General features: G+C 45.6%; 4 protein-coding genes across 4 annotated transcripts in view; 1 reads left to right on the plus strand and 3 right to left on the minus strand.

The window, feature by feature from the left end:
• The window catches only part of jak2b (Janus kinase 2b), a 55357-nt gene extending 54391 nt beyond the window's left edge, over positions 1 to 966 (minus strand). Inside the window, exon 1 of the mRNA XM_080530633.1 lies at positions 828 to 966. The gene's annotated coding sequence lies outside the window, so the exon portion shown is untranslated. The remainder of the gene's footprint in view (positions 1 to 827) is intronic.
• Positions 967 to 11413: 10447 nt separating this feature from the next.
• On the minus strand, positions 11414 to 33771 carry slc2a8 (solute carrier family 2 member 8; the record flags this gene model as incomplete). The annotated part of the gene is made up of 10 exons (XM_080532571.1): positions 11414 to 11560; positions 11958 to 12103; positions 12209 to 12379; positions 12658 to 12766; positions 12989 to 13138; positions 13654 to 13865; positions 32639 to 32738; positions 32907 to 33113; positions 33218 to 33380; positions 33680 to 33771. The coding sequence occupies 10 exons, from the start codon at positions 33769 to 33771 to the stop codon at positions 11414 to 11416; spliced, it is 1497 nt and encodes a 498-aa protein (XP_080388697.1).
• Positions 33772 to 34512: 741 nt separating this feature from the next.
• On the plus strand, positions 34513 to 43503 carry LOC308157988 (tetratricopeptide repeat protein 16-like; the record flags this gene model as incomplete). The annotated part of the gene is made up of 12 exons (XM_080531581.1): positions 34513 to 34548; positions 35617 to 35801; positions 35912 to 36002; positions 36222 to 36365; positions 38340 to 38440; positions 38728 to 38857; positions 39518 to 39732; positions 40451 to 40713; positions 41181 to 41322; positions 42110 to 42275; positions 42559 to 42695; positions 43272 to 43503. 12 exons carry the CDS (start codon positions 34513 to 34515, stop codon positions 43501 to 43503), a joined length of 1842 nt encoding a protein of 613 aa, XP_080387707.1.
• A 5718-nt stretch (positions 43504 to 49221) lies between these two features.
• On the minus strand, positions 49222 to 52534 carry mymk (myomaker, myoblast fusion factor; the record flags this gene model as incomplete). Its single annotated transcript, XM_080531045.1, has 6 exons — positions 49222 to 49428; positions 49952 to 50089; positions 50300 to 50416; positions 50583 to 50731; positions 51310 to 51424; positions 52400 to 52534. The coding sequence occupies 6 exons, from the start codon at positions 52532 to 52534 to the stop codon at positions 49222 to 49224; spliced, it is 861 nt and encodes a 286-aa protein (XP_080387171.1).
• Between the last annotated feature and the right edge of the window lie 3459 nt (positions 52535 to 55993).

Consider the following 55993-nt stretch of genomic DNA (forward strand, 5'->3'; position numbering starts at 1 on the left):
CGTTCTACTTCCTTGCACCGTCGTTAAACACAGTCCAACGACAGTTTCGTATTCTTATTTCACCGTATTTATTGAGGACTTTTTATTCAACGATATTTAAAAGAGTATCATTTACACGCCCAGTGCAATACTGTTTACTTTACATTGAACGTTTCATGTAACGTTTTTGTTGCAAGGATTAGTCCGACCCTGGAAGTAGTTACACCCCTCGCTAGCAAAAAAATAAAATAATCCCCATTGCTGAAGCTATATCGTCATTCGGAGCAAACACTTTTGCATTGCAATGAATTTAGACATAAATATCTATCTGGCTACCATGAAATGGCCAATACAAACTTGCGTTTTATGCTGCATGAAACACACAGCCAAGTCAGCTAACGATTACAAACAGTGGCTATCTGTGCTGCTGTCTGTCTGTCTGTCTGGCTAGGCTGCTTACCTTTCTATCTGTGCTGCTGTCTGTCTGGCTAGGCTGCTTACCTTTCTATCTGTGCTGCAGTCTGGCTATGCTATGCTAGGCTAGGCTGCTTACCTTTCTATCTGTGCTGCTGTCTGTCTGGCTATGCTAGGCTAGGCTGCTTACCTTTCTATCTGTGCTGTCTGTCTGTCTGGCTAGGCTAGGCTGCTTACCTTTCTATCTGTCTGTCTGGCTATGCTATGCTATGCTATGCTAGGCTGCTTACCTTTCTATCTGTGCTGCTGTCTGGCTAGGCTAGGCTATGCTAGGCTGCTTACCTTTCTATCTGTGCTGCTGTCTGTCTGGCTAGGCTAGGCTAGGCTGCTTACCTTTCTATCTGTGCTGCTGTCTGTCTGCAGTAGCTACTTACCTTCCTGATGCCTGGAGCAGCTCAGCCAGCTAGCAGGGCGTCAACACCTCCAGCTCCAATCAATATTCTCCTCGCTTTATCCGACTGACAAGGTTTAAACAGGTTTATCCACGTGAAATGTCATGTGTCAATGTATCGGAAAGTGTGACCACTCTCCATTTTACCCATTCATGAAGTTGTAGCCGCCCTCCAGATAAGTGATACACTAGCTACCAAAGCAACGCAAATCTGCATAACTATGTACCCCGGCTACCCTGTCATGTCATGTGTCTGTCTGACATAACTAACTATCTATGTTACCTGGCTACCCTGCCATGTGTCTGTCTGACATAACTAACTATCTATGTTACCTGGCTACCCTGCCATGTGTCTGTCTGACATAACTAACTATCTATGTTACCTGGCTACCCTGTCATGTGTCTGCCTGACATAACTAACTATCTATGTTACCTGGCTACCCTGTCATGTGTCTGTCTGACATAACTATCTATGTTACCTGGCTAACCTGCCATGTGTCTGTCTGACATAACTAACTATCTATGTTACCTGGCTACCCTGTCATGTGTCTGTCTGACATAACTAACTATCTATGTTACCTGGCTACCCTGCCATGTGTCTGTCTGACATAACTATCTATGTTACCTGGCTACCCTGTCATGTGTCTGTCTGACATAACTATCTATGTTAACTGGCTACCCTGCCATGTGTCTGTCTGTCTGACATAACTATCTATGTTACCTGGCTACCCTGCCATGTGTCTGTCTGACATAACTAACTATGTTACCTGGCTACCCTGTCATGTGTCTGTCTGACATAACTAACTATGTTACCTGGCTACCCTGCCATGTGTCTGTCTGACATAACTAACTATCTATGTTACCTGGCTACCCTGCCATGTGTCTGTCTGACATAACTATCTATGTTACCTGGCTACCCTGCCATGTGTCTGTCTGACATAACTATCTATGTTACCTGGCTACCCTGTCATGTGTCTGTCTGACATAACTAACTAACTATGTTACATGGCTACCCTGTCATGTGTCTGTCTGACATAACTAACTATCTATGTTACCTGGCTACCCTGCCATGTGTCTGTCTGACATAACTAACTATGTTACCTGGCTACCCTGTCATGTGTCTTTCTGACATAACTAACTATGTTACCTGGCTACCCTGTCATGTGTCTGTCTGACATAACTAACTATCTATGTTACCTGGCTACCCTGCCATGTGTCTGTCTGACATAACTATCTATGTTACCTGGCTACCCTGCCATGTGTCTGTCTGACATAACTATCTATGTTACCTGGCTACCCTGCCATGTGTCTGTCTGACATAACTAACTAACTATGTTACCTGGCTACCCTGCCATGTGTCTGTCTGACATAACTATCTATGTTACCTGGCTACCCTGTCATGTGTCTGTCTGTCTGACATAACTAACTATCTATGTTACCTGGCTACCCTGCCATGTGTCTGTCTGACATAACTATCTATGTTACCTGGCTACCCTGTCATGTGTCTGTCTGACATAACTAACTATGTTACCTGGCTACCCTGTCATGTGTCTGTCTGACATAACTAACTATCTATGTTACCTGGCTACCCTGCCATGTGTCTGTCTGACATATCTAACTATGTTACCTGGCTACCCTGTCATGTGTCTGTCTGACATAACTATCTATGTTACCTGGCTACCCTGTCATGTGTCTGTCTGACATAACTAACTATGTTACCTGGCTACCCTGTCATGTGTCTGTCTGACATAACTAACTATCTATGTTACCTGGCTACCCTGTCATGTGTCTGTCTGACATAACTAACTATGTTACCTGGCTACCCTGCCATGTGTCTGTCTGACATAACTAACTATGTTACCTGGCTACCCTGCCATGTGTCTGTCTGACATAACTAACTATCTATGTTACCTGGCTACCCTGCCATGTGTCTGTCTGACATAACTAACTATGTTACCTGGCTACCCTGCCATGTGTCTGTCTGACATAACTATCTATGTTACCTGGCTACCCTGTCATGTGTCTGTCTGACATAACTAACTATCTATGTTACCTGGCTACCCTGCCATGTGTCTGTCTGACATAACTATCTATGTTACCTGGCTACCCTGCCATGTGTCTGTCTGACATAACTATCTATGTTACCTGGCTACCCTGCCATGTGTCTGTCTGACATAACTATCTATGTTACCTGGCTACCCTGTCATGTGCCTGTCTGACATAACTATCTATGTTACCTGGCTACCCTGCCATGTGTCTGTCTGACAGCTACACTGACTGCATTACTTTCACGCAGGTTCACCCGTATGTCAAAGCTCATGTCCTCTGCTTTTCTAAATATTCGATGAGTTACTTAAACCGGCAATCTGGAATTGATACATCATTAGCCGTTGATTCTTGAAGAGTAGAATTTATGTATACATAATTAGTCCATTGTTTGTAAACAATGTAAATGTAAACAAACACAGTCACAAGCTTCAAAATATGTGTGTGTGCTCCCTAGTCAGAAACTAGGAAAGTTGCTTCAGACCCTAGTCAAACATTTGGCCTTACAGGGCTGACCCGAAACCAGCTGACCCTTTCCAGCTTGTTTCGGTTTTCTGTCCCTGTGTCAAATTGTGTGGTGTCCCTAAGCTATGTGCATGTTATGAGGACTGCCAAGGTACCCGGGCCAAAGACTTCTACTGCATCTGGACAGTAGACACATATGGCATAAGGGGCACTTCAAGTTACAGTGTACTTCCAGGGTACGACTGGGCAGATGGGTCAATACATCAGTTTTTCCCTTCCATAGCTAAATCTTTTGACTCCAATTTCTTCACATGGGACCAAACATTTTTCAGTGAGAATTAAAAACACATGAGATAACAGAGACCATTTCTTATTCGTTTATTGGCACTCAAATCATGGGCTATGATGACTTTTTCAATTAAAGGCTCTGAACTTGAATGAACTCTGATAGAAAATCACAGATAAAATGATAAAATCACAGGCTGGCTTCACAGATAAAATGATAAAATCACAGGCTGGCTTTAATAGGAATAAGAAAGACCCCTAGAGGGAGCTGTAATGTTTATGTTGACTTGTGGGCAAGCCAGCTAAAATACACGGTGCATTAAAATGTAATATATAAAATAAATAAAAAACGCTTTCTGTGCCCAACAGTAGGAGATATTGAGTAAATTTCATTAACGTGCTAGCATGGCAATCATACCACGATAATTCTTCATGACACATCTCAATACTTTCAACCTTATGGCATAATAGCACTGATAGTGGATATCATATTGTAGGCATAACTAGGAGAATCACTATTAAATCATCAATATTGTTAAAGCTGCATTAGATACAAACCCATTAGAGAACCTCCATTCCTGCACATTAGATCAATACAAACACATTATCCAAATCCATTCCTACTGCCAAATGCAGCATGATTTACTGATGCCTAAAATAAAAATTCAAGGCACATTTGAAAAAGTAGAATTCCAAGTGGGCGTACTACACTTTAAATGTACACATAACAAACTACGAGGTATCAAAACAACATGCTTAGAGAAGGTTTCAAGATTTTCAATATAAAAATCTTGTCCTTTCTATCCTGATTCTTTGGTGAACTGCAAAGCAATTTGAATATTCCACCTGCATAGCAATGGAGTCAGTTGTGGAATTGAGCTTAACACAGTACCGTACATCAAAATATATATAAAAAAAATACTGTATCAGTGACTCATACAAGTAGACCAATGAATAGCAGCCAAATAACACCGAAGCCCATTTATTCTGAAGACAGTTCAAATATGAATTAACTCAAATGTTATTTGAAACCAAAAGCAACATTACCTTTTGAAGGGCATCCCATGGCCATTAAGTGTCTCTGTCCCTCTCAATGACATAAGAAATGTTCTATTTAATAAAATATACATACAATTAAGGTGTACAATTTACAAAACTATGGTGCAATCAGCATAAATATTCAATGAATCTTTATGTGCAATGTGTATTGTCCTGCTGATATACCGTTGAAGGCCTGCTTGGTTCAGAGAGCAGATTCTGTACCAGAGAAGAGGTGGCATGTCACAATGGACCTATCGCTAAGCCACGCCCCCTTTGAAAACTCGGACAAACAAACAACGCTTCACTGACGGTGACTGACTGAATGACATTCAATGACTTACAATGGCGGGAGTTGGCACATTTCTGATTTACCACAGCAAGTAATAGACATGTTTTTTTAAAGATGACAAGAATATTTGGTCTAGAAGCTTTTCACCATCAGATATTAGCGAGTTGTTTGTCCGAGTTTTCTGCCTGTAGTGACTTTTGCTGTGATATGTGCCTTGGTGCATATAATAGTTCTTACATGGCTAAGTACAAATGGACCTATCGCTAAGCCATGTAAGAACTATGCACCAAGGCCTCATGATAGTCTACTTGCCAGCAATGTGAACCCGGAAATGCTGAGTACCCCAAAGTTAGAAATGTACAGTATAGGTCCCCAGCACTTAGAAACCGCCGGATGCTAACTTGCATATATTGGGCAATTTGCACAATTGGCTTTATGGACAATATTTCAGCAACTGCTTGGCCGATTTGGATAATGTTGGAGTGGTTTTGGGGGATATTGAGGATGCTGAATCCATTATTATTTTCATAATTCTAAATGGCCATTTAAACCAGAAGTGACCATATTTCAACGTCCAGTGGGCCGATTTCAGTCAATTTAGAAGTTTTAGAGGACGCTTAATTGATTGAATTGGACAGATAACTTTTGTATTTGAAATAATTGAAATAAATTCAACTCGCAAGATATTTATGAAATCAATTATCTAAACATGCAGAACATGTACGTTTTAATGCACAGGTATTAGATGTAACAAAGGCAAGTACCATACCAAACTAGAATAATATGACTATGGGTAAATAATATCCTCAAAATTACTGTATACTGGGTACTGTAAACCTTAAATTATCAGAGCAGAAAATGATGTGGACTCGTTGCACAACATAAAACGTTAATCAAGAAAGAGTGCCTTGCACTTCTACTACTCTGCACTGTTACTACTCTGCACTATAACGCATATCCTCATCCTCATCGTCTTCATCTTCTTCTCCTGACCATACATTCTTGTCGTATTGCTCTTCTTGCTGTGAGTGTGTGCGTGAATTGCACCATGTACTATCATAGCCATTGCAGAAGCAGATGCTGGTACAGGCCAGACCTGCAGCTACGCAGCTGCACGTTGCTGTTAAACAGGGCTTTAACCCAGATTTGCAGCTACAGATGATAATGTCCAACAGGGCAGGAGGAGCAACAGGGCTTACATCCAGGACGGGCATGATGACTTCCTCTCCCTCCATCTCGCCTTCCTTCTTGTCCCATCCAAACTCTGGGATGTCCACAGCTGGTGGGTCTGGGCGGTCTGCTGCTTTCCAAAGCAGCACATGTAGATGGGCACGCCGTCCATGGTGGAGCACGTTGCGCTCTGAGGAGGCAGTGTCTTCAGTGCTGGGGGGGTTTTGCGTTTTCGGTAGATGTCATATCTGGCGACGTTCAAAGATGTCGACTTCCTCTGGTTGTACAGAGCCAGGAAGAAACCCCTCACTGCCTCTGTAATCTGTAAATCAGTAGCTCCCTCCTCTCCGATGAACTGAAGCAGGTCACCAGGTACTACTCTAATGGCCTTGAGTGCCGACACCTTCCCTGTCTGGGCCGTGTAGGAGGTGGTGTCACACCCGGAGAGAGCGTGTATAGCCAGGATAGAGCGACACTGCTGACCGAGATTCTCTACTGTCAAATTGATGTTGAGAACATCACCAGCCATCTGCTGGTGACATGTGATACCCACCTTCCAGCACCAACAGACCACGAGCACAAAAACGTCGCTGAGAATGCGGACAGTTGTAGGTCCGTGACTGGCTGCATCCGACATGTATGAGATGAGGGAGACGTCAGCCTCGTCATGAGTGACATTACTCTCTGTGTGTGATCTCCTATATGCTGTGTATGCACAGGAGCTCGCCCAGCCTCCGTTTGTTTGTCTTGTTCTTCATCACTTTGTCGCGGCTAGGTAGAGGGGTTGTCAGTGACAGTCGGTACTCTGTTGAGCTCTCCCCTGCTCTTCTTTACCTCTCATGGTCTTTGGCAGAGACTTGCTCATACCGGTCAAAGATGATAAATGTTTGGGTGACGTAGTGATTAAGCCGGTGCCCCATGCCGGCTGTGAGGTCAGTCACAGTGTCTGACGATGACCACACCACGTGGTAGATGTGCTGCGATGCATCAACGAGTACAACGTCTGGTGGTTGGGGATTGGGGACAACGATTCCAAGATGCTGGACGATCACAGACTTGTGTTGCCCTTCCTGAGGCTTCCATACTCATCGATGATGGATGCAGGGAGCAGGCCGAGCTCGTAGTCAAAGAGGGCGGAGAGCTCCATTCTTCTCTTGGTCCCCAGCACCAGCAGCCCAGCAAACAGCCTCTGTGGTGAGTGGATGGAAGTTTTCCCATAGCACTCTCAGGATTTTAGCCCGGTCCTCTGCGTCCAACTCCCGCCGTTCTTAACCTCTTCTTTGTGTCTGTTGGGCTTCATTGTCTTATCTAGTGCTTGAGCATCGTCGTAGATCTCATCCAATGACTTGGAGAGATCAGAGCAGATGCCGAAAGATTGGATTCACACGGCGACCTGCTCAGTGTTGGTTGAGATGCCCTTCACAGAGTTTTTCCTGCATAGTGAATTATGAGGCGGCCGCCTCTGTCAAATTTCTTGCCGCCTCCAGCTCTCGACAAAACTTTGACGGAAGTATTTTCTACAAGCTCTGCACTCGATGGATTTCTGTAATTTCGGTAACTGCAATTGCGCCGACGTGGTGGTGGGGACCACCGGACCAGAGTGCAGGATAGGAGGAGGCGAGGACTCAAAAGTACTCAAAGTCATTAGTAGCCTAGGCCAGGGCTCGACAGTGCGACTGTTTTGGTCGCATTTGCGAGTGAATATATTTCTGTGCGACTATTGAAATACATTCAATCGCACCAGTGCGACTAAAAGACTAAAATGCTGAACTACTGTCATGCGCAGTCAAACGTATGTGTATAAGCGATGAGGGAATGAAAACAGTGAACAGAAAGTTCGAGTCCTATATGCGCTTAAAATGCGCTCGTAGCGCTGTGTTTTGTTAGCCGCTAGCAGCGTTTGCTTCCGGTTTCATTACAAAGAGGTTAACCCTATATGTGCCTGACGTCTAACATTCAAATGACTCTAACTTCATCTTTTTTCGTATTTCAATGTATGACACATCATTTGAAAGCTTATGATCCGTAGTTCCAATCCACAACACGTCACATTTGAAAGTGTTTATGTATTTTTTTTACATTTGAAAGTGTTTTTTGTTTATACAGTGGGGAGAACAAGTATTTGATACACTGCTGATTTTGCAGGTTTTCCCACTTAGAAAGAATGTAGAGGTCTGTAATTTTTAGCATAGGTACACTTCAACTGTGAGAGACGGAATCTAAAACAAAAATCCAGAAAATCACATTGTATTACTTTTAAATAATTAATTTGCATTGTATTGTATGAAATAAGTATTTGATCACCTACCAACCAGTAATAATTCCGGCTCTCACAGACCTGTTAGTTTTTCTTTAAGAAGCCCTCCTATTCTCCACTCATTACCTGTATTAACTGCACTTGTTTGAACTCGTTACCTTTATAAAAGACACCTCTCCACACACTCAATCAATCAGACCCCAACCTCTCCACAATGGGCAAGACCAAAGAGCTTCTAAGGACATCAGGGACAAAATTGTAGACCTGCACAAGGCTGGGATGGGCTACAGGACAATAGGGAAGCAGCTTGGTGAGAAGGCAACAACTGTTGGCGCAATTATTAGAAAATGGAAGAAATTTAAGATGACGGTCAATCTCCCTCGGTCTGGGGCTCCATGCAAGATCTCACCTCGTGGGGCATCAATGATCATAAGAAAGGTGAGGGATCAGCCCAGAACTACACGGCAGGACCTTCAATGACCTGAAGAGAGCTGGGACCACAGTCTCAAAGAAAACTATCAGTAACACACTACGCCGTCAGGGATTAAAATCCTGTAGCGCACGCAAGGTCCCCCTGCTCAAGCCAGCGCATGTCCAGGCCCGTCTGAGGTTTGCCAATGATCATCTGGATGATCCAGAGGAGGAATGGGAGAAGGTCATGTGGTCTGATGAGACCAAAATAGAGCTTTTTGGCATAAACTCCACTCGCCGTGTTTGGAGGAAGAAGAAGGATGAGTACAACCCCAAGAACACCATCCCAACCGTGAAGCATGGAGGTGGAAACATCATTCTTTGGGGATGCTTTTCTGCAAAGGGGACAGGACGAATGCACCGTATTGAGGGGAGGATGGATGGGGCCAAGTATCGCGAGATCTTGGCCAATAACCTCCTTCCCTCAGTAAGAGCATTGAAGATGGGTCGTGGTTGGGTCTTCCAGCATGACAACGACCTGAAACACACAGCCAGGGCAACTAAGGAGTGGCTCCGTAAGAAGCATCTCAAGGTCCTGGAGTGGCCTAGCCAGTCTCCAGACCTGAACCCAATAGAAAATCTTTGGAGGGAGCTGAAAGTCCGTGTTGCCCAGCGACAGCCTCGAAACCTGAAGGATCTGGAGAAGATCTGTATGGAGTGGGCCCAAATCCCTGCTGCAGTGTGTGCAAACCTGGTCAAGAACTACAGGAAACGTCTGATCTCTGTAATTGCAAACAAAGGTTTCTTTACCAAATATTAAGTTCTGTTTTTCTGATGTATCAAATACTTATTTCATGCAATAACATGTAAATTAATTGCTTTAAAATCATACAATTTGATTTTCTGGATTTTTTTTTTAGATTCTGTCTCACAGTTGAAGTGTACCTATGATAAAAATTACAGACCTCTACATTCTTTCTAAGTGGGAAAACGTGCAAAATCAGCAGTGTATCAAATACTTGTTCTCCCCACTGTATATATTTAGAATATACCAGTCATATTCTGGAATGTGTCTAAATGTTAAAGTTCCATAAGTATAAGCAAAATAAAGTAACAGTTTGTAAATAAATAGTAGCATTATTTTATTTTTTAAAACACGAACCGTGAACCGTGACCCAAAAACCGAGGTTCATACCGAACCGTGGGCCAACTGAAATTAATATTCTTACTTCCCCTTTACATTGTGTGAGTCTCCATTTTTATTACGTCCAAGAGCCGGTTATGATCATTTTGATATGTTATGATTATGATAATTTGTTGTCGTTGTTGACGAAAATTGCGCAATTTTCATTGTGCTACTGAAATTCTTGGTGTGCTACTAAATTTTTCAACATGGTAGCACAGTGCTACCTGGGAAAAAGGTAAGCGTCAAGCCCTGGCCTAGGCTAGTGTAGCCTACATGAAGCCGACCTTTCGACCAGACCTCGAGGCTCGCATTTCATTGGCTTTGTACCGGCAGGCCTATTTTAACGTCACTTTTTATTCATCTTCCCAGATGCTCCAAAAAACACAGAGCCAGTGGTTTTGAACCACAATGGCTTAACAAATCCACGTGGCTCAGAGATGACGGCGAGGGCATGACATGTTAATGCCAAAAGCAGTGCCCCCTCGCAGCAACTGGCGGGCTTTGTGAGACAGCCGTCCACCAACTACAGGCTGGATACCGTAAAACGCCATGAGATCACAGCTGAGATCACGGCTATGCACAGAGCAGTTTGGATGACCAGCTGGTGGCAGTTGTTGTTCTCTCCCAGACAGATTCCGACAAACTGCAGAGTCTGGGGATGCTGAGATGAGGACACTGGCAGAGCAGTTCCCAAGACTGAGGTTCTACTGGTTTTAAAGAATAATTCGAATTTGATATTTGTTCTCCCTTTGCTCTACATCTCTCCACTCACTGAACATATCTCCCCTCACTGCAGCTGCACCATCTGAGTGGGGACCACACAGGGATTCCGGCGAGGAGGTCATCCTTGGCAGTAGCAGGAAGGTGCTGCAAGTCGCCCAGACGCCATGTGATCCATCTTGAGTAGTGGTGATGACCGGCGGCAAAGAAATAGGGCAGCATCTCTTCAAGGCAGTGTTGCTACAACAGCCAGTCACCCTCTCCTTCAGCTCGCCAGAACCTGTGAGCTATTAGGGCTGGGGTGATGAAGCCATCCACCCATAGCCGGCCATTCCATTATCTGCTCGTGAGTCTTCTTTCCCTCCTCTAAGAAGTCACGAAGCATTATATATAACCTCAAAATCCACTTAAAATTAATCAAAATCGGCCCACTGGACGTTGAAATATGGTCACGCCCAAAACCACTCCAACATTATCCAAATCGGCCAAGCAGTTGCTGAAATATAGGCGATTACCCTAACCCTAATTAATGCTAATTAAGCCAATTTAAAAAACGTAAAAATGTAAAACTTTGGGGTACTCAACATTTCCAGGTTCACAATAGGGCTCTATAGGCTAGCAAGTAGACCATGAGGAGGTGCCTCTGTTATACCTGGGGCTGGCTAAGAGGCCGAGGCTACAGTCAGACACCATTGTAATCTATAGTTCTGGAGTCCCTTTGAACAGTGCCTGGATCTGCTCCAAAGTCTTGCCTTTTGTCTCAGGGACGAAGATTATGGTGAAGACGACGTTAAGCGCACAGAGCCCAGAAAAAAGCCAGAAGGTCCCCGCATTGGTTAGGAATGCCTACAAGACATTAGGATGGAAAATTGTTACATTGGTTAGGAATGCCTAGAAGACATTTGGATGGAACATTGTTACCTTGAACAATCCCCAAAACACTTCACATCAATAGCAGTATAAAACCCATAGAAACTGATTGTGTACAAACACTAATTAACTATTAACTAACAGTAACACGAAGAGCTCTCTTTCAGAAAAAGCTCTTTTCATTATCACTAATATGTTTAAATGTGGAATAAAACAGTTTAGAAAATGTTATTTTAACTTAGCGACTAAGCTGAAAATATGCAAACCCATAGCCACAAATGACTTCCTCTCACATAGCAAAGGCCTCTCGCTGCCACCTCAATCTCCTTTTCTCCCTCCCTTCTCTGACAGGATGTTCCGTAGCACCACTCACCATGAGGCTCTGGAAGGTCTTGGTGATGATGAACGCGGAGCCCCAGTTGGTGAGGACACAGGCGGCACTGGCAAATCCCCGGACATGAGTGGGAAAAATCTCGGACATCACCAGCCAGGGGATGGGGCCCCAACCCAGGGCAAATCCTAAACACACACACACAATTTCAAACCAGTGGCGATAACCCCCTCCTCCTCGTAGTAAAAACACAAGTGGAGGTACTACCGATACAGATGTCAATATCAACGCACCGGTGATGAAGAGCCCCATACTAGCGAGTGCGAGCCAGGCCAGGTCAGCCTGAGGCTCCAGGGAAAAGGGATCCAACACTAAGCTGGGCGGCACGGTGGAGTTACTAGGATTCTGGCTGGACATGTAGAAGTAGACTCCAAAGACAGCTGTGCTGATACACATGGACACTCCTTGGTGGAGAAGGGGAGAGAGAGAGACATGTCAGTCAGATTTGAATAGGACCAAGGGTCAAGCACAAGACTATGTAGGAAATAGGATCCATTTTGGAATCTGATGTCAAGCTCCCCCCTCTGACTTACTGGTGCTGACTTGCCACAAAGGACTCTTTTCACTGACTCACCATGCCTTCTAATCAGTTCACCACAGCGGTCTGGCTAGCCATTTATTTCAAAATCTTAGAAACTTTGTCAACACATATATGTGTATCATTTTTGCAAACAATAAGCACCTGAGAGGACGAGTAGAACCTTCCTTCCGGCCCGGTCCATGACCAACGCTGCTACCGCTGTGAAAACCACCTGGATCGCAGCCACGATCACTGTAGCGACGTCACCGTTCTGGAACATGAAACAGGACCTCTCTTTTAATACATACAACTGCACTGACATATCCCTAGTCATACAAAGTACTCTCCATTGACAAACAAACACAAAACAAGGGTTTCCGAGGAAGCATTTACAAAAATGACAAAGAATCACTCACTAAAGTCATTGTTTTACTCATCACAGCCGTCAAAATACACAGAAGTTAGTTAGCCTAACTAGAGAACTACTCTTTACCTTCAAACGGGCCTCCTCAAATATGGTTTCGGCATAGAACATGATGGCGTTGATTCCCGTCAGCTGCTGGAAGAGCATCAACATGACGCCCACTCCCAGGGGCTTGTAAACCCCAGGGTCCTTCAGGTCAGCCAGCCGTAAACCAGCCCCCTGGTTAACACAAATGTCAGACACCTTTTTCCAGCATAGATGACTTCTTTTCCTGCTACGACTGATGGATAGACGATCCACTTACTTAGACAAATGTACTTGCTGTAAGTCGCTTTGGATAAACGCGCCTGGTGAATGCCCCAAAAACATAAATGTAACATTCATCACCAAACAGCATCCTGCAGTGAGTCCCATTAACAGGGATCAGATGTGTCAGCATTCCACTTTGTTCGCCGACAACATGATTATCCTTACTTTATACACAGAGTTGTGGGACAACTGTTCCTTCTTATTAAGTTTGTCTATGTCCTGCTTCTAACCTGAATGTACTCAAACAGGGCTAGCCTAAGAGTGGTCTAGCTATTTTTACTGCTTTTTAATATGATTAGGTGTAACACACGAGACGTGCGACGCCCTTACCCTATCTGAACATGACCTTACAGTCCATCTCTTATAAGGGACAGCAGCATCTGTCTGTAGTCTTAGCCCGTCTTAGATCCCTGAGGTCATCTCACCTGCTCGTCAGAAGTGTCCTCGATGCGGGCGCACTCCCACTCGGCGGGGGCGTCTGGTCCTCTCAGGAAGCGCAGCGCCTCCTCCGCCTCCCGCCTCTTCCCCTGGGACAGCAGGAACCTGGGGGTCTCCGGCATGAAGCACATGAACACCATCATAAGGGCCGGGGGGAGCGAGCAGCAGATGGCCAGCCAGCGCCAGTCCAGATACAGCCCTGGGGGGGTGGAGGGGGGATAGGGAGGGCGGGGGGGGGGAGCAGAGTAGGAAAAAGTAGGGAGAATATTAAAGCCTCTTTCACACATACGAGGCTTCCCAGTAGATTCGATGGAATTTCCCGTGCGGCTTAAGTGTGAACGAGACTGACCAGGGAAATTCAACCAGGCAATTACCCGGGTCGGGACCATGTATGATTCCATATCAATGGAATTTACAGGGAAGCCTCAGGTGTGAATGGAAGCCTGAACATTCCCTGGTCCGTCTCCAGAATCGCGGTCCATGTCGGAATCAAACAAAACGCCAAATAGTCCATTCAGGGCCCTGTATGCATCAATGCGCTGAACAAGACAGGATTGCTTAATTTTTCGCTTGGCAGAGCCACTCAGTTGTCGCCTGTCCATTTTGATTTCTTAGTTGATAGTTTGGCGTCACTGCGTCATCGCGCACCTGTCTGTGATTGGGGGGGGGGGGGGGGGGGGGGGCACTTGTCTGTGACTGGGGGTGGGGCACTCGCAATTATTTATCTTATTATTTATATGATAGCCTAAATATAACCGTTAGTTTTGTACCTGTGTGGATGTCTTCCAGTAAATATAGCCTATATTTTAAAAATGTGCCCAAAATATTTTAAAGGTCTATTCATTGTCCGAATAATTTGGTGCCCCCCCATTGGCTGGTGCCCCAGGGCATTCACCCGATGCAATATATGGATAATCCGGGCTTGTACATGTGGGAAAACGGTTTATGTCGGCATTTCCCGGGACATGCCAGCATGAACCGTTGGCTTGGTACATGCTAGCATGTCCCGGGACATGCCGGCATGTACCAAGTCGACGGTTTATGCTAGCATGTCCCGGGAAATGCCGACATAAACCGTCAGGATGGTTAATGTGGGAAATACATTCTTACTTTTAACACCATGGACAGCGCCATGGACAGCGCCACTATGCAGCGCCAGCAGAACGGACGGGATTTGCTTCACACTGTATTTATTTAAATAGCCTACGACTTAAGCAGCCTATATTACATCAATAAAAACACATGTCTAGCCTACATGCAGTGAACTCTAAAAGTAGGACCAACACATTTGTAAATGGGGAATGCAGAGTCTACTTACCAACGACATAATCTTGTGAGAGGCGACATGTTGGCTGCTCTCCGTGTCAGATGAATCTTCTCGACGTCTGACCATCATTATCAAAGCTAATATCTCCTCATATCCTTCTCAGTATCATACATGTTCTTTGCAATGGTGGAAATAAATAAAAAGAAAGAATCAAGCTCAACAGCTCAACTGTGTGTCAACAAGTTCCCGAAATGCGCTCCTCTCACTTTGATGCACGCACGCCTAAAGGCTTCCTGTGGCGCGGGAGCGGAGCACTGGCCTTGTTTGGTGAACATTACGGTCTAACCTTTAAGCAACAGTTGAAAATAAACACAATAAACAATGTATTGTTTAAGGGGGGGGGGGGGGGGGAATCAGAATCGAGTATTTTAGAGAGCCGTGTCATAGCCTAAAAAATAAAGAGAGCATTACAGCAGTGGCGGGCGGTGCATTTCACACCTAGGCCTTCAGTGATGTCCGACACATTCCTACCTGAATTATTCTACCTCTTAATACCATCGTTATGACGCCATGGCTCTAGAAACTAGACAGAAACACAATATAACCGGGCGTTGCATCACCTTAACATAGTCAGACAAGTACAACAGAGTTATATTAATATTTCCGAAGCATTTTTAATCAATAAATCCGCATTTACAATGAAGAGTGTTAAACTAACATCTTTAAGATCGCTACATTACCCACGTCTGTCGTCTCGTCCACCATAATAGCGACAAAGGGTGCCTTTTTAATCTCCATTTTGATCTCTTCTTCCATCACTTCAGCAATAGCAAAAATCAGGTCGTTTTGTATTTTGCCTGACGTCCCAGTAAACACTTTGTTTGTGGACAGGTGGTAATGTAAATCTGGGTTGTTTTCAGCCAGAAAAGAAAGAAGCTCAACGTAGTTTCCTCTGTTTGTGGACTTGGCGCTTTCATTGTGTCCCCTAAATGAAAGTTATTGTTTACCCAAAAACAGGACACAATCGATCAGTATTATCGATCAGTCAACGAAAGCTTTCGTTGTGAGGCTCCGTTTCCCTGCGCACTTTCAAAAGTTTCACATCTACCGGCATAGTTCCGCATCTCAATAGTGAATATCAATAGTGCGTATCAATAGTGCGTAGCAATAGTGCGTATCCAATCAAAAGACGTGCTGGGTGCTGACATCATTGAGCCTTACAGCAGGCGCCGTTGTTGCTTTTGCTCGCATCTACGTAGGTTTACTAGGTACGCCACAGGTTTTCTCGTTCCAATGTTAAATTACAGGTCGAATCCGCAGCACCGTTTAATGTGAAGGCGGGCAGATTTTTAAGCCCCCTAGCAACACATTTTGATTGGATAAAAGCTCTAACATAAAGGCCAGCCCTCCAAATCTCAATCGGAGACTGGAAGCAGCGCAACCAAGAGGAAAGCTATGAAATGAAGAGAATAGACTATGGGGAATCATTAATACATATTTGTGGAAAATATATATTAAAATAAAATGTATATTCTGATGATGTTTAGGCCAGCAGAGAAGGCCTTGCTGGCCCTGACGGCACACCACTGCATTACAGTGATCTCGGAATCCATGACATAACCTGCCCATAACATTAACTGTTTTAAGCAGAATAAACACATAATAATATTTGACAAAGATTTATCCCATTAGAAAAACGACTATTCGATTTTTTTACATTTGTATTAAAAATGAAATAGGCTCATTGCTTAAGATATGGAATGGAGGGCTATTATTGTGTGTGGTACAGTAGCCTATTACTTATGCCATTACAGGAACTGACACCTAAAGTGCATACAGGATAGAACACAACTACAAAATAACAAAGAAGGAATGTTTTAATAAACAAAACTTTAACAGGATATTTTTAACAAGCACATTTTAAACATGTGAACTAGGGCTACTTTTGAAATGCATATTGACTAATTAAATTAATGAAACAATAAGGAGCTTAATATATAAATACTGGGCCTGTATAATTCAAAGAGTAGGCCACTGAATTAACTGAATGTGAGAAGTAATTAACAGACAATTTATCCTCAATAAATGCAATCTAATGGGATAAATGCTTGTCAAATATTATTATGTGTTTATTCTGCTCAAAACAGTTGATAGGGCAGGTTATGGCATGGATTCCGAGATCACTGTAATGCTCTCTTTATTTTTTAGGCTATGACACGGCTCTCTAAAATACTCGATTCTGATTGGACAATCGCTCGTTCTACCGGTGAGTTATTTCTTCTTTGGCCCGATGAGCCCGGGCGAGCTGAAAAAACTGTGTCGTATTCTACCACCGCCCCCCCCCCCCCCCCCCCAACTCATAGCCCCCCCAACTCATCAACTGTTGGGTTAGACCGTAATGTTCACAAAACAAGGCCAGTGCTCCGCTCCCGCGCCACAGGAAGCCTTTAGGCGTGCGTGCATCAAAGTGAGAGGAGCGCATTTCGGGAACTTGTTGACACACAGTTGAGCTGTTGAGCTTGATTCTTTCTTTTTATTTATTTCCACCATTGCAAAGAACATGTATGATACTGAGAAGGATATGAGGAGATATTAGCTTTGATAATGATGGTCAGACTTCGAGAAGATTCATCTGACACAGAGAGCAGCCACCATGTCGCCTCTCAAAAGATTATGTCGTTGGTAAGTAGACTCTGCATTCCCCATTTACAAATGTGTTGGTCCTACTTTTAGAGAAGGACCAGAGACAGACATATGTTTTGATTGATGTAATATAGACTGCTTTAGTGGTAGGCTATTTAGTTAAATACAGTGTGATAGTACAGCGGCTAAGCTCTCATATTATGAGGAATTGTGCACTTTTTGAAGAACGCATGACATTTCTACCATAGTTAGTACATACCATAAGGTTTATTTTCAGATGTGGAGGGAAGTCAGATTTGACCCCAGAGGCCCGGGAGAGGTCAAATTCAAGATGGCCGCCAGGCCACTGTGTCTAATGTTCAAACACGCTTAATTTTAGAACCAAACAGAGTAGAAAAACACTTTAGGTGTCCTTTCCAACTAAGTTAGGGATGCCCATTCATTTGGTGATGCTTTTGAGATTGCCAGAATTCAAGAAAATGCATTTAGGTCAAGGTCTATGTAAAACTTTACCTCAGAAAACACAATTAGTTGTTCTCTTTTATTTATGAACTCTGTATTTATGAAAAAAATACTTTTTTATTGCCCTGCATTATTCCGTTATTAGTTATTATTTACTGGGATGTGTGGTTATTTTATTTATTCCTGCTAAGCACAGCGTTATCAGCAGATGGCCCTCTAGGGCACCAGTAGCTAACGACAGAGAGCACTTCTGACGAAATATCAACAGGTAAATATAACAAGTAAACTGACTTACTATGAACAGACAATATTAGTACACTTGAGTAAAGCCTTAGTTCCTAACTGTAACATGCAAAGACATTGAATTTGATTATAGCCGGGAATGAGTTTGCTAGCTAGCTATGGCAGCGCTGATCAAAATAATTCTGCTAGATAAACTAGTGTAGGTCTGTTATTAGTCTTTTTATTACTGGTTTCAAAGCAAGTTTCAGAATAAGAGTCATAGTACCGAAATGTTGTAGTAAATACATTTTTGATTGGACAACACCTGTCACGCAAACACTTCCAAAGAACAAGTTGCCACTGTTCAGTAGGCCACCTGTCAAGATAAGGTCAAAAGACAAGGGACAACTTGCAGTACTGAAGAGTGACTGTGGTCTCTTTTCAAGGCTGTACATCTCCTGTCAAACACGAGATGGAGACATCCAACATTTCTTCTCCCATGAAAACCAGGCAGCCCCACCAGCTCTGTCAACTGGAGGAAAACTTTGGATTGGGGTTAAAGCAGATCTACTTCGCTGCCTGGAGACAGATCTGCTCGAAGACAATAGTGTGCCTGTGGCTGATGCAGAAATTCTCGATGGTGCAGCTGTGGTTCAAATGCTAACCTAAATCCTAGCACATCAAGAACATTTCAAGAGTATGGAGAAACAGTTCCAAAATACATCTCTGCTCAACTTCAGAAAAACACCCAAGTCAACCTTGTCTGGGATGTATACCTACCTGCCAGCCTGAAAGCCTCGACCAGACAGAAGAGGGGAAAGGGCAGCAGGAAAAGGGTGGCTCCTCCTACTGTGATGCCTAAGAACTGGAAGGACTTCCTTCGATGCGATGAGAACAAAACCGAGTTGTTTTCTTTCCTGTCACGCAAAGCTGTTCATCTACCTCTAGCACAGGGCAAGGAACTGTATGCAACAGATGGAACTGGAGTCTTCTGCTCTCCTGCTGAGTCATGCTTGGCCTGCCTTGCCCCATGTTCGCAAGACGAGGACGACACTCGTCTACTTCTGCATGTGGCAGATGCTGTGCAGAAAGGTTGTAAGAAGGTGACCATACGTACCGTTGATACTGATGTGGTGGTACTGGCTGTGGCTTCATTCAGCAAAATAGCTCCTGATGAGCTGTGGGTTGCCTTTGGTGTCGGGTCAAGCTTACGGTACATAGCTGTTCACCAAATGGTTGCCACAATGAATCCTACACAGTGCCAGACTCTAACAGTCTTTCACGCTTTCACTGGGTGTGACACTGTCTCTGCATTCGCTGGCCGAGGAAAGAAGACTGCCTGGGAGACTCGGAAGTCTTTCCCAGAGGTCAATGATGCTTTCCATGAACTCCTGTGCATGCCTAGTGAGGTCAGTGAAGAATCAAAGTTACTGCTAGAACGATTTGTGGTGCTGATGTATGACCGAACCAGTGAGAGCACGGAGGTGAATGATGCCAGGAAACAGCTCTTCACACAGAAGTCCAGAACTTTAGAGAACATTCTTCATCAGCCCTCAAAGAGCACTCCAAGCGCACTTGCTACCAGGCCAACTGTTGGAACCAGGTACTGGTCCTGGATCCAGAGATGCCAGAGCCATCTGACTGGGGCTGGACAAAGGAAAGAACTGGGTGGCAGCCGCTCTGGACCACTCTCCCTGAAGCATCAAAATTGTGCCATGAATTAATCCGCTGTCGCTGTGAGAAAGGGTGCACTGGATGGTGCAAGTGTGCCAAAGTTGCACTTAAGTGCACTGATCTGTGCTTTTGTTCCCCTCATGTCTTCCCTTATATCCCCTTATGTCCTCCCTTATATCCCCTCATGTCCTCCCTTATATCCCCTCATGTCTTCCCTTGTCTTTATATCCCCTCATATCCCCTCATGTCCTCCCTTGTATCCCCTTGTGTCCTCCCTTATATCCCCTCATATCCCCTCATGTCCTCCCTTATATCCCATCATGTCCTCCCTTATATCCCCTCATGTCTTCCCTTATATCCCCTCATGTCCTCCCTTATATCCCCTTGTGTCCTCCCTTATATCCCCTCATGTCCTCCCTTATATCCCCTCATGTCTTCCCTTATATCCCCTCATGTCTTCCCTTGTCTTTCATCGGTTTGTCGTTAGTTTGTTAGTTGTGTGTACTTTGAGTTCTGTGTACAATTTTGTTTTGGAAATGAAGCACCTTTTTGCATCCTTTGCCTGTCTATGTCTGCATAGTGTGTACTACTCCTCTACACTAACCATAAGAATAGTGTCAAAATGGAATCAAAGTTTCATGTAATCATGTAATTTCAATGTAATTTGACCTTGACTTTGACCTAATTGCATTTTCTTGAATTCTGGCATTATCAAAAGTATCACCAAATGAATGGGCATCCCTAACTTAGTTGGAAAGGACACCTAAAGTGTTTTTCTACTCTGTTTGGTTCCAAAATTAAGCGTGTTTTAACATTAGACACGGTGGACTGGCGGCCATCTTGAATTTGACCTCTCCCGGGCCTCTGGGGTCAAATCTGACTTCCCTCCACATCTGAAAATAAACCTTACTACTATGGTACTAACTATGGTAGAAATGTCATGCTTTCTTCAAAAAGTGCACAATTATTGTGCTAAGCCGCTCTACTATGAAGCAAATCCCGTCCGTTCTGCTGGCGCTGCATAGTGGCTTTGTCACAGCTGAGCTTCCTGGCTCAAGCCGTGTCTTTTAGAACACAGGGATAGGTTCTAACGCACATTTTTATTGATAGCACTCCACACGATTTACTTTGTAGCTTAGAATTGTATTTCATTTTCTCTATTCATCCAATACAAAGCGTCTTCTGTAAAGCACAATGCTATCAAACGTTCCATACAGTGTGTGTGGTTAAAAACCATACGGCTACCCTGTGCCTAACATTTCCTTGCCTGGCTCACTGCCCACTCTTTTAACCAGACAGATACCAGTTCCAATCAGCTGGCTAGAGAATGGGCGTGGCAACCAACACAGGGCACCCCCCACAGTGCAGATCAAACCACCCCATGAACCACGCCTGTCACCAAATTAACTATACACAAACAAAACAGAAATGCAAGCAAAGACAAAACCCAGGCCAAACTTCTAAATTCAAAAAACAAGGAAAATGGCTCCAACAGGCGCTGTCCATGGCGCTGTCAATGGTGCTAAAAGTAAGAATGTATTTCCCACATGAACCCTCCTGACGGTTTATGTCTGCATTTCCCGGGACATGCCAGCATAAACCGTCGACTTGGCACATGCCGGCATGTCCCGGGACATGCTAGCATGTACCAAGCCAACGATTCATGCTGGCATGTCCCGGGAAATGCCGACATAAACCGTTTTCCCACATGTACCGTAACATATATATATATATATATACATATATATATATTTGGTACAATGGGGAAAATAAGTATTGAACACATCAATATTTTGTCCAGTAAATGTATTTCCAATGAGCCTATTCAAGTGAAATTTGCACCAGACTTAGACCAAATCTAAACATTAAAGTCCATATGTAAATAAAGTTGTGTGTAATAAAGTGGAATGGAAAAAAGTATTGAACACACTAAGGCCCAATCCCGATTCCCTTTTCTACCCCTATGGCTCGTTTTTGAGTGTGACTCGATTTCGAGCCAAGGCCTTCGAACAGAGCCACAAGCCGTCGGGATTGAAATCTACCCCTATGAAATGGGACAACCCTTCAAGACTGATACGTCATCAGTAGTATCGTAGAAAAGCATTGACGCTCGCGACTCATTCACAACTTCACTTTTACGCTATCAATCGATCAAACAAGTCATCAAATAAAAAAGAACAATGCTTCATTATCAGACCATGACAGAATAACGGCGCTCTAATCTGTATGAAACCTGTGCTCCTACCCTGCCAGTCTGCACTGATTTAGGACAACAGTGCAACAACTTCGCAGCTGAACTTTAGTTAAATTTACGGCGTCATATACCATCAATGGGAAACATGGAAAAATGCATGACTTACAGATTGAATTTTATGACGTTCCGAAATCCGAAGTGACAGGAACGCTGGAGAAACAGCCGCTGTCCACTGCATTAATTAACTACATGTCCTTGATGAGTCTCCCACTCACTGCCCTCCATCAAAAATGGCACATCCAGAGCCCCGCGGTGGCGTAGCGGTCTAAGCACTAGCCACTAGTGCAAGCTGCCCACCGGGGACTGGGATCGAATCCCGGTCTCGCCAGACCCGGATATGGCCGAGGCACACAGGGAGTGGCATATTGAGCGGCCGCTCCAGAGGGCGGTATAGGACTATTTCCGGACAAGGATCCGTCGCGCAACAGCGCCCCCGTCTGGTGCTGGAGTAACGGTGCTGGGCTCGAGGAGCCAGTCAGCTAGTCTGCCTGGCGATCTCCTCTGGGGCTGCCGGCCACGGGGTCGCGCGGCGGATCCTACGCAATAGGCAGGGGATAATTGGATGCTAGGTTGGGTTCAATTGGATACCAAATTGGGTGAAAAAGGGATAAAATCTGAAAAACAAATTGATAAAAAAAAATGGCACATCCATCGATAATATTACAATAACAACTGCTCAGATTAGATTGCGAGTTGTTTTGGTATAATAAGTGCCGCAATACAGATAGAGTCATATACCACCAAGGGGGGGGGGGTGGGGAATTCGCGCCTATCATGCACATATCAGCCTGTGGATAGATAACTTTACATTAAATATGTCTACCATCATCCGCTGTCAAACTTATTTATTTCTAAATAAACATCTCTGTAATCGCGCACCGATGTATTTCTATGGGGAAGGCTGTGCTTGACGATTCCATTGGACTGACGCCGGGCAGAGGAACAGGGACTGTCACCCTGTGACAAACGCGCAGATATGAGTGCTCCGGTGTCCTGCTTTGATAGTCTAATGGAAGTGATCAGGTAGGCTACCAGTCCTCTACTGCTAAACCCGAGCGCGCTGGACTGTGGAACTTTCTATGTTAAGCATAGGCACCTCGGCATAACAGCGATTATTTTGTTATGCTTGTTGTAAAGAAAAGGTCTATAATGCATTGAAATGACATTAGTACATCAGACATTAGACATGGAAATATGTCAAATGCGCGACTGTCCACAAATCAGCCTGTAATGTTAGACACAGCACCTCGACATAAAAGCGATTTTTTTGGTTATGCTTGCTATAAAGAAAAGGTCTATAATGCATTGTAATGACATGCATTATAGACAAAATGCAAATCCCCTGTCATATCTGAACTGATACTGGACAACAACCTGGACATACTTCTCCTCACTGAAACCTGGCAACAACCCTCGGACTACTACTCACTCAACCAGGCCACCCCCCCTAATTACACCTACATCGCTAAACCCCGCCTCTCCAAGCGAGGGGGTGGTCTCGCTGCTCTCCACAAACTCACCCTAACTGTCACTGTACTGGACCTCAACCTCCCACCCATGTCATCCTTCGAATACCTCGCCTTTTCACTCCCCAACTCCATAACTGCACTCTTACTCTACCGCCCACCGAAGCCACACCCCTCTTTTCTGTCTGATCTCTCGGAACTCCTCACCATTGCCTCTTCCCTTTCTACCCGTCTCTTACTCACCGGTGACTTTAATATCCATGTCGACCAACCCAACTCCAACCTCACCTCTGATTTCCTCTCTCTCCTTGATTGTTTCCACCTCACCCAGCACATCAACTTCCCCACCCATGTAAAAGGCCACACACTCGACCTTGTCTGCTCTGCCTCCCTACCCATATCCAACCCCCACCCTTTTCCTTTCCCACTCTCTGATCACCACTGCATCCTCTTCTCTGCCCCCCTGCCCCTACCGCGCCACCCCATCAAACGCACCATCTCTTTCCGTAACATAAAATCTGTCAACCCACTCACTCTATCCCAGTCCATATCTTCTGCCCTCCCCACTGACTCCACTCCCACCAACCCGGAAGACTATGCCACCATGCTCAACTCCATTCTCTCTGACTCCCTTGACTCACTGGCCCCCTTGAAAACCATCACTGTCTCCTTCACCACCTCCTCCCCCTGGTACACCCCTGAACTACGCACCATGAAACTGACTGGCCGCCAACTAGAACGACTACACAATAGAACCCACCTCACTGTCCATGCCGAAGTCTACAAGCAACATATCTCCTCCTACCGTGACGCACTCCAAGCTGCCAAATCTGCCTACTACTCCACCCTCATCAACACCTCCAATCGAAACCCCCGCACCCTCTTCTCCACTGTCAAGACACTACTCCAACCCCCGGACAACAACACAACTTCCTCCCCTGATCTCTGCAACTCCTTTCTCCACGCCTTCAACAGCAAGATCTCCCACATCAATAGCTCACTGACTGCCTCCATCTCCAACTCCACCACCCCCGCCCCCCCTGCTGTCATCTTCCCCCCTCCTGATTACCCTCTCCCTACTCCTCTCACTACTTTCTCCCCTGTTGACTCCTCCCTCATCACTACTATCATCACCGCCTCCAAAACAACCACCTGCTCCCTCGACCCCCTCCCTACCACCCTGACCAAGGCCTGCCTCCCTGCCCTCATCCCCCACCTCACTGCCCTCTTCAATCAGTCACTATCCCAAGGCCACGTTCCCTCAAGCTACAAACTTGCCGCTGTCACCCCCATTCTCAAAAAGCCCACTCTTGACCCAGCCAATCTCTCCAACTACCGCCCCATCTCCAACCTACCATTCCTTTCCAAAACCCTAGAGCGCGCTGTCGCTGCCCAACTTCACTCCCACTTCCAATCCAACAAACTGTATGAACCCCTTCAATCTGGCTTCCGCCCACATCACAGCACTGGTCAAAGTAATCAACGATCTCCTCACCTCTGCAGACTCAGGTGCCCTCAACATCCTAGTTCTACTAGACCTGAGCGCAGCCTTCGACACAGTGTCCCACTCCATCCTCCTTCAAAGGCTGCGCCAACTGGGTGTTGAGGGCACCGCCCTGGACTGGCTCACCTCCTACCTCACCAACAGACAACAGTTCATCTCCCTCTCCGGTCACACCTCCTCCTCCTCCTCTGTCACACAGGGGGTCCCACAAGGCTCAGTCCTCGGCCCCCTGCTCTTCCTCTGCTACACACTCCCCCTCGGTCACATCATCCGCCAATTCAACCTGGACTTCCACTGCTACGCCGATGACACCCAGATCTACATCACCACAAACTCCACCCAGAACCCACCCCTCACTCACATCGAAAACTGCATTTCAGCAATAAAAACCTGGCTCATACACAACGTCCTCAAACTCAACAGTGAAAAGACCGAAGTCATCCTCATCGGCACCAAATCCATCCTCAATAAAACCGGACCCATCACACTCACCATTGACGACCCTACCATCACCCCTTCCCCCCTGGCTCGCAACCTCGGCTTCATTCTGGACCCCACCCTCTCATTCGATCCCCACGTCAGTTCTATTGTCAAGACATCCTACTTCCACCTCCGAAACATTGCAAAAATCAGACACTGCCTCCCCCCCCCCGCTGCTGAATCCCTCATCCACGCCTTCATCTCCTCCCGCCTTGACTACTGCAACTCCCTACTCACCGGCATCACCTCCCGCTCCCTCCATAGACTCCAGATGGTCCAAAACTCTGCTGCACGCCTCCTCTCAAACACCCGCTCCCGTGACCACATCACTCCTGTCCTCCACTCTCTCCACTGGCTCCCCATCAAAGAACGTATACAATTCAAAGTCCTCATCCTCACATACAAAGCCCTCCATAGCCTGGCCCCCCCTTACCTGACTGACCTCCTTCTCCCCCACCGCCCTACCCGTACCCTCCGATCCTCATCCATTGTTCCCCTCACTGTCCCACCCTCAAAACTCAAAGGCTTCGGTCACCGTGCCTTTTCACGAGCTGCACCCCGCCTTAATTTTTAATTAATTTTGCCATTTAGCAGACGCTTTTATCCAAAGCGACTTACAATTACGAATTACAGGGACATTCCCCCTGGAGTAACTGAGGGCTAAGTGCCTTACCCAAGGGCACACTAGTAGTGGTGTGGCTTCAGGCGGGATTTGAACTCACAACCTTCCGATCACAAGTCCAACTCACTATCCACTAGACCACCACTACCCCACCTAACCCTAAACCTAACCCGCCTCTGGAACTCTCTCCCTCAACCACTCAGAGACTGACCCTCACTCGTCACTTTTAAATCCCACCTCAAAACCTACCTGTTCTCCCATGCCTACAGCCTCCCCCGCCTACAGCCTCCCCTACCGCTAGCCATCTCCCCCATCCCGGCCGAAGTCGCCTTGGGGAGGGCAAGGTCACACATCTGCCATGTCTCCGCCGCCGACTGTCACTTCCACGATTTTTTCACACGCTGTCACACGTCACACGCTGCCGGTATCCAATCGTAAATCATCCAATCCCCGTTCTCTACAGACGACGCGAAATGATAAGGTGTCTCTCACCGAGTGCTGAGAGCGGGATGATTCAAACAAACCAGGAAGTGGATTATTCCGTCCGTTCGTGTTTGTGCCGCAGGTCGCGTCTGCTGTCTGCGTCTCGGTAAATGTTTTAGCCTACTCGGACCGCGAAGAGCTGGATGAAACGTAATGATTCCTTTGGATACAATGCCCCGTAAGGATACAGTTGGATACAAGGCCGTTGGGAATGTCATACGCTTGCACCGGAGCTGGGGAGAGAGCAGGAGCTGCTCATCTAAAGCAGCGCGGGTAACCCGACACCACTAAGCCTATCGGAGTTTGTGAACTGGACACTCCCAAGTTAACGCTGGTTGCATATTTGAGTTGATTTTTTGAGAGTTCTTTGTTTATTCGTGACAATACAGTGCACCTGAATTGCAACACATGTCCTTTGTGTACTAATTTTCGTCTGTTGTGCAAAATGCTATAATATTACAATAACCTATTCACATGTGTATAACAAAAAAGGGTTCATGTTTTGATGCATGTAGCGCTTGTAAAGGTTTAACTTGACTCAAGACTGACTAAAACAACCCCACACTAACTAAAATTGTCAGGCCTCGCCCTGACTGGCACCCCGGACAACCAAGTCAACGAGGAAAACCGTTACAACACGGCTAATGCGCATTGCAAGTTGCGGAGATATATGGTTATAGAAATGACGTTGTTTTATTGATTAAAAAAGGGTAAAACTGGAAAGAGAAAATAGAAAACTCACATTAATCCCAAACAATTTAACAAACTTCAGTTAACGTAATGTGGAGTCCGTTCATTGATCGATGCACCCGTTCAGCGCTGGACATAATGGCATAGCGCGCATGCGAATCATGTTATATTATTATATATTATATAGCTCGCATCTAATCGTATCGGATGAGAAATAGACATTAAATGGCATATATAGGCCGCTACACAACAGTAATCACCGCGACAAACAGCTATATTAGATTTGGGGAAAAAAAATATGATTTAAAAAAGAAAAAAAAATATTATATTTTAATATGGTGACCGGAATATATCACGTTTGTCCGGTAAATCGAAATCTTCCCGGACACGATGTCCGGCGGCAATTTTTTCTAACGGAAAACCTGGCATGCGTGTTGATCTGTATAAGAGCGGACCAATCTGGTTTCTGACCAATCAACTACCACGTCTGTTGCTTCTAGGGCTGTCCCAAACGACTATTTCTAGCGATTATTTTTTCGATTAGTCGATTACTCTAACGACTAATTTAACGATTAGTCTAACGATTTTTTTTTACTGTTCGATTAATGTATCACTTAATTTCCCCCAAAATAATGGCTGTATTGTCTCTCTATGTTTAACAGTGTCTTTATAAAGCACTCTGGGTAATAGCTGCTGCTCTTATAAAACAAAGCAGCGTGTGACATGCACATTACTCAGACGGCCGCCCCTTTAAATGATCAGCTGATGTATGGGGGCTGTCTGTGGGCCCGCAATTAAACACTCACACCTTTAATTCGGCGACCTGCTACTACTACTACTGTAACTGCCTCTGTCAAACAGCCCCAGACACAGGGCAGACTCACTGCTATGTTTAGCCAACTTGAATACCAACATGGCCATCAGGGTTTTTCCTGGCTCAAAATGAGGCGGAGGTGGTACCAGTGGTGTTTGACATCGGGGGGGCCCATGAAGCAGGGCTGTCTGGGGGTCCTTAAACATCAAACACTTAATTTCTTGCATTCTGGTGAATTGATATGCACCAATTTGTGCCCTTTCTACATCAATTTATGGTGGAAATGTCATTATTTACAGTATATCTCAAAAGTGAGTACACCCTTTAGATTTTTGCTAATATTCTGTTATATCCTTTCAGGGGATAACACTATCCTACGGAAACTTTGATATAACTTAAAGTAGTCAGTGTGCTGCTTGAATAACAGTATAGATTTATTGTCCTTTGAAAATTACTCAGTACACAGCTGTTAATGTCTAAACAGCTGGCAACAAAAGTGAGTACACCCCATAGTGAACATGTCCTAATTGTGCCCAATGATGTTGTTTTCCCGCCCTGGTGTCATGTGACTCGTTAGTGTTACAAGGATTCAGGTGTAAATGATAAGCAGGGCTGTTAAATTTGGTGTTTTGGGCACAATTCTCTCTGAATGCTGGACAACATGGCACCTCATGGCAAGGAACTCTCTGAGCGGCTGAAAAAAAGGATTATTGCGCTTCACAAAGATGGCCTTGGCTATAAGAAGATTGCCAACACCCTGAACATGAGTTGCAGCACAGTGGCTAAGATCATACAGCGGTTTTCCAGGACAGGTTCCACTCGGAACAGGCCTCGCCATGGTCGACCAAATAAGTTGAGTCCACGTGCTCAGCGTCATATCCAGAGGTTGGTTTCCAAAAATAGACGTGCGAGTGCTTCCAGCATTGCTGCAGAGGTTGCAGAAGTGGGATGTCAGCCTGTCAGTGCCCAGACCATACGCCGCACACTGCATCAAATCGGTTTGTATGGCCGTCGCCCCAGACAGAAGCCTCTTCTGAAACCGATGCATAAGAAAGCCCGCAAACAGTTTGCTGAAGACAATGAATCCAAGAACATGAGTTACTGGAACCATGTCCTGTGGTCTGATGAGACCAAAATAAACCTATTTGGGTCAGATGGTGTCCGGCGTGTGTGGCGGCACCCTGGTGAGGAGTACCAAGACAATGTGTTTTGCCTAGTCAAGCATGGTGGTGGCAGCATCGTGGTCTGGGGCTGCATGAGTGCTGCCGGCACTCTGGGGAGCTGCATTTCATTGAGGGACACATGAATTCCAATATATACTGTGACATCCTGCAGCAGAGCATGATCCCCTCTCTTCGGAAACTGGGCCGTAGGGCAGTTTTCCAACATGATAATGACCCTAAACACACCTCCAAGATGACAACGGCCTTGCTGAAGAAGCTGAAGGTTAAGGTGATGGACTGGCCAAGTATGTCTCCAGACCTAAACCCAATTGAGCACATGTGGGGCATCCTCAAGAGGAAGGTGGAGGAGTGCAAGGTGTCCAACATCCGTGGGCTCCGTGATGTCGTCATGGAGGAGTGGAAGAAGATTCCAGAAGCAACCTGTACAGCTCTGGTGAATACCATGCCCAGGAGGGTTAAAGCAGTGCTAGATAACAATGGTGGTCACACAAAATATTTATACTTTGGGCACAATTTAGACATGTTCACTATGGGGTGTACTCACTTTTGTTGCCAGCTGTTTAGACATTAACAGCTGTGTACTGAGTAATTTTCAATGGACAATAAATATATACTGTTATTCAAGCAGCACACTGACTACTTTAAGTTATATCAAAGTTTCATTAAGATAGTGTTATCCCCTGAAAGGATATGGCAGAATATTTGCAAAAATCTAAAGGGTGTACTCACTTTTGAGATATACTGTATGTAAAGGAAAACACAATATTCAGGCACCAGATGACCAATCAAAATATAATATAATATAATGCAATATAAGGCTCTCAGGCATTCTGTACTTTCAAATATGTATTCTCCTCGAGCAGTCAACATACTATCAGCTATTTCGCTAGCAAAAACGAAACCTAACTTATTTGCAAAACAGCGCCCCCGCCACCACGTCGGCGCAGTGCCGCAATTGCAGTTAGAAATGCTGCTATGTTATGATTAGCTAAATTGATGCTAACGTAGCATGCGAGCTACGAGCTAGATAACGTAGGTGATATCACCACAATGACAATAGGCTACCGTAGCTAGCCAGCTACATAGCTAACGTTACTAACACCAGAAGACAAGACATAAAACTGTGGTGAGCTACATTGCTTGTGTAACATTAGCTAGTAGCCTCCTCCATGTTTCCACTGGTCGCAGCCATGTTGTTTATTTGCGACGCACCGACGCACATTACGCAAGTCGACGTCGTCCCAGCCCTAGTTGCTTCGATTGCGTGCTTTGATTGCTTTGCTGACGTATGTTACTTCGTTTACATGAAGGGCTGTGAGAATGCAAATCAGAGAAATAATTCATGCAACAATGTTGCGAACTCATCCACTTGCTGGCATTATCCGTAAGTGGAAGCAACATCACTCCACCATCAACAGGCCACGCACAGGAGCTCCTCAAAAGATTTCTGATCAGGGAGTCAGAAGGATATTTAGAAGAGTAGCCAAAGAGCCAAGGACCACTAGGAAAGAGCTCCAGAAAGACTTGAAGGCAGCAGGTACAACTGTGACAGAAAGGACAGTAGGCAATGCACTCCACTGCCATGGCCTCTGTGCACACTCAGCCTGAAAGACTCCACTACTGAAAAAAGACATGTTGAAGCTCGTTTAAGGTTTGCCAAACAACATTTGGACAAGCCAGTGAACTACTCTGGTCAGGTGAGACCAACATTTTACTTTTTGGCTGTCACACAACAAGAAATGGCACTGCACATCACCCGAATAACACTATACCAACAGTGAAGTTTGGAGGTGGAAGTATCATGGTGTGGGGCTGTTTCTCCTGTGGTACTGGCAGACTTCATATCATTGAAGGAACAATGAATGGAGCCATGTACAGAGAGATTCTTGAGATTAACCTGCTGCCATCCACCAGGATGCTGAGGATGAGACGTGGGTGACCCAAAGCAGCAAAGGAAACTCGCAATTGGTTTCAGAGAAAGAAAATCAACTTGTTGGAATGGCCCAGTCAATCACCTGACTCAAACCCAATTGAACATTTGTGGAAGCATCTGAAGATCCAGATTCACAAGAGGGCCCCCCGCCATCTTCAAGATTTAAAGACAATCTGTGGAGGAATGGGCCAAAATCACACCTGAATACTGCAGGCGATTAGTTACTTCATACAGAAAGCGCCTTGAAGCTGTCATTACAAACAAAGGCTTCTCCACTTGAAGTATTGAATTCATTTCAGTTAGTGTGTTCAATACTTTTTTCCTGTTTCATTCCACTTTATTACACATAACTTTATTTACATATGGACTTTAATGTTTAGATTTTTTGTCTGGATTGTTTGAGTTAATACCAAAGTCTGGTGCAAATTTCACTTGAATAGGCTCATTGGAAATACATTTACTGGACAAAATGTTGATGTGTTCAATACTTATTTCCCCCACTGTATATGGCAGTCTCACTCGCCTGTCTTGTTCCAGTTCTGCATCCAGATGGATGCATGATTCAAGTAGATCCCGCAACCCGGCAATGCCGACATGCGTGAAAGGGAGCAACACCATAATTGTTGGGCATTTCGTTCAAGTGTCAATGGTGAAAATGCCCGGTTGACATAGCTTGCTATTTCATGGAAATTACAGGGAACTATGTGTGAAAGACAACAGAAACACAATGGTGCAAAAAGCAACCTCTCTGCTTTACAGCATTCCCTGGTCAATGTATGGCCATTCGCTGCATCATAATCATAAGACTACCTAGCCTCCAACAGTACTATAGCCTCTATTGAGCAAAGTTAATGGAGAGGCACGTGTGGCATGCTGGTAACTCAATCAGACACAGCAGTGGTTCAGCACAAATGAGACAGTTGTCTCGGTTAGGAGGGCGGAGTTCTGATCATGCCCGGTGATGATCGATTCACATCACATGATCACACCATATCAGGATAGGAAAACTCAATAACTCTGGACCTTGTCTTTGATCGTGTTGGGCCGAGATCCAAACTCTGAATCAGTAAACCGTACAGGCAACTGAAGAGACTGCTTCTACCACTTGACTGTGATGTAATGGCTGTTGTCATAAAGTTGTGTTGTGTAGTGCTCAAAAACCCCTCAATGAGTAACCCATGAAATTCCATTTCATAAAGTTACATCATTAAAGCATAAAGCGACACTCAAAATAAAATAAAAGTGTTAACAAACTGACGGCCGCTATACGTTACCTGCTATATATGCTCCCATGATTCCTGTGACCACCATGAGTTGAACACAGGAGCCTATTGTCCCACGGACTCTCTCATGTGCCATCTCTGCGATATATAGCTAAGAAAAATAGGATTGAGAGGGCCAAACAGCCAACAGTCACAAAGACAGCCAGGAGGACAGCATTGACCCATATTGGGGCTAAACATTTGATGTTTGATTTGATTTGATGCACGGGAGGACACTGCGACATCTTGACCCGAGGATGTCTAACACAACAGTACTCACTGGAACCACAAGAGATGTGACGCCACTCGCCAGGCCAGTGAGTACCCTCCCGATGTACAGCATCCACACATTCTGAGCAGCAATGATGATAGTGAAACCGACGATGAAAGGTATAGAGCAGAACATGAGACTCAGCTTCCTCCCGGCCTTATCTACCAGCCAACCACCCAGCAGACCTCCCGCCGCCGCTCCTATGGTTACAATAGACTGCAAAACAAAAAAGACCAAGAAACAAAGTTACATTTCGGAGAAAGGCCGACACTATAAATCAATGTCTTCAATAAACCGTGGTAGCAAGAATAAAATCATACCCCAAACCATGAGGCCTGGTCAGGGTCCAGTCGTATCCGTGGGTCAGAGATTTTGCTGAGCTCTGGGATGGCAGGAGAACTGTACCCCAACACAAAGCCGAAACTCAAGGGACCTAAAACAGCTGCGAATGTAGCCAGATACAATTTCCCATTCTTCACTTTACTGTTGAAAGACAGAGAGACAGGGTTAACAAAACTCTATCTTTACCTATACGTCAGTGTCAACAACAGTGAAACACAGTATTTCAAAGCAGAAAGAGAACACACCACAAATGGGAGGCAGACTAGAAAATGGAACTTTCATTCCAGTGATGTATCTGGAAGAATAAACATTAACAATAAGATAGAAGGCTACATATGGGTAAATTAATGAAATTATTAGTGTTGAAACTTCTCTTAATAATTAGTGTAACACTTCTCTTGCACAATACACATCATACTTACTAATAAACACAAACTTACTCAAGGTATGAGTCCTGCTCAGACCTCACTCCCGTGTCTTCCTCTCCATCTTCCGGATCAAGCAATCGTCTAGTCTCATTTTGGATATCCATGTTCAGTTCTCCTGTTCGCAGTTACTTGACAAACAGAGTACCATATCAATGACCATGAATGACTCGAGCCCGCCTGACAGCGATAGAAGCTCGTACCAAAACAAAAGCTTCGGGATAACAAGATCTCCCAACAAACCTTCAACTCAACTCAAGTCAATTAAAGTAAGAGCGAATATGTTACAATTCGCTGTATCCTAGACATTCAAAGCGGCATATTTCTGTTTCAATGTTGCTCACTATCCTTGTAAACATTTGGTCAGCTGTATTCATAGCTGTCACATGATTTGCGTGCTGGTTATGACTTCCTGATTTCTTTTTCAAAATAAAAGTATTTTGAGCGCATCACTGCAGAACTTCTGTGCAGATCAGTGCATTGCAGGAATCAGGATCTTGTAATCAGAGATGGACTGTCGCTTTCAATCGGATTTTTGCATTGTGATAATGAGGGGGTTTAATTGGGGTTTAAAACCCCGGGTTTTTAATTGTATGAATGTGAAAAATACACATATAAAATGTACTTTTTAATGGGCGTGGCTATCGTTCCCTTGGTTACATCGCATCAACTCAACAGTGAAAACGTTTTGGACAACCAGCCAGCTCACTTAATTTACATGGAATGTCTACGGTAGTTGTCTAGCCTGTAATTATTGTAATGTAAACCTGAATATGATGAGGTCTATGTAAAATAGTTCATGCCAGCAAGTTATCTTTAGCTCGCTAGGCTGAGAAGCAGCAGCAAGCATGAATGTTCCTGTGAAGATGGACGACCAGCAAAAGGTCAGCTACTGTGTGTGTGTGTGTGTGTGTGTGTGTGTGTGTGTGTGTGTGTGTGTGTGTGTGTGTGTGTGTGTGTGTGTGTGTGTGTGTGTGTGTGTCACGGATTAAATGGGACACATGATAGTATGGGAGAATCGAGGGCAGAATTTCAGCTTTTGTGAGTTTCTCCAAAACATGTCTTTCTTATATTGTTGTAAAGCCGCCTGGTTACTTGTTATTGTATTAATAGCAAATCATTAACAAAATAAACTGAACCCTTCTTTTCCTCACTCAGCTTTTCTTTTCATCTCTTTTGTCATGGTCAATAGTTATTTCTTGATTCCAATTACTTTTGAGGTACTACTAGCACTTTTTTGCCATCCAGCTGGTCCTATTGCAAGAAGATAGTGATGACTGCAGAAGTGTTTTTTATACTTTCCTTTGTTAAATAAGATTGGGTTCAGGTGACCACCTAATCAGTATCTCACTAAGTAGAATGAGGAGTGTAAATGTAAATGTAAAAATGTGAGTGCCTGTGTTGGAATTCAACAGACACGGGAATGAATGGCTGCCATGCATGTAGAGATGCTGGTTTAAGAAATATTTGGAGTGGTCTCTTAATTTTTTCCAGAGCTGTTAGGTCCATAATAAATACAATTTAAAAACAGCATTTGGTGATGTCCATGAGTTCCAGACTTCAGTCAGTCATTGCCTGCAAAGGATTCTCGACAAAGTATTACAATTTAACATTTTATTCATGATTATGTTCATTTGTCCAATTACATTTGAGCCCCTGAAAATAGGGGACTGTATAAGAATGGTTGCAATTCCTGAACGTTTCATACAATATTTTTGTTCAACCCCTTGAATTAAAGCTGAAAGTCTTGCATCTCGATTCTTTAATTTCAAATCTATTGTGTTGGAGTGTACAGAGTAAAAATTATGGAAATTGTGTCACTGCCCAAAATGTCCAGATCTAACTGTGCACATACACACACGACCCTACAACGAAATATAGCTATAACCACAGACGTTGACCCGTATTGTAAGAGGCTTCGCTATAAGTTATAACTAAATGTTGTGTTGAAGTTCCACCTAGCAGACGGCCGGGCTTTGTTCCACACCACCGTCACAGAGGAAGAGCTGACGGAAGCTCGGCAGAAACGTGTCCTCAGTATAATGTTGGGCTCCAGCAGCAACTTGTCACTGGGGATGAAACCAGACCGACCGGATCTGAGAGCTGAACTCATCATCACAAACAAGGCTTTTGAACAGTGAGTCTGATAAGAACTCCTCTTTAGTGTTTTTCATTATCATTCTAACTGAAAACACAAATCTCTTGAGAGGATTTTGCAATGCAATATGAGTCATGATCATCTTACAGCTATGCGAATGGAGAAGAGGCGATGACCAACTCCCAGTTTGAAAAGGCTGTCATCTGCTTCTCCAAAGCCATCTATCTTCAGCCAAAACAGGTACAGAGTAAAGCCTACGTCGACAGTCATATTTTGGTGACTGAAAATGATGAAAATGAGACTATGTTTTCCTTCTGATGGACCAGCAGATACTCCCACACCGCTCCACAGGAAAGGTTTTAGAAGAGTACCGAAGTGTGTCAAATGATTGACTGAAATGAAGGTTTTTTTCCCCCTGCTGGTTGAGTTCCGAGGTTGCCATGTGTTTCTGTGTTCCAGACCCAGCTGTATGTGAGCCAGGCAGAGGCCTACCTGCAGATGTGTGACTTCCAGTCTGCAGCCGTCAGTTACAGATATGCTTGTCTTCTGGAGCCAGAGGCCCAGGCCTTCCACAGCCGCCTGGCCTTCATCTACTACCTCCAGGTCAGGGGCCCATTCCACTAAGGTCGATTATCTTCTAAGCCTCGATAAAGTTCTAATCGGCGATAATGTTAGCTTGCGTTCGGTGCCATCAATGTGGCTCAAATAATTCGCTGTTTGGTTGCTATGCAACATATCCTTCTGAGTCAGATATAATTAGCCTGGTCCCGAGCAGACTTACAGGCTGGCTAAAGTAATGCGTGTGTCAAAAAAGGCTCACAGGCGGAAACTACATCCCGAACGACAGTTCCTCAAGTGTCTTTTAGGAAATATTAGTTCCCACTTCACACGGGATAGATAGATAGATCGTTTGACTGTGTGATAGATAGATAATTTGATATTTTGAAAGTGTGATCGATCGATAGATAGTTTGATTGTGTGATAGATAACTTGATATTTTGAAAGTGTGATAGATAGATCGATAGATCAATAAATAAAAGAGTGTAAAAAAAGTAATTGTTTCAACTTGCATTGCTGTCATCACAGCGGTCTGGCTGGCGCAGTGGTTAAGGCAGCCAGCTAGAGTTCCAAAGGTTGCGTGTTCGAGACTTGAATAAGTTTTTTTTTTTTTTTTTTTTACATTTAACGGAAGATTTCACGCAAAGGCTTCAAACACCATTGTAATCGTGTCAGTTCTTGTAAATTAGCCTGCACCATAATTTTATAGCCTACATACTTTTTTAGATGAGATTTTAGATTAGATTCAGACAACGAAATGCAGTAAAAAGTGTGTCTGAAGAAGGATTTGAACCACCGCTATAAAATGACGAATAAATACTATAGCAGCCGTCGATACCACTAGGCCATTGTGACGATATGACGGCTTGTAGCCTGCTGCGTATATCACCACAGTAGTAAATATTCATTTATTAAAATATGAACATATAACCATAACTGGGGCTAGTATGACCTACGCATTTAATCGGTCAGCAATTTCTTGCCAAACCATTTCCCTCGCCTTGTTAATTGCGGCAGTGTTGCACTATTTTTCATCTTATTTTTCCGTCTTCATAAAGATCAATAATTCGGAATGCTGCGCAAATGTAGGACCCCTGCAGAGTGGATTATCTTCATTTCGACAGATTGACTCTTCGGGGCTCTTTATGTCTGCGTGCACGCGCCCATATCGAAGATTTGTAAGCCGGTGTTCTGTGAACACTCATGACACAAGCCTGATCCTCGTTCGAGGAATCACCTGAGGCTTGAATTCCAATCCCGAGTTGCCTGATCGCCTGATTTATTTCAATCGCCGATATACTAATCTACTTTAGTGGAACGGCCCCCTGGTTGAAGTTGAAGTGCTGTTTATTTGTCCATAAATACACAATGCAACCAAACGCCTTAGACAGAGCAGGGGGGGTATTCCATCAATCTCGCTAAAGAAAAATCTAGGCTTAGATTAGGCTCGCGAGACTATCAAAATAAGCCTGGATTTTTCTTTAGCAACGTTGATGTAATACTCCCCAGCTCTCCACATCCACAACAACAACAATAGAATGTAATAAAGATAATAACCTAATAAAAAACTATTTTACAACAATTTACTACAACAAGTCATAAAAACAACAACAACAATAATAATAATAATATAAATGAATGTAGCAGCAGGAATTATTATTAGCAGAAGTGCAATGTCAATGGTGAGTGTAATGTGCAGAGACACTGGTGTTCATGTTGGTCATGTTGGTATGATCATTGATTGGATTTAATTGATTGGTTGGCACTCTTCTAGACACCCAAAGTGCTTTAGTCTGTATAGGGAGGATAACTTTCAACACAGTGAAGCAAGCCTATTGCACAATTGCATTCAGTTGAAAAGGTATGGAGCCCTGTTTTACAAAGTGTTGTTTCTGTTCACTGTCTTTTGCTCTTCCCTTCACAACATTTTTTAATTTTTATTTTATTTTATTTATTTAGTTTTCTGTCTTTTACAAAGTGTTCTAAGTGAATTTTCTCTTATTGTCATTTCGACCACAGGGCCAGTGTTTGTATGACCAGGGGATGTTCCTGGATGCACTGGAGTCTTTCGCCAAAGCGACAGAGCTAAAGCCTCACTGCAGATCGTATCATATGAGAAGGTATGCGCAATGATTGTAGATGACTTGAAAACGATGCCACTCATCAATTGAAATTCAGCAGATACTTGGTGACCAACAAAATACTTTTTTAAATTATTTTTTATTACACATTTTTGACAATGCAAATGTTATCTGCCTTAGGCTCTTCATGAGAGATTGTTTGACTCCCAAGACCACCACCACTACCACCAATGTCCAGCTCCATAGCCAGGCTCCTTGCTAGCCACCAGCAGGTGGTACTAGTGGTCTATGAGTGTACTACTTATGTATGTTCCATGTGGCTGCAGCTTGGCGTGCCTGACGGCTCTGGGGCGCTACAGTGACTGTCTCCAGCTGGTCAGTCAGTGGCTGGAGGCTGAATCCCAGGTGGCAGATCTGTTCACTCTGAGAGCCAGACTACACCACCAGCTCAAGCAGGTCAGAAAAAAATGGTCTGCACTATAATGGCCATACTAGAGAGTAGGGCTGGGCAGGTATACAGTGTTACCGGTAGTCACCTGTATTTAAGGTTTTACTGGTTTGTTTTCTGTCAATACTGTCCATACCGCCTTCGCCTCTATATCGGTATTATTATAGCCACCGACATCTGTATATCTACATACCGACATCTGTTGAATAAACATTGTCCAAATTCAACTTGCACACAAGCATCACAAGGCATGATCAATCAATTGTTTGAGGGGTGCCAAGGGCGTGCAGGAGGTCACCTGACTTTTGGGCTCGTAACGATGGGCGGAGAGAGAAACCGCTTGCCATACTGAGTCATACTGAAAGTGCTTAAAGGTATTACTGGGGTATTTATGAGGGAAGGTATACTGGTTTGAGAATTCTACTACCTGCCTTCTAGAAAGACCAAACATGTGCTGTGCTTTCTGACCTCGAATTCAATTCGAACTTCTAACCCTAACATTTTAACCCAAATCCTTGACTCGGTCACAAAATAGCGACTTTCTCAACAGTGTTGGCGACATCATCAATTAATGCCCCGTTCGACCGATATATAAACAGGGGAGACAGTCTCATCATCGATGATTGTAATCACAGTAACGGTGAATAGGCTACTACATTTCGCTGCAGGTAACGCTGTGCTACCGTGACGTGAAGTCAGCCCTGTCTCTGAAGCCAGAGTGTCCGGAGGCGCGGGCCCTGCTGGGCCAGCTGGAGGAGGCCAGTGAGAGGGCCAGGCGGCAGGCCGTGAGCAGGGCGTTGGCAGGCCAGCTCCCAGAGGCTCTGTCCAAGATCAACACCGCCATGCAGCACTGCCCTGAGAGGGCACACCACTACCTCTTCCGGTGATTGTATAGTATTAGCTGATCACGTGTCTTACCTCAAATTGATTACATTTTTTTACATTTACATTTTTGACATTTAGCAGACGCCTTATTCCAAAGCGACCTACAATCGATACATTTGACTAAGCAAGTGGATAATCAATTCACCAGTTGTAGCAGGAAGAGTAATCCAGCTCAGGCCAGGGGCAGTCGTCGTGATAGAAGTACTGTACTGTACTGTTCTTTTTTGAAGACAAGGGGGAGAAACAGTACAAGGGGGGCAGTAGAAGTCTTAGGGGACACAGTATAGGGGAAAAGCAGTTGTCTTAGGAGACGCAGTACTGGGGGGTAGTAGATGTCTCAGGAGGAGCAGTTAAGGTGTAGCCTGAAGAGATGGGTCTTCAGTCTCCGATTCAGATGCTGTATGCCACAGAGGTCGATTAGGCCTGGTGTGTTTTAGCTGATATACAGTACAGTAATGCCACCTGGTTGACTCCCTGTCAGACGACGGATGCTCCTCTAACCAATGAATAGATAGCATTTACCCAATAGCTACATCAGCCCCAATGACGAGTGGCCCGTGAAAGCAAACACCCACAGAATTCGAACTCAAATCTAATCTAATCCTAAAAAAACAATCAGATGCCTGTCGTAAAAAAACTGACGAGTTTGGGGATGAGCGTGTCGCCTGTGGTTCGCTAACTCCGTTGTCTCTGTATGTCTGCACCTCCACCACCAGGACCGTTCTGTACCGTCGCCTCAATGACTTCACCTCCGCCATCGAAGACCTGGTCTTGGCCGTAGAGCTGGCGGAGACAAGAGGAGGCCGGGAGGAGGAGGAGGAGGCGCTGCGGGAGGAGGCCCAGGCCCAGCTGGTGCTCACCTACAACGACTTCGCCGTGCGCTGCTTCTCCCGCGGGCTCTACGCTGAGGCGGCCACACTGCTCAGCAAGGCCATACAGGAGCAGAAGCAGGAGAGAGGCCTCTACGTCAACAGAGGAGGTGAGAGGAGAGGAGGGACAGGGAGGTATGTCTGAGGGGGCAGGAGGAAGGGGAGCAAGAGAGGGAGGGAGGGGGAGGGAGGGAGGGGAGTTTGGCTGAAGTGACGTGGGAGGATAGGCCAGATGCTTCCTTTTTTTTTTTTTTCTCTTCCTTTTATGTCAAATTCTCTCTTGGCGATACAGGTGCTAACTCAAGCTCTATACTGTATGTGAAATGACAGGAGTGTGTGAAATGTTATATAGTCGGAGAGGGCAGTCGTGGCTCGAGATCAAAGAAGCGGTAGACGGGGGCAATTGAAAGACCCCGGAGATGTGATTTCACCTTAGTAGACCTATAACTCATCCAGGCGTAACGTCCAGAGTTTTTGGATCCTGTTACGTCGACCGTCAAACGTCTTCCTGATGTGAGAAGGAAGGCCGTCTGATTCCCTGACCGTGGCAGTGAGGGTCGTGGGTTGGTGTGTGCAGACTGTTTCTTCCAGCAGGGTGAGTGGGAGTTTGCCCTGGCGGACTACCAGCAGGCGGAGGAGATGGCTCCTGATGACCACGCCATCTGGGTCCGTCTGGCTGTCATACACAACACCCTGGGCAACCACAGCTACCAGGACAGGTCAATCTCAGACAGACAGACAGACAGACAGACAGACAGACAGACAGACAGACAACCACAGCTACCAGGACAGGTCAATCTCAGACAGACAGACAGACAGACAGACAGACAACCACAGCTACCAGGACAGGTCAATCTCAGACAGACAGACAGACAGACAGACAGACAACCACAGATACCAGGACAGGTCAATCTCAGACAGACAGACAGACAGACAGACAACCACAGCTACCAGGACAGGTCAGTCTCAGACAGACAGACAGACAGACAGACAGACAGACAACCACAGCTACCAGGACAGGTCAATCTCAGACAGACAGACAGACAGACAGACAGACAGACAGACAGACAACCACAGCTACCAGGACAGGTCAGTCTCAGACAGACAGACAGACAAACAAACAGACAGACAGACAGACAGAAAGGCAAGCAGACAAACAGACAGACAGACAGACAGACAGAGAGACAGACAACCACAGCTACCAGGACAGGTCAGTCTCAGACAGACAGACAGAGAGACAGACAACCACTGCTAGCAGGACAGGTCAGTCTCAGACAGACAGACAGACACATCTAGGACTGTTCCCCCAACACCACCTCTGTGTTTTCTTCTTCCGTGTTGCATGTTTTTATTATGTTTTTATCATGTTTTTATCATGTTTTTATTATGTTTTTATCATGGTTTTATTATGATTTTATCATGTTTTTATTATGTTTTTATCATGTTTTTATTATGTTTTTATCATGATTTTATTATGTTTCTATCATGTTTTTATGGTCATCATAGAAAGTACCAGGAGGCAGCAAACAGGTTCTCTGTGGCCATCCATTACAACCCTGGAGTGAGTCAGTATTATGAGAACAGAGCCCAGGCCCGGCGCAAAGTGCCCAATGTGGAGGGGGCCAAGCAGGATGCCATCAGTACACTGATCCTAGACCCCAGTAATGATCAGGTAAGACCCCCTTGAGCGCCTCATCTCTCACACAGCCATTCTACCCATAGTGTTCAAAACCCCCACTATCGCTCAGATAGTATAAACTGTGAGCTAGAAGCTGTTCCACCAATGCAAATCTCTCACGTCTTTCCAGTGCTGATATGTCCAACAAAACAAATAATCACAGTACTGTTTGTCTTATTGCGAGCATTTTTAGGATTTCTTTTATCCACGTTTTTTGTTCAGCTGTAACGGTTGAAGGTTGAACCAGTGAGTGACTGTTGAGTGTCTGTCTGTGTAGATGGTTCCTCTGCTGCTGAGCTTGTTCCCAGGCTGCTCGGTGTCTGACGTGCTGTCCAGTGAGACAGCCAGGCCGGTCAGAGCCCAACTGAGGGACAGCATCGAGGCCTGCCGACTCTCCGCCTCCACTGAGCTAAGGTGAGCAAGTAGCTATGGTAAGCAGGTAGCTAAGGTTAGCAGTGAGCTAAGGTTAGCAGTGAGCTAAGGTTAGCAGTGAGCTAAGGTTAGTAGTTAGCTAAGGTGAGCAGGTAGCTAAGGTTAGCAGGTAGCTAAGGTTAGCAGTGAGCTAAGGTTAGCAGTGAGCTAAGGTTAGTAGTTAGGTAAGGTTAGCAGGTAGCTAAGGTTAGCAGGTAGCTAAGGTTAGCAGGTAGCTATGGTAAGCAGGTAGCTAAGGTTAGCAGTGAGCTAAGGTTAGCAGTGAGCTAAGGTTAGCAGTTAGCTAAGGTTAACAGGTAGCTAAGGTTAGCAGGTAGCTAAGGTTAGCAGTGAGCTAAGGTGAGCAGGTAGCTAAGGTTAGCAGGTAGCTAAGGTTAGCAGTGAGCTAAGGTTAGCAGTTAGCTAAGGTTAGCAGTGACCCACTGGGAAGGCAAACAAATCAATGGCTCATAGTGGAGGCTGCACAGACTTAACCATGACACATGAAAGGTTAAATGAAAAATGCTGGATTCCATTTCAAAATCAAATCTGCCCACCCCAACCCCCCTGACTCTGTAGTGGCCTTGAAGCGACAACCTTAAAACAGGACACAGACAGCCAGTCGGAGGACAGCCAATCAGAGGGCCCGTCTGACCCAGGGGGGGAGGAGGAGGAGCTTAACCCCGGCGTGTCCCAGCGGGACCTGCACCGGGAGATCGCTCGGGGCAACCGGCAGCAGGTACGAGACCAGGAGGACCGTCATCAGCCCCCGCCACAGCCCCCGCCCTCCACTACTGACGCTGCTCAATAAAGCCGCAGCCCCCGCCCTGCACTACAGACGCTGCTCAATAAAGCCATTAGCTCCTCCCCTCTCTCTCCAGACTCTTATTCATGAGGTCCCGTAAGAAAGCGCCTCCCTCCTGCTTTCTGCTCCCCATTGACCCAGGGTTTGTTTGTTCTGTCGCGGGGGCGGCTGTGCCCCTCTCCCTTGTGACCCGAGGTGCACTTCCTGTGTTTGGCTGAGCCAGGTGAAGCGAGCAGCGCAATAGGCTAGGTGCACGATCTCCCTACTTCCTGAAAGGCAACTGGGATGAACATATCCTGTCTCACTCTATTGGTTTAATTGATTAATCAGCTGTGCGGTAAACTGTTGGAACACACAGTGCACAGCTGATTAATCAATTAAACCAATAGAGTGAGACAGGATATGTTCATCCCAGTTGCCTTTCAGGAAGTAGGGAGATCGTGCACCTAGCCTATTGGCCCCTCCCTCGGCGGAGGCCGCCTCTTCGGTACGATGGTACGGCCACGTCTGGTCCACCGCCCCCCGTCCCCCGTCCCCCTCCCCGTCCCCGCAGCGGAACAGGAGCAGCCTGGCCTGGAGGGGAGGCCCCACCGCTGGAGGAAGTTTGGGGGGGTTGGGAGTTAATTCCACAGCGTTTTTTTAACACAGGGCTTTTACTTTTAGAGGAGGGGGGGGGGGGTTATGGTTGAACTGTTGGTCCGCTCTGTCAAGACGGCACCCCCAGGAGAGGGAGTCTGTGTGCAGCGGGACGGTGTTGCTCTCACATCCAACAGGTGTCAGTAGAGACACAGTCTTCCTTTAGACGTGCTGGGTTGTCAGGTTGACAGGGACCGTGTCGAAATTCGGAAATTGACCGGATCCATTAGCCTTGAGAACAAAGGCACACATGTGCTGGACAGGGGTTTCTTATGGGGATTTGTCTCATGTGCTATGTTATAGGAATGTTTGCAATGGGACCTGCAAAGAATGTAAGTTGATGGGGGGGGTTGGTAATGTAAGTTAATGGGGGGGTGGGTTGGTAATGTAAGTTAATGTGGGGGTTGGTAATGTAAGTTAATGGGGGGGTTGGTAATGTATGTTAATGGGGGGGTTGGTAATGTAAGTTAATGGAGGGGGTTGGTAATGTAAGTTAATGGGGGGGAGTGGTAATGTAAGTTAATGGGGGGGTTGGTAATGTAAGTTAATGTGGGGGTTGGTAATGTAAGTTAATGGGGGGGAGTGGTAATGTAAGTTAATGGGGGGGTTGGTAATGTAAGTTAATGGAGGGGTTGGTAATGTAAGTTAATGGGGGGGTTGGTAATGTAAGTTAATGGAGGGGTTGGTAATGTAAGTTAATGGGGGGGTTGGTAATGTAAGTTAATGGAGGGGGTTGGTAATGTAAGTTAATGGGGGGGGGGGTAATGTAAGTTAATGGGGGGGTTGGTAATGTAAGTTAATGGGGGGGTGGGTAATGTAAGTTAATGGGGGGGTTGGTAATGTAAGTTAATGGGGGGGTTGGTAATGTAAGTTAATGGGGGGGTTGGTAATGTAAGTTAATGGAGGGGTTGGTAATGTATGTTAATGGGGGGGGTGGTAATGTAAGTTAATGGAGGGGGTGGTAATGTAAGTTAATGGGGGGGTTGGTAATGTAAGTTAATGGGGGGGAGTGGTAATGTAAGTTAATGGGGGGGTTGGTAATGTAAGTTAAGGGAGGGGCGGGTTGGTAATGTAAGTTAAGGGAGGGGCGGGTGGGTAATGTAAGTTAATGGGGGGGTTGGTAATGTAAGTTAATGGGGGGGTGGGTAATGTAAGTTAATGGGGGGGTTGGTAATGTAAGTTAATGGAGGGGGTTGGTAATGTAAGTTAATGGAGGCGTTGGTAATGTAAGTTAATGTGGGGGTTGGTAATGTAAGTTAATGGGGGGGTTGGTAATGTAAGTTAATGGAGGGGGTTGGTAATGTAAGTTAATGGAGGGGTTGGTAATGTAAGTTAATGGAGGGGGTTGGTAATGTAAGTTAATGGAGGGGTTGGTAATGTAAGTTAATGGAGGGGTTGGTAATGTAAGTTAATGGGGGGGTTGGTAATGTAAGTTAATGGGGGGGTTGGTAATGTAAGTTAATGGGGGGGGAGTGGTAATGTAAGTTAATGGGGGGGTTGGTAATGTAAGTTAATGGAGGGGGTTGGTAATGTAAGTTAATGGGGGGGTGGGTAATGTAAGTTAATGGGGGGGTTGGTAATGTAAGTTAATGGGGGGGTTGGTAATGTAAGTTAATGGAGGCGTTGGTAATGTAAGTTAATGGGGGGGTTGGTAATGTAAGTTAATGGAGGGGTTGGTAATGTAAGTTAATGGAGGGGTTGGTAATGTAAGTTAATGGAGGGGTTGGTAATGTAAGTTAATGGGGGGGTTGGTAATGTAAGTTAATGGAGGGGGTTGGTAATGTAAGTTAATGGGGGGGTGGGTAATGTAAGTTAATGGGGGGGTTGGTAATGTAAGTTAATGGGGGGGTTGGTAATGTAAGTTAATGGAGGGGGTTGGTAATGTAAGTTAATGTTGGTAATGTAAGTTAATGGGGGGGTATTTCGGTTGAGGCAGTTCAATGACATGTCAGCTACTGTAGATGGCTTTAGAGTTTAGGAATGTTGTTGAAGACTAACATGCTTGTGTCATTGGCCATTGCTAATATAGTTATGTTAAATAGATAGATTGAATAATTAATAAAGATGGATAGACAATTTAGCTTGTAAATATAGTGTGACAATGTATAGAGTATGTCATTACGAATAAAGACACATTGAGATAAAATGTATAAATGAGTTCATATTCATTGTGCGTATTCAATTTGGAAGTCGTGCACATAGTCGAGTAGAGATTGGGTACTGTGGACACAGATTACAAATAAGTAAATACTGTACGGATGACTGTAAGCGTGGACAAAGAGATAGTTTGGTATGGGTCTGGTAAGACTGCAGGGATGTTTGGAGTGAGACAGCTGCTCTTCGCTGTATTGACAGCAGCTGTAGTAACAGCTGAGAGAGAGAGAGAGAGAGAGGGGGAGGGAGAGAGAGAGACAGAGAGAGAGAGGGAGGGAGTGAGAGAGGGAGAGAGAGAGAGAGACAGAGAGAGAGAGAGAGAGAGAGAGATAGAGAGAGAGAGAGAGAATTCTGACGCTCACTGTAGAAAACACCCCAGAAGCAACTGATGACCTGGACTCCATACCTACTGTACTGTTACACTACTACACACTCCATACCACCTACTGTACTGTTACACTACTACACACTCCATACCACCTACTGTACTGTTACACTACTACACACTCCATACCACCTACTGTACTGCTCCACTACTACACACTCCATACCACCTACTGTACTGCTCCACTACTACACACTCCATACCTACTGTACTGCTCCACTACTACACACTCCATACCTACTGTACTGCTACATTACTACACATACTGGATTACACTGTGCACTACTTCATTAGTATAAATGTGTTACTGGAATTAATACTTATTTGTATGTATGCCAAGTCTCCAAAAGCTCTCCTTTGCATATATCAGACTTTATTAAGTGTGTCGTTGCAAAGACAGAAAATTGAATATTGGAGAAGGTTCTCTCTCAGTGGTTATAGGAGGTGGGATCTTTTTTTGATCGTACAGTGTTATTGGATTTAAACATTCGGTATGTAGGTGCAGACAACCACAGAGACCATAGTCAGACTGTTGTCAATCATCAGTTATTGTGTTGACATTGTCGCTCCATTCGGAGAGCCCCACCACCGCACAACATGTCTGGGTGGGGGGGCGGGGCTTGGTTCAGCGCCCTCAGACAGTGTGTGTGGGTGGGGGCGGGGCTTGGTTCAGACAGTGTGTGTGGGCCGCAGCCCCTGAACAAAGTGGTCTGGGACAGACAGTGGTCGTAAAGGAGCTGAAAAGTGTTTCACACCGCGTAATAAAAGTGTCAGGTTACCGTCCTGTCAGGAATGGGAAGTGTAGCCAGGAGGGTCAGTCGCCGCCAGGTTTTTACCCCAGACAAAAACACCTTTCTCTGGGCACAGGAGCTGGCGGCTTGGCCCCCAGTCAAAAAAAGTTCTTTGTAGACGGGAGTTTCATTCACGTTTGGTCGGAGACTGTTTTGTCTAAGACGTGCATAACACGTTTGTAATCTTTGGGTAGTGTTCGGTGCAGGTGACGCGCAGCTAACGCACACCGCTAGTCTTCAAAATGAAAATTGGGTTCTTGCAATTTTATGGTGAGCAAGGCTGGAAGTGGATTAGTGCTGTTTGACTTCAGTATGTGCCAGTCATGATGTTTTACTTCAGTATGTGCCAGTCATGATGTTTGACTTCAGGATGTGCCAGTCATGATGTTTGACTTCAGTATGTACCAGTCATGATGTTTTACTTCAGTATGTGCCAGTCATGATGTTTGACTTCAGGATGTGCCAGTCATGATGTTTGACTTCAGTATGTACCAGTCATGATGTTTTACTTCAGTATGTGCCAGTCATGATGTTTGACTTCAGGATGTGCCAGTCATGATGTTTGACTTCAGTATGTACCAGTCATGATGTTTGACTTCAGTATGTGCCAGTCATGATGTTTGACTTCAGTATGTGCCAGTCATGATGTTTGACTTCAGGATGTGCCAGTCATGATGTTTGACTTCAGTATGTACCAGTCATGATGTTTGACTTCAGTATGTGCCAGTTATGATGTTTGACTTCAGTATGTGCCAGTTATGATGTTTGACTTCAGGATGTGCCAGTCATGATTTTTGACTTCAGGATGGGCCAGTCATGATGTATGTCAATGGTTCTGGAAAAGGAATGTGCCTGGTGAAAATGACCTGGATAGTTCTTTCACAGTAACATCACTTTGTCACTGTCTCCTGAAGTCCACCCTAAAACAAGGATGCCTACAGATCAAATGAAACATTGACATTTATTTTATTTAAAAAATATATGTAAAAAAAGAAAAAAGAAAAAAAGATAACATGATAATGAAACCATCTTGATTAAATAACATCCTTCTCATGGCAATAAATAAACATTATATACATTACATTGTTAATAATAACCCAAATGGTTAAATAGAATGAGAGGCTGGCTAAGTAGGGAGCATAGTCAAAGTTGCATGGTCAGTGCTTCTGGAATAAACACACATATCTACACCTGCTCCTGCACAACCTTGTAAAAGCCTTTACAGCCCAGTGTCTGGCCTGGAATCTGCTTCACTCAAGAAGTCAGATGCACCAGATGACATGTTTGGCACCACAGGGATATATATAAAGAGAGTAAATGTGCTTTTACAATCTTGTAATTTTCATAAGCGAATTTAACTGCATAGTTCCTTTCTCGGAGAAGAGCAGACGAAAGGTCCCTCCTGAGAAACGTTTGAAAGACAATTTATTAATCTTGGAGAGATAAAATGTCTGCCGGAGCATGAGAGCCAGGGCACCGAAGCAGCATCTCGCACATTTTTTCCAGTCAGTTTTACTGGCTTGACTCAGTAACTGTCTCTCTGAGGTTCGTGCGCTGCTGCTGTCCTGTTCTCTGCCCAGCCTGAGGAGGGGGGCAACAACAGCCATGTTCTTGGGGGTTCTTGAGGACACAAGGGCGAGACTTTGGGAAACGATGCCTGTGTCTCTGTATGGCATCTCTCTGCAGGTTCTCTCTCTGTACATCACTCACTCAGAGCTACATCAAACATCCATCAACTTTGGCCCCGGTCTTGTGAGGTCACTTCCATCCGTTCAGCTCTTTGAGCTTGCTGATGTCCAGCCCTTTGTGAACGGGCGTGGTCGGGGGGTTGTACAGGGGCAGGATGGGGGTGCTGCAGGTCCGTATCCACGGCCGCTCGGTGGGGATGGTCCAAATGGTTTTAGACGGTTTCTTCGGCGTCATCTTCTTCTTGGTCTTGTCCTTCACAGTTCCAGGTGAGATCGTCTGATAGTGAATGAGAGAGTGAGCAAAGTTAAGTCGGAGGATGGAGATTTGAGAGATACGAGAGATATGAGAGATATGAGAGAAACAATGAACAGTATATGTGTTCTGCCTTCATGACGATACAGCAACCTTTGTTATGCAACAGGTTGGTTTAAGGACATGGGCAGCTCGAGTACGAGTGCCTCTGTCGTTCCTGTTGCCAATTGATCATCGATGGTTGTCTGTCGTAGGCCCGATCTAACCACTGAGTTGTCATTTCTACTCCCTGTTTACTTTTATGCAATAGATTTACAGCTCTTCATCTTCAACCCTGTGAGGGTTGACCACCTCTCCTGCCTTGATGAGCTCCTCTGTGGCTCAGTGGCTCAACAACGCTTAGGTCGCGGGTTCGATTCCCGCTGGGACCGTATATACTGAAAAATGTATTCACTCCCTGCGATGTAAGTGGCTTTGGATAAAAGCGACAGCTGAATGGCATGTATAGTATTATTCTATTATTGAGTTAAAAAAAAGGGTTTCCTACACAGCAGCAGAGGGTCCAGCAGCTGAGCTTGGCGGCGCTCCCGGTCCCAGTATAGCGGTTCTTCTTGGGCAGCAGCAGCACGAAAGACACAGCCAGAGACAGGTGGTAGAAACTGTGGACATAGGCGTAGTCCCACTCCTGCAAGGGATACAAACATTAGCATTAGTTAGCAACATTAGCATTAGTTAGCAACATTAGCATTAATTAGCAACATTAGCATTAGTTAGCAACATTAGCATTAGTTTGTGTCTTTAAGTTGCCTTTTAATGATGACGCAGTACTGTGCCATATGGGTTGAAAGGAGATTGGGATGTGTGTTTGCGTGTGTGTGTGTGTGTGTGTGTGTACCTCAAAGTAGAACCGGAGCATGAGAGCCAGCGCACCGAAGCAGCATCCCGGTCCCACCTGTTGGGTGTATACTTTCTTCTCTGGGTAGAGGCTTCTATTCTCCTTCATCTGCTGTAACTGACATGATAACACAAATGTTTTTTGTTTTTTTTAATTGTTAACTCAAAAGGGTTCATTTGAAGAGGCTGGGCCATTCTGTCTACATTTAGGGACACAAGATATTCAGAGTCTGACAAACAGTCATGCAAGTTGGCCTCACACACACACACACACACACACACACCCATTTGACAGTGATCATCAGCACGGCGGTCCCAATGGGTCCACCGTAGATCCCATAGCCCCAGCGGTCCTGGTAGATCCTTACAGCAGTGGTCAGAACCCCAAACATGGTCAAAGTGGATCGCTTTGGCTCATCAAAATCTCCTAAAGCTAGTAGAAATAAAGAGAAAGGCTGTAAGTGTGTGTCTACAAGAGAGAGAAACATATTGCGTGTGTGTGTCTGTGTGTCTGTGCGTGCGTGCGTGCGTGCGTGCGTGAGAGAAAGAGAGAGCGTGTTTGAGCAGGCGGTATGTGAAAGACAGACACAACACATGCTTCTGACAACTGTCCCCGTTGATACTGAACCCAGATCCCGAGAACGTCGGCCATGTTCCCTGTCATCATGACAGAGCGTGTTGTTTACACACACCCATGAGAGAGACCCACATAGAGACTCACCCATGAGAGAGACCCACATAGAGACTCACCCATGAGAGAGACCCACATAGAGACTCACCCATGAGAGTGACCCACATAGAGACTCACCCATGAGAGAGACCCACATAGAGACTCACCCATGAGAGAGACCCACATAGAGACTCACCCATGAGAGAGACCCACATAGAGACTCACCCATGAGAGTGACCCACATAGAGACTCACCCATGAGAGAGACCCACATAGAGACTCACCCATGAGAGTGACCCACATAGAGACTCACCCATGAGAGTGACCCACATAGAGACTCACCCATGAGAGTGACCCACATAGAGAGAGCCGTGCCGTACACAGTGAAGTACTCCAGGATCTCGTACTTCATGAAACACAGGATGGAGAGGCCGGGCCCGTCACAGGCATGGTAGATCTAGGATTAAACACATCCTGTGAGTTTCAAGTACAACCGGTATTACAGCATCTACTACCCCCAGCACTGCGTCTCCTGAGACACACCTGCTTTTCCCCTTTACTGTGTCCCCCAAGACTTCTACTGCCCCCCCTGTACTGTTTCTCTGTTTCTCCAATGTCTATACAAAAAAAGGAGAAAAAAGGAGGACTGTTTTCTCTCTCCTCTTGTTCCTTCTATCACGTCGACTGCCAATGGCCCCTGGCCTGAGCTAGATTACTCTTCCTGCTACAACTGGTGGATTGATGATTCACTTGCTTAGTCAAATGTATTAATTGTAAATCGCTTTGGAATAAGGCGTCTGCTAAATGTCAAAAATGTAAATGTAAATGTAAATGTATTGCTAGAGGTTTCAATCCCTGAACACAAATCTGAATGGTAGGTTAAACATGATACATTCACAAAGAAAAAAAACTGAATGTACGATGTACTGTCTGTCTGTATGATATACTATATACTGTCTGTACTGTCTGTCTGTATGATATACTATGTAATCTTCATTCCTGTACCATCTCTCATCATTTACATTTTACATGTTTGGCATTTAGCAGACGCCTTATTCCGAAGCCACTTTACAATCAACACATTTGATCATCAATCCACCCAGTCCACCATCCTGACAGGAGACATATAATGTGCTGTCATCTTCATTCCCTGGACCATCTCTCAAGCTAAACATGCAAAAAAAAAGCTCCCAGTCACCAGTGGTCTGTTCACACATCATCCAGTATATCATCATCCTACTAAGTTGTACAGTATATTTACTCGTATTGGTACTGTATATATTGTGTGTCTTGTTGAGTATTGTTGTGTTGTTGTCTTGTGGTTGTATGTACTGTCGCATGGGTGAATACCAAGCCATGTTCCTAGTGCACTGCACATGGTCGAATAAAGTTGAATTTAATTGTCGCCCCGGGGGGGCGGGTGGCTTCTTACCGCGGTGAAGAAGGTGGTGAAGAAGTAGACCATGGCCTCCATGTGGAAGCCTCTCTTGGCCGCCACGCTGGCGGCCGGCAGAAACACCAGGCTGCTCACGGTGGGCAGCAGCATCTTGGCGATGAAGGCCCCCATGGTGGCTAGCCAACACACTGCCTCTCTCAGCTGACACTAGGCTCTCTGGTGAAGGCTCCTGTACGGGGGGTAGGGTGGTCTCTGTAGAGGGTAGGGTGGTCTCTGTAGAGGGTAGGGTGGTCTCTGGGGTGGCGGTGTTTTCCCGACGGCGGTGAGGGGGCCTGTCTAACCCGCTCTCTAGACGGGGAGATGTGTCCTCCAAGTCCCGTAGTCCTTTACAGAGATGAAATGAGCAAGCTGCTCAGCCAGCCAGAGAAAGCTATGTGAAAACACACACACACGCGCACACACACACGCACACACAGCTGTCTGGTTGAGCCCTTTAAAGTTTAAATGTCCCTCCCTTCAGCCACAGCGAGGCTTGTATGTGCACTGTCATCAGAGGGCAGCTGTCCGCATGCCAGCAGGACAGGCGCAGAAGGAGTGGAGAGTGTTCACATGCCAGGGGAGTTGTGGCATCATCATCATCTGTGAGGAGGAGTCCTATTTCAGAGGGCAAAAGTGTTGGACAACAGAAGACAATTCAATGAATTGAAATAAAAACAAAATCATCCTCCTTCTAAAACTGCCATCCCCCCCTTTCCATCCCTTATGTCATTTTATCAATGAACGTGGTATTACTGCTATTTCAACATTTAGTTTTTGCGCATATTGAGTAAAATACTGTGGGCGAGGGGGCACGCACACATGCAATGACATTTTTACCACCAAGTTACTGACACTGAAGTCACTGACACTGTTGGGATGCTGGAACTGTCCCCATATGATAAAATCCACCATCCCCCGTGATTTTCTTTTACAACTTGAGTACTGGTTAAAGTCAGTTCCTTAACGTGGGACGTGGCTGGTTGGAGCGGTCCTCCATGTAAACATACACTGCTTCTAATGTTGGCATGTTGTTACTGTCGCTAGTATGACCCGTGCTGTACCCGTGCGCCAAAGTCCCCAGCTGGTGAGCCTGTTTATGTACGGTGTGGGGAGGAATGTGCAGCACGACAGATTGGAAGCCCGCATTGTAGACAGACTGTGACGGTGATGTGGTTGCTGTGTGTTCTGTTCCTGATATTGAACATCACACATTGAATCTACAGTACATTTTTCTTCATTTCAGAGCGATTGAGATCAACGTATATGAATTTCAGTCGGTTACAGTTCCATGGTATGGTGTGGAGCCTATTGTTTTCAGAGAGAAGGGGGATGGAGAGAGTGAGAGTTGCCATCTCCTCCTCTCCTCTCCTGTCCTCTCCTCTCCTCTCCCCTCCCCTCCCCTCCTCACCTCTCCTCTCCTCTCCTCTTCTCTCCTCTCTTCCTCTCCCCTCCCTCCCCTCCTCACCTCACCTCTCCTCTTCTCTCCTCTCTTCCTCTCCTCTCCCCTCCCCTCCTCTCCTCTCCTCTCCCCTCTCCTCCTCTCCTCTCCTCTCCTCTCCTCTCCTCTCCTGTCCTCTCCTCTCCACTCCTCTCCTGTACTCCCCTCCCCTCTCCTCTCCTCTCCTCTCCTCTCCTCTCCTCTCCTCTCCTGTCCTCTCCTCTCCTGTCCTCCCCTCCCCTCTCCTCTCCTCTCCTCTCATCTCCTCTCCTGTCCTCTCCTCTCCACTCCACTTCCCTCCTTTCCTCTCCTCTCCTCCTCTCCCATCCTCTCCTCTCTTCTCCTCTCCTCTCCCCTCCCCTTCTCTCCTCTCCTCTCCTCTCCCCTCCTCCTCTCCTCTCCCCTCCCCTCCTCTCCTCTCCTCTCCCCTCCTCTCCTCTCCCCTCCCCTCCCCTCCTCACCTCTTCTCTCCTTTCTACCTCTCCTCTCCCCTCCCCTCCTATCCCCTCTCCTCCTCTCCTCTCCTCTCCTCTCCTCTCCACTCCTCTCCTGTACTCCCCTCCCCCTCCCCTCCCCTCCTCACCTCTCCTCTCCTCTTCTCTCCTCTCTTCCTCTCCTCTCCTCTCCTCTCCCCTCTCCTCCTCTCCTCTCCTCTCCTGTCCTCTCCTGTCCTCTCCTGTACTCCCCTCCCCTCTCCTCTCCTCTCCTCTCCTCTCCTCTCCTCTCCTCTCCTCTCCTGTCCTGTCCTGTCCTGTCCTGTCCTGTCCTGTCCTCTCCTCTCCTGTCCTCTCCTCTCCACTCCACTCCCCTCCTCTCCTCTCCTCCTCTCCCATCCTCTCCTCTCCTCTCCTCTCCTCTCCTCTCCTCTCCTCTCCTCTCCTCTCCTCTCCTCTCCCCTCCCCTCCTCTCCTCTCCTCTCCTCTCCTCTCAGCTGTTGCACCTGCCAGTGAGGCTGAGGGGAGGAACACAAAGGGTGCAGTGTACTCAGGGGGACACACCCCCCCCCCCACGCCACAGATTCCAGGAGCGACTCCGTAACCCGATCGCTCGGGACGGGGCCCGGAACGCTACTCTCACTCAGGCTGGGCTGGAGGGGGACCCCAGGAGTGGCCATGTGCCCTTGGCCCAGTGTCACTGTCCTGGATTGGAATGAGTGAGGCATGTTGACCCCCTTGACCCTCAGGGTCACAGGTCCAGGGAGATGGGGGGGGGGGGGGGGGGGGGGAGTACATCATCGTTACTTTCACCTCACTTGTCTAAACATGGGCATGGGTAGTGTGGGAATGCGGCAAAGGACTTCCTGTAAGCATCTGAGAAAACACTGGGCTTCCTTTTGATTTGGCAATAAATAGTGGTGCCCTCTGCCCTGCCCGTTGTTTAGCAAATAATTGAAAGTGGGCTGTGTATGTTTTAGTTAGTCCGGCGCACAATTGATGGATGTAGGCTTGAAAACTTTGTGAGAACTTGAGTCGTTTGAAAAAATTGATGTTTTAAAACAGTGTGATGTCGTTTGTCTATCTGACACGCAGGCAGAGCAGACAGACAGTCCTGTCTGTCTGTTTGTCGGTCGGTCTGTCTGTCTGTCTGTCTGTGTGAACGTGTCTCTTTAAAGCACAGTACCAGCCTGGAGAACCCTGGGCCTGGACCCAAGAGGACATGAGTTTTATGACAGCTTCTCACAAGCTGAAGAAGAGGGACAGTCGTTGGGTTCCTGCGGAATCTGTGATCCATCTGAAGAAGACTGACCTGACCTGACCTCGTCATCAAGTTCCGCTATTTCAGATCGAATTCAAAAGAGGCAGCTCGACCTTGTTAAGAGAATCAGTCGATAATCAGGCAAAAGATCATTCTAATGAATAACTTCTTGGATGTAGAAATGACGACCAACATGGCGGTCAGTAAAAATCCTAAACCTGAACGCGAGGAATGTTGTCGTTTTTATAGTCTTGTTTATACCTCTGCTGTTGGGGAATACACCTTTTTATTTCAGAGTGTTTCCCTCAGGGAATGGGCCTCATTGACTTATATATATTTTTCCAACATCTGTGGTGGGGGAAAAACTCTCTAATGTTTCCTCTTGTCTGTGTGTACCAACCATTATGTCTCCAGACCAGACACACACACACACACACACACACACACACACACACACA

The sequence above is a fragment of the Nansenia antarctica genome (genome assembly GCF_963989245.1).
Source record: "Nansenia antarctica genome assembly, chromosome: 5".
In the NCBI taxonomy this organism is placed as follows: domain Eukaryota; kingdom Metazoa; phylum Chordata; class Actinopteri; order Argentiniformes; family Microstomatidae; genus Nansenia; species Nansenia antarctica.